The 60,948-nt window shown below is 46.7% G+C and overlaps 2 long non-coding RNA genes across 2 annotated transcripts; both read left to right on the plus strand.

The window, feature by feature from the left end:
* Positions 1-2,865: 2,865 nt before the first annotated feature.
* LOC142490347 (uncharacterized) lies at positions 2,866-59,479 on the plus strand. Its single transcript, XR_012800034.1, has 3 exons — positions 2,866-3,019; positions 25,445-25,521; positions 59,383-59,479. It is a non-coding gene; the product is annotated as an uncharacterized LOC142490347 (long non-coding RNA).
* On the plus strand, positions 18,761-23,152 carry LOC142491170 (uncharacterized). Its single transcript, XR_012800323.1, has 3 exons — positions 18,761-19,002; positions 20,324-20,520; positions 22,709-23,152. It is a non-coding gene; the product is annotated as an uncharacterized LOC142491170 (long non-coding RNA).
* Positions 59,480-60,948: the final 1,469 nt, after the last annotated feature.

Here is a 60,948-nt window from a genome sequence, read left to right on the forward strand (position 1 = left end):
CTTGTGCCTTGCTGCATTCTGCCCTGTACCTTGCTGCATCCTGCCCTGTGCCTTGCTGCATCCTGCCCTGTGCCTTGCTGCATCCTGCCCTGTGCCTTGCTGCATCCTGCCCTGTGCCTTGCTGCATTCTGCCCTGTGCCTTGCTGCATTCTGCCTTGTGCCTTGCTGCATTCTGCCCTGTGCCTTGCTGCATCCTGCCCTGTGCCTTGCTGCATTCTGCCTTGTGCCTTGCTGCATCCTGCCCTGTGCCTTGCTGCATTATGCCTTGTGCCTTGCTGCATCCTGCCTTGTTCCTGCTGCTGCCTGACCCTGCTAGGTTCATTGGACTCCGCATCTGTCCTCTCCTGACCCGGCTTACGTACGACCATCCTGAACTCTCCAATCCTGACCTCGGCTACCCTCACAACAACTGCTCTCCACTCTCCAATCTTGACCTTGGCAAAGTACCCCAACGATCCGCTATTCTCCAAATGCAGACCCAGCAAGTATAAACGACTACTCTACCTTCTGTACTCCTGACCCGGCTTGCAAGACTATTCTGCACTCTAGGCGCGCCCTCGCAGTTATGGGTTGGCGTTTATACAATTCCCTACCTCAGCTTCGCGGTCGCGTCTGGTTTGTGGTGAGCTACGCGTTACACATAGAGCTTTACAGCAGTAATACACATGATAATCATATAAATAACAAATAATCCAAAAAACACATAATGGGGAGAAGTGCTTTCAGACATAAAAGTGACATTAAGGAAAAGGAGTCCCTGCACGAAGAGCTTACAATCTAATTGGTAAGTAGGAAGAACGTACAGAGACAGTAGAAAGGTATTCTGGTAAGTGCGTCTGCAAGGGGCCAAGATCGATGTAAGAGGTGTATAGTATCAGCCACAGAGCTACTCATATGCTTCGTTATGGAGGTGTGTTTTAAGATGGGTCTTAAAGGTGGATAGAGAGATTGCTAGTCGGATATTGAGGGGAAGGGCATTCCAGAGGTGTGGGGCAGTCAGTGAGAAAGGTTTAAGACGGGAGAGGGCTTTAGACACAAAGGGGTAGAGAGAAGACATCCTAGAACAGAACGCAAGAGTCGGGATGGTGTATAGCGAGAAATTAGGGCTGAGATGTTGGGAGGGGCAGAAGAGTGTAACACTTTAAGAGTGAGGAGGAAAATTGAGTGTGTCATCAGAGATTTGATAGGAAGCCAGGAGAGGGATTTCAGCAGGGGAGACCCTGAGACAGATGTAGGAAAGAGTAGAGTGATTCTGGTAACAGCATTTAGGATAGATTGTAGGGGAGACAGGTGAGAGGCAGGAAGGCCGGACAGCAGAAGGTTACAGTAATAGAGACAGGAGAGAATGAGGGCCTGAGTCAGAGTTTTAGCAGTCGAGCAACAATGTTTATAAACAGTCATCTGTTTGGTTTACATGAGCCAGTCCCTTTATTTATACATTTAATGTCGTGCTCCCCAGCGTATATCCTTTTGAAAAATGACACACTTAGCTAACTCAGTGATGAAATTACCAAATATAAAGTGGTTTCCAGTATTTTTTTTGCATTAGTTTTGTATAATTTTTTTTATAGTGAGTCCTTGGGGTTGTCTCCGAATTTGTAGGTAATGTCTAAACTTAATGTAGTTTGAATAACATTTGGGGACATCTTCCCTGATTTAGGATGAGTTTTCTGTGCTTCCAAGTGACTTTTGCAACAGGCGTCTGTGGACCGGAGAAGAATGAGGAACATTGGAGAAAGGAAAGCAGATAATCCGGTCACTTCTCAATAAAGAGGATGTTCAGTAATGCTGGTAAGAAAAACAGGTGCTAGCAACCAATCAATAATGTGTCAGACATAGATGGATACTCTTTCACAGTGGATGTCGCTGATACGTGTCCCTGTATGAAAGTTGGTAACCATGCCTTACGGTGGCTTCCTGCCACAAATTCAATTACATAAATACATAAAGGAAATGTTACCTAATCCTGCAGAGATTGATTGACTGACCTATGTACAGTATGCGTGTAAGCATTTTTTTTTTTAACACAAACATTATTTCATTTAAAAAACAAACAGTGCAGTTTATATAGGAAAAATACATCTACATTTTGCATTAGGAAGAGGAACATTTATCAGGGAGCAAGTAGCACAATTATGTGCTTTATTTTATTCAACCCAAACACAGCACCATTTCCTTTTATAGGCAGTCCGCGGTTATCCAACGGAATCCGTTCTGGAAGTAGCGTTGGATAGTGAAACTGTTGTACAGTGAGTCCCATGTTAATCAGTGGCGGTGAGCGTTGGATAACGCATTCAGGCGTCGGATAACGGCCCATAGGGTTGCATTGTAAAGCGTTGGATATGCCATTCGTTGTAAAGTGAAACGTTGGACAGCGAGGACTACCTGTACTAGAGCATAAATATTACACAAGACACAAATAATTATTTCACAAATAAGGCAATGTCGTGATTTACTCTGTATTGAGGGTTTATTGAAATCCGGCACAGGAACACTACCCTTTGTGTTGCACTTTGACCAGTTTAGAGGTTTACAAATAAAAACGTGGGATCCCTTTTACTCATGTATTGGTAAACTTCTCCAAAATGTGAGTCCATCGTGTGCCATTTATGGCTGAAATCCTGTGCAAATCCTTCTCTTTCTCATTTTCTTCTCTAATAAGGAAATACTGTACACACGTTACAACCATGGATCAGGTTCTCGTGGGATATACACTGTCTCCTTTTTGCAAAATGTGTGCACCCGGGAAAAAGTAACACCATGAAACCTCTTAAAGCACTGAAGTGGTTAATAACCCCACTGAAGAAGTTACAGGAGGGGTGGGGCTATACTAGCACTGTAGCCACGTCAGCTTGCAGTGCATGAAACCGCTCAAAACGCCTTCTTTTTTTTTTTTACCTAAACTTAATAAAGTTGTAATAGTTTGATTTTTTTTTTCTCCAGCTCAGCGTGCCGGGAGTTGTAGTCTTCCTTCTTCTCCTGCGGTGGCTCCTCTCCTGGACTGCTTGGTGGGACCGAGGTAAGCGATTCCCCAGGCTGGGAAGTCAGCAGCGCCCGGGCGCGGGTTCCATTCCAGCTCTGGGGGTTTTTTATGTAGTCACCTGGGTCCCAGTACTAGATGGAGAGGGGGGAGTTGCAGACCCCTGTCCGCCCCCCCACTACACCGAAGCTACTAAGTTGCAGTGGGAGCAGGATCTGGCAGTGCAGCTCGGGTTACGGGGTTGCATGGCTGGGTCTGGGACTGCATATAACTTCCCTGGTTCAGCACTGCTTGGATCTCCTGTCATTGCGGTAACTGGGCGTGCTGCTGGTGTAGTTTGCCCCCCCTCAGGCACGGCTGATCCGATCAGTGACACAGAGAGTTTGGGAAACTTGCTCAGGAGGGAGACTGAGACACATTGATAACTTCACCCCCTTCCCTGATGGAAAGCAGTGTTGTGATGGCAGACAGGGGTGCAGGCGGGGGTGCAGACGGGGTTGCAGGCAGGAGTGCCTACCAGAAACAGGCAGGCGAGAGAGAAAGTCATTGCTCTTACAATCCCCTTTCAGTATGAAGTGGATCAGGAACAAACGTTTTTTTCCTCCTGCAGCAATGATGGGGTTACATTGAGCCAATGCTGTCTTGTTTGTGCAGATAATGCTGTTGAAACCCAACACTTGCCAGAATGCCATAGAAAAATAATGATGTCCCGTGTGCCACTGAAGTAGTTAAACCAGGGCTAGCCAACTTCAGTCCTCTAGAGCTGCCAAACAGGTCAGGTTTTCAGGATATCCCTGCTTCAGCACAGGTGGCTCAATCAGTGACTCAGTGACTGAGCCACTTGTGCTGAAGCAGGGATATCCTGAAAATCTGACCTGTTTGGCAGCTCTAGAGGACAGGAATTGTCTACCCCTTTTAATAAACCAATAATATCATTACAGTAATTACAGCTTTGGTAAGTACCAGACAGGTCAGCAAAACAATGGATACAATAAGCCAATAAGAGGCTCGTTGCTGATAGCAGTGCAGTGATATAACACATTGTGTGATTAACTCTTTTAGTGTTTGAATGTAATTAGGGCGAGTAATGTGTGAGACATGCATCTATTGCTGAGTGTATCTTGTCTTTACTGTACCGTGTAAGGTTTTTATTATTTGCAGCCTGCTCCCAATTCCACAGTGCAGAGCCAGCGAACAATCTGAAAGGGACTAGTCCTAGAGGAGGGAACAGCTGCCTGGCTGTACATTCTGGCTGAAGCTTTAGGGGAAATCGCTGTAAGAATGGATAGGAGGTACTGTAAGTGATGTACGTAATGTATCTATTTGCAAGTCCACACCCAGAACATTCGTACTTTCAGGTTAAATACTGTATGATATTTGATAAGCCGTAAGAGCGTTCAAGGATTCGGCGTAATAGTTGGGAGCATATTAATGTTACTGTTATATCTAAAGGGCTTATTTCCACTATGTGCTGTTATATTATTATTTCACATGTATTACTGCTGTGAAGCGTTATGTACATGGATGGCCCTATATAAATAAAGATTTTTACATACAGTACATGCATTATTATAATGGACGTAGGTCTAGAGCAGTGTTTTTTTCAATAGGGATTCCTAGGAGCTCTTGGGTTCCCCAGGCATCCCTAAAGGGTTCCCTGTAATTTTCAGGTAATTTGACAATTGTACCAAATACAGAAGAATTTACAATGCATTTGATCTCAGACGTGCTATTAGAGAGGGTTGGGGTTCCTTACACTGCATCTGATCTCAGACGCGCTATTAGAGAGGGTTGGGGTTCCCTTACAATGCATCTGATCTCAGACGCGCTATTAGAGAGGGTTGGGGTTCCTTGCACTGCATATGATCTCAGACGCGCTATTAGAGATGGTTGGGTTCCCTTACAATGCATCTGATCTCAGAAGCGCTATTAGAGAGGGTTGGGGTTGCTCAGAATTTCACAATATAATTATAGGGTTCCTTGACCAAATGTAAAAAAAAAAGAAAAAGAGAAACACCAGTCTGGGGACTCGGCTGCAGAGCTGAAAAGCTAGGACTGTACGGCTGCGCTCATGGTGGGGTCGTTGCTACGTGCGCTTGTTCGGGACTCTTCAAAGCGACCTTATTGAAGGTAGCATAGTACAGGCGGCGATGTAGTGCGTCGTGGCTGCTGTAGTTTGGAGAGATAAATAAATGTGTCTTTCCTGGCTACAGTCACGTGACGACGTCAGCGTCACGTGAGCTGGTTCAGCCAAAGAGGGTGAACTAGCTCCGTGACTCGTTTGCCATGCCTCTGATCACCTCCCCAATCTCCTGCAGCCAAGTGCACAGATAGCTGTGGCTGCAGGAATGCGCGTGCCGCCGTCACCATGAGAGTGGCCTAAATGTAGTGTATTTGCTGGTAGTATCCAGTGTTGCAGTGCTCTGCATTGTGATGTTTAAATAAATCCACAGCTGTGTGTGTGTGTGTGTGTGTGTGTGTGTGTGTGTGTGTGTGTGTGTGAACCAAAGTAAGTCCAGGGCACATTACGCCCCTTTTCTTTAGGACCTTTGGGACCATATACTGGGTGCCTCACATGTAGGGTTACCAGGAGGCTTGTTCAAAAATACTGGACACAATGGTGTAAGGTGCGACGCGCGTGAGAATTGTTGGTGAGGAAGAATGTTATTTAGAAATAACCTAACTTACGTAATTTTTTCTTAATTTCACTCCAAGTATTCACCAATTTGCACCAATTTATGTTCTGTTTCGTAAAAAAATCTTGGGAGGGAGTGTCCTTACGAGGATTTTTTTTTAGGAAATAGAATATGAAATGGTGCAAATTGGTGCATGCTTGGAGTGCAATTTAGAACAAATTACATAATGGTCAGATCATTTATAAATGACTGACCTGCTGTCATACTGTACATGGCGAGCAATATTAATCTTAATGCTACCCCACAAATTCCAAGATTGTTGCACCCCTCCTCATCCTCTCTCTCCCTTCATCCTCTCACCCCCTCCCTTCATCCTCTCACCCCCTCCCTTCATCCTCTCACCCCCTCCCTTCATCCTCTCACCCCCTCCCTTCATCCTCTCACCCCCCTCCCTTCATCCTCTCACCCCCTCCCTTCATCCTCTCACCCCCTCCCTTCATCCTCTCACCCCTCCCTTCATTCTCTCACCCCCCTCCCTTCATCCTCTCTCATCCCCCCCCTCCCTTCATCCTCTCTCATCCCCCCCTCCCTTCATCCTCTCTCATCCCCCCCTCCCTTCATCCTCTCTCACCCCCCCCCCTCCCTTCATCCTCTCTCATCCCCCCCTCCCTTCATCCTCTCTCATCCCCCCTCCCTTCATCCTCTCTCATCCCCCCTCCCTTCATCCTCTCTCATCCCCCCCTCCCTTCATCCTCTCTCATCCCCCCTCCCTTCATCCTCTCTCATCCCCCCCTCCCTTCATCCTCGCTCATCCCCCCTCCCTTCATCCTCGCTCATCCCCCCTCCCTTCATCCTCGCTCATCCCCCCTCCCTTCATCCTCGCTCATCCCCCCTCCCTTCATCCTCGCTCATCCCCCCTCCCTTCATCCTCTCTCCTGTCCCCTCACTCTCTCTCTCCTCCACTCCCTCTCCATCCTCTCACTCCCTCTCCATCCTCTCTCCCCCCACTCCCTCTCCATCCTCCCCCCCACTCCCTCTCCATCCTCCCCCCCACTCCCTCTCCATCCTCCCCCCCACTCCCTCTCCATCCTCCCCCCCACTCCCTCTCCATCCCCCCCCCCCACTCCCTCTCCATCCTCTCCCCCCCGACTCCCTCTCCATCCTCTCTCCCCCCCGACTCCCTCTCCATCCTCTCTCCCCCCCGACTCCCTCTCCATCCTCTCTCCCCCCCGACTCCCTCTCCATCCTCTCTCCCCCCGACTCCCTCTCCATCCTCTCTCCCCCCCCGACTCCCTCTCCATCCTCTCTCCCCCCGACTCCCTCTCCATCCTCTCTCCCCCCCGACTCCCTCTCCATCCTCTCTCCCCCCCGACTCCCTCTCCATCCTCTCTCCCCCCGACTCCCTCTCCATCCTCTCTTCCCCCCGACTCCCTCTCCATCCTCTCTCCCCCCCGACTCCCTCTCCATCCTCTCTTCCCCCCGACTCCCTCTCCATCCTCTCTCCCCCCCGACTCCCTCTCCATCCTCTCTCCCCCCCGACTCCCTCTCCATCCTCTCTCCCCCCCGACTCCCTCTCCATCCTCTCTCCCCCCCGACTCCCTCTCCATCCTCTCTCCCCCCCGACTCCCTCTCCATCCTCTCTCCCCCCCGACTCCCTCTCCATCCTCTCTCCCCCCCGACTCCCTCTCCATCCTCTCTCCCCCCCGACTCCCTCTCCATCCTCTCTCCCCCCCCGACTCCCTCTCCATCCTCTCTCCCCCCCCGACTCCCTCTCCATCCTCTCTCCCCCCCCGACTCCCTCTCCATCCTCTCTCCCCCCCCGACTCCCTCTCCATCCTCTCTCCCCCCCGACTCCCTCTCCATCCTCTCCCCCCCCCGACTCCCTCTCCATCCTCTCTCCCCCCCGACTCCCTCTCCATCCTCTCTCCCCCCCGACTCCCTCTCCATCCTCTCTCCCCCCCGACTCCCTCTCCATCCTCTCTCCCCCCCGACTCCCTCTCCATCCTCTCTCCCCCCCGACTCCCTCTCCATCCTCTCTCCCCCCCGACTCCCTCTCCATCCTCTCTCCCCCCCGACTCCCTCTCCATCCTCTCTCCCCCCCGACTCCCTCTCCATCCTCTCTCCCCCCCGACTCCCTCTCCATCCTCTCTGTCCCCCCCACTCCCTCTCAATCCTCTCTGTCCCCCCCACTCCCTCTCATCCTCTCTGTCCCCCCCACTCCCTCTCATCCTCTCTGTCCCCCCTGACTCCCTCTCATCCTCTCTGTCCCCCCGGGCTCCCTCTCATCCTCTCTGTCCCCCCCACTCCCTCTCCATCCTCTCTGTCCCCCCCACTCCCTCTCCATCCTCTCTGTCCCCTCCACTCCCTCTCCATCCTCTCTGTCCCCTCCTCTCCCTCTCCATCCCCTCTCTGTCCCCTCCTCTCCCTCTCCATCCCCTCTCTGTCCCCCCCACTCCCTCTCCATCCCCTCTCCTCCCCAGCTGTTCTTATCTGATCGGCTCCGCGCTATGCCGCCAGTATCCTCCTCTGATCACCTCCAACCTCCGCTCTCCTGCTACCCACCCAAACTGGTAGGGCACCTCACTAATAATCAGGACTGTCCCAACTGGACCGGGACATTGTCACAATTTTTGGGGCATCAGGACAGCTCACTAAAAAACGGGACTGTCCTGGCTAAACCGGGACATCTGGTCACCGTAGTAATACCGCACACATACATGTCCATTATTATCTCATTTTTTACTGGACAGAGTAACCAAATACCGGGCTGTCCGGTTCAATACCGGACACCTGGCAACCCTAATCACATGCCTATCACATCTCTGATCCTACATGGGATATTCTTAATCCTTCTACTTGTCACGTTCACAATTACCCATGCAATTTCATGCATTAAGGATCAAGTTCTTGGATCGGATGATTTTGCAGAACTATCTGTCTTTAAACTTGTCTTACATTTTTTTTCAAACTATGGGTGTCTGTTAGCCTGGTGCTGGACTTTATCTGATATTTCTCTGGCATTTTCATTAGTATGAGATCTTAATCGCTTTAATATGTTCTGATCTATTACCTACGCAGTCGCTCTACTCTGGGGACTGCTGTTCACTCCCTATTTTTAAAGTTTTTTTTTATTGTGGTTGTTTTTATATTTGATAGCCCCAGACTACGCTTAAAGCAAATCGGGTGGGACCCCAATTTCTTTGGAAATTTGTTTTACCATTCATAGTTTCAGTGCATACACACAAAGGTGTGTGTGTATTTAGATACAATATATTTGTTCAAAAAAAGGTTGGACATCTTTTTAGAAAGGAAAGGTATACAGGGATATGAATAGGGGTTTGAAATGGGTTAGACACAATGGGGAACTAGATGGGAAAAACCCCACTGTCCCTGAGAGTATCCACCAGCGCTCTAAATTAATACAATTGGTAAAGGCATTTACACATTAGTCACATATGTAGGATGGGGTTTACACAATACAATAAAGATATATTTTGATACTTCCGTGTCAGGTGACTCGCGACGTCGATGAGCGGTCACCACAGCCACCTCGGGTAACACGTGGCCTTGAGTCTGAGTTGTGACGTGCCGGTGGCCACGTGTTACCCGAGGTGGCTGTGGTGACCCCTCATCGACGTCGCGAGTCACCTGACACGGAAGTGCAGGCTTCGTCGCTCGAGGAGGAGAAGGAGGGTTAGGACTCAAACACCCCGACCATCAGACTATCTATGTGCCTCTGTTCCTGCGGTCTATCACAGTACCGAAGTGCCTTAAAACAACTATATTGTTGTAAGTGTTTTTAACCGTTTTTTCTTGTGGATAAATTAGACTATACTACTCTATGGGCCTTGCGCTTTTTTTCTTTTTGTATACAGGGATATACCAAATAAGTATATATGGGAAGGATGTTGATCCAGGGATTAATCCGATTGCCAATTCTTGGAGTCAGGAAGGAATTTATTTTTCCCCTTATGAGATATCATTGGATGATATGTCACTGGGTTTTTTGTTTGCCTTCCTCTGGATCAATAAGTAAGTATAGATATAGGATAAATTATCTGTTGTCTAAATTTAGCATAGGTTGAACTTGATGGGCGTACGTCTTTTTTCAACCTCATCTACTATGTAACTACTATGTAACTGTCATCACTGTGATCCATCAATCTCAGCCATTCTGGTTGCCATGGATACTGCTGGTCCTATGGCGGATTTTGGACTTTTTCTATATTCTAGCTGGTATAATGGACTGATGTATATTATGCTATGTGGTGGTCACCCGTTGTGTTTATATATTACAGTAACCTAGTATTTATGGCTCGTGGGGGGACGCTTGTTGGGTATTGATGCAATTTTTTTTTTTTTTTTTAAACCCGGCTGGGTGATGTGCTTTTCGCATGCGCGAGGCGAAGCTAGAGAAGGACCTATCTTGAAGATAAGGTGTGTCACCATAGTCAATAAGTCCATTGGAGCGAATTCTTTGTTCCGGTATTTATTCAGAGACAAATAGAGTACAGTATCACAGCATCATTCTTTACAGGCAATGTCATAGCTGGCTTTCTAACAAGTTATGAATGGAGAATTAGTGTAAGTTCCAAGCAACTCTTGTAAGTTCCAAATAATTCTGAGTTAAATGCACACAGGATCACACAATTATGCCAAGTATCCGGACAAGCTCATATATTTACTTGTTTTTCCCAATTTCAACTGTCATTTCAACATGTTATATTTGACTGGTAACATACTCTCTGATCCTGCTATACATCCTCATTATATATTACGAGTATAACCCGTTCTTGCCCTTGTCTATCTTTCTACCTCCCTAAATTCCTACCTGTCTTCCATCCTGTGATGTATGTCTAACTTAGAGGCACGTTCTATAGTGCCGGGCGCGTGCTGCGTCGTGCGCGCGCGCGGGTTTTTAGTTGGCTGACGTTAGTCAGACTTTCTATAGAAGGGCCGCGCGCGCGCACGGCAGGGAGAGGGGAGCCGACAGACAGCGGCGAAGATGAGGAAATTCATCTTTTCGCGCTGCTGCCTGCGCTCAAATGTATGTGTGTGTGTGTGTGTGTGTGCGCGTGTGTGTGTGTGTGTGTGTGTGTGTGTGTGTGTGTGTGTGTGTGTGTGTGTGTGTGTGTGTGTGTGTGTGTGTGTGTGTGTGTGTGTGTGTGTGTGTGTGTGTGTGTGTGTGTGTGTGTGTGTGTGTGTGCGCGTGCGAAAATAACTGCAGAAGTAAAAAAAAAAATATTTCTTAAGATTTTTTTAAAGAAAAAAAAAAACTTTATCTAGGACTTACTTTCACTCACACAACCCATGCACACACATATACACACATATACACACATACATACACATATACACACATATACCTTACCTGCAGCTCCCGGCACTATATACACGAAAAGCATGCGGCACGTGCACGCGCGTTCGCATAGGAACGCACGGCCGCATGCTGTATATTACAGCCCTTAGACTCACTCCGTTCTTATCTATTTAGCTTTGAAGACAAATACTGATTGTCTGCATATCTGAGTTTTTTTTCTACAGCTACTATTTTTAGTTAACTAAATGTATACCAAAGTCTATCTATCTCTATCAGACAATATGGCGTCTCTTCTGTTCAGGATTTGACATCATTATATCTTCAGTCCCCTCTATAGTTCATAAGAGATCTATCTGTGGGTCTCGTGAGCATCAGTGATTAAACTACGAGTGGTTCCCACCAAACCTTTAAACTTACAATATAAACACAGTAATATGAAAAACATTAGTAACATAACCATAAATAATACAATAATTGGGTGTAACATAAAATATAATATACCAGCTCCTAATCCTTTCTGTGGTCCCATGTGGAATAGTGAGGTCCACCAAGATATCTTTTCTGTATCGTATTCCTTTCTTATATGTAACAATTCTTTGGTGTTGTGTTCCAGAACTACCCTTGCCTGTCCTAGTTCATTATTTCCCTTGTCAATCACTTCTTTAAAATTGTCTGCCTCTGTTAACCATTGGTACATTTCTTTCCCAAATCCTAAATGTTCCACCCAACCCTGGGGTATGTAGTACACAAGATTGTGTGTACTATTCTGTATTATTGGAGCCTGGATAGTACCATAACTTCCCTTCATCAAAATAGTTTTGTTCAATGTACAGCACACACCCTTATCGATCCACTTTATCACAGAACAATCATGTGTATGGATCGCCTGTGGTCCATACCCTTCCTGATTCCAACAACACTTTCCAGCTCCTAAATACCACATAGGATTTAATGGAGGGTTAGTAACCTTGACTGTACATGTATCTTTCTGCCAACACCATACAGTGTAATATGTTTCTGTATGTACAGTAGTGATTCCCATTGCACAAAGGAAGTCTCCATTTATCTTTTCACAATTATCAGTGTCTACTTCATAATATACAGGTGTTCTACCCATTCCTGTTGTTTTTATATAGTGTAGACCTCCCCTTCATTGAAGTTGTCCATTGGCCCTTCTGCATTATTCCCATATCAATTATTCTAGCTAAAACATAATCACATCTTGACACAGGAATTGAACTTCCAAAATATCAGTTTTCATACTTCTTTCACTTGTTTTTAGCATTACATCCCATCCATGCTCCGCTTCACCACTTGAGGTGTTGCCTGGCATAGATACTGATCTGTGGATGTTCTGATGCTATTTCCATGGCCAATGTCCTGACAATAGTGATTGGAGCATTATTTTTGCATTGGTGTATATTACTTGTAAATGATTGCACATTATATTCTTTCCTGTATCATTTATAGTCTAGATACTATATGTGTTTATACTTAGAAACCCTGCTGCTATAGACCTATAAATAGCGGTCTGTATTTTAGCTTGGGAGTGTATAATATTTTGCTGAAGCGTATTTATCTAAGGCCTCGGCCAGGGTGGTGCTGAGCGGGCGGGCTCATGCTGGCTGCGATGATCCACATTGCAGCAATGTGTGTGCCCAATGTGAGCATGCGCGGCGCTTAGCTGCGTGCCAAGCAAGCAAATTTGAATTTGCCGCTTGCTTGCGCCGCCGCGCATGAGCACTTGCACGCTCAGCACCACCCTGGCCGCAACCTAAATCAGCATGTTTACTCCCTAATTTTGCCATATGTATCAGTCTGCTTGACATGGTTTCAATATCAATACCATTTTAAATACCTGTTAAAGTTCCCATACCTACTAAAACAGTATTGTGATGGATTGGATAAAATGCCTATTTCTTCATCTGTAATACTTTGCTATGATTCCTTACTCAAAATGGCTACCGCAGCTACCCCTCCCTTCAAGTAAGGAAGATGGCACCGAGGAATTCCACTCAAATGCTGATGTGTCCAAAAAACCTGCAATAACAGGACCATAAACTGCAACAACAAGACCATACAAGGAAAAGACCCAACAAGAACCAATGAGATGCTGACATGTGTATTTACACACAACCTTTAGACCTGAGAGAGCTCCTTTTGCATACAATCCCCCAATGCAGCCTCTATATATGAACGTGGTCTGTAGGAATAAAGTCAGACATTATCATACTGAACTCCTGTGTGTCAGCGTGATATTTTCTCAGTGCATGCAATATATATATATATATATATATATATATATATATATATATATATATATATATATATATATATATATATATATATATATATATATATATATATATATATATATATATATATATATATATATATATATATATATATATATATATATATATTATAAAATATAATCTGGACGAGGACAGATACTCTGAAGACGTTTTTGGTCTGATCCAAATTATCCAATTCAGCTGGCGCCCCACGTTGGGCACCAGCTGAATTGGATAATTTGGATCAGACCAAAAACGTCTTCAGAGTATCTGTCCTCGTCCAGATTATTTTCCATATATATATATATATATATATATATATATATATATATATAGTGCATGCACTATATATATATATATATATATATATATATATATAGTGCATGCACTGAGAAAATATCACGCTGACACACAGGAGTTCAGTATGATAATGTCTGACTTTATTCCTACAGACCACGTTCATATATAGAGGCTGCATTGGGGGATTGTATGCAAAAGGAGCTCTCTCAGGTCTAAAGGTTGTGTGTAAATACACATGTCAGCATCTCATTGGTTCTTGTTGGGTCTTTTCCTTGTATGGTCTTGTTGTTGCAGTTTATGGTCCTGTTATTGCAGGTTTTTTGGACACATCAGCATTTGAGTGGAATTCCTCGGTGCCATCTTCCTTACTTGAAGGGAGGGGTAGCTGCGGTAGCCATTTTGAGTAAGGAATCATAGCAAAGTATTACAGATGAAGAAATAGGCATTTTATCCAATCCATCACAGTATCAAACCAGTCTCTTTTCTTTCTGGTGTATCCTGTGTTATGAGAATCTAACCATTGACCAGAATGATACAGAGCTGTTCTGACACATGGACTGCTCGGTTTGCATTAGCCCATATTATCACTCTCCCACTTCTGCTTCCTGACGTTTGTATACATTGCTGGTCTCACTCAGTGATTGTTACTATTCATACAGCTTCACTGGTGTCATTTAAATATGGTGGGGAGTAATAATATACAGGCATACCCCGCATTAACATACCCAATGGGACCGGAGCATGTATGTAAAGCGAAAATGTACTTAAAGTGAAGCACTACCTTTTCCCACTTATCGATGCATGTACTGTACTGCAATCGTTATATGCGTGCATAACTGATGTAAATAACGCATTTGTAACAGTCTCTATAGTCTCCCTGCTTGCGCACAGCTTCGGTACAGGTAGGGAGCCGGTATTGCTGTTCAGGACGTGATGACAGCCGCATGCGTGAGCTGCCATTTGCCTATTGGGCGATATGTACTTACTCGCGAGTGTACTTAAAGTGAGTGTACTTAAAGCGGGGTATGCCTGTATAGTGTGCCAATAAAGACCACCGTCTTGATCTTCACATATGTCTCTATCACTTAGTTTATGTCCCGCAGTATGTCCAAACAAAGTGTGTGCAATAGAGGGTTTTTTGTGAATGTTTCTTTTCTCCTCTTGCCTCCGATCTGGTCAGTCATCTTTGGTTCCGGAAACGGTGATTCTTCTTCTGTAGCCACTTTTGAACATCACTGGTTCCAAAAAGTTTCCGATACCATGGACTTGTTATCGTTATACGCTCAGGGGGAAAGAACATTCCTGGTTATCCGGTACTTTGTCCAAATGGGACTCTCTTCCAGGTTTCCAAATTCATCCTTCACCTGGGGAGAAACTCAAGCACAGTATCAGGTTCTTGGCAGCGATATCTGTTCATATTCACATGCCTTTCCTTGTATAATTTACATTAATCTATATATACTGTGTGTATAATACCTTTCTTTGGATTTTGTGACTTAGAATTTTATCACGTTTCTATACTATAATAATATTACAGAATTTCTTTAAAATTTCAGAAAGGACTTTCTTTAATATATCTGATATATCTCTCACCCCCCACCCCCCGCCAACAAACATGTATATTCTATAACCGTGTTTGTAGTAAGATACACATTTCCCTGCAACTTTTTTTGTACCTGCAGTAACTTTCAATCTTTTTAATTGCTGCTGTTCAAAAATCAGACAGGACCGGTTCATTTGGAAAAACAAACAGTCAGTTTCCTGTCATAGGTTTGAACAGAAAAACCTTCATAACAAAAAAAAAAAAAAAAAACAAACAAAAAAAATCTATAAAATCTTCCCTATAAAACAAAATAAAAATAAAAACTTCATCATTAATAACTATTTATTTCTAATGTCAAAGTACTTTTCTAACAATTCCCACCATGTAAAACTTTGAACACAAGAACAAATTCACTCCCCCCTGCACCGTCCCAGCCTTGGACGGTACCACGTACAAGGGATCTGTCTGCTCCTGTACACTAAGTTACCATACCGTTACCATACCGGTGAATGTTTAACCCATTCTTAGTCAGTGACTAATTACTGTTATTAACATTATACATGTAGCCCCCTGTAAACAGCACGGGCTATACATATCTTTCTCCTACTGTGGTAAGTCCTGTTAAGGGCAGGCGCCAGTAGTAATCGTGGGTTTTCCCCCTTTATGCCCTGCCTTGAGTGATAGATGCAGGCCCCTGACTCTCTGCTGCAGGCATGAGACAGAGGGGAGGTCCTGCTGACATCATGAGAGGTGGGGCTGACTCTATTTAGAAGCCAGTTCCTGTGAGTGACAGAGTTCAAGTCAGTCTAGCCTAGTCTGTCCTGGGAGTTGGAGGAGAGGAGTAGGTCGAGCTCTCTCCTGGGAGCAGGAGAGAGAGAGAGAACTCTGGCCTATACAGTTGGAGAGTGAGCAGAGCTACGGTGGACCAACGCCCCTCACCCTGAAGAGGGGGTGATGGGGAAGATCTATCCCCACCCAGAGGATACCCTCTGAGGTGGGCATTGGGGTATTGAGGCCCCTCACAGACCATCCTGTCGGAGTGCATCTTGGAGGAAAGGAGAGGAGAGGAGAAGGCCTGTACACATTTGGAGTGCCTTGTGTGCTGCTGCGTGCTGCCAAGGCTGCTGTGTGCGAGCTAGAGACAATAAAGAGACATTGCTGATTTTACCAACGAGACTGTGTGTGATTCTGGAGCATCCACCCTGGGACCAGGGTTATCTCTTCTATACGGGTCCTACCCCATATCCCTGGGAAGGTATAGAGGATGGAGGTGATGCACCACCACTAAAGAATGAGGCAACTACCCCAGAAGCCTGGTCCTGTGTCCCCAACATCATCGCGGGAAACTCAGGCCCTCCTGTTACCGGCAGGTACGCACCACTCAAGCACATGTAGCCAGCCCTCACACACCCTAGATATAACATCTGTGTCTGGGGGGGGGGAGGGGGGAATATGGGTTACATTTGGAGGCGAGCTGCTGAGATCCAGAACAGGACAGGCTTACAGCGAAGCAGAGCGGGAAGAGTGATGTGCACTCTCCGGTCAAGTGCTAAAGAAAGTAGGGCATGCCATACCGGGGGTAGTCAGGGGAGCGTGGACCTCCGCTCCCGCACAGTACGCCGAGGGTGGCGTAAGATGGGTGCATAGCTATAGCTGTCCTAGTCCCTTGAGGCAGATAGTGTGAGGCAACTGGGGGGGTCAGCCTGCTAACGTGTCCAGGGACCATGGCCCAGGGCCCGCACTATGAGTGGCCAAAAGTAGGGACGCCCGTACTTAGGAAGATGCCCAGTACACTAGCTAGCACCCACATAAAACGCACCACAGAGCACTTGCCGGAACAGTCACCGAGTACAGTGCACAAGGAAGGAGTTCTGCCTAGCCTGGGGTATGCCATCTCATACTAGTGGGCAACAGAGAAAGCATGCAGAGAGTATCAGAAAGTGTCAGTGGGTACAGCCAGTGTCTAGGTTCGTGTTACACCGTAGACACTGAGCGTAGTGCACATTTACATGTGGTGGGCTCATCGAAGATGGCAGCCGTCACTACATGTGCTCCACGGAGCAAAGAATAACTAAAATGGCGTTTCCCGCCAATCCTGGCGCGCGCACGTGAATCGTGCAAAGAGACTGTACGAGAAATGTGGCAGGAAATGTGCAGGGGTTTGGCGCCAAACCCAGATCCCCTGCAAGAGGAGCGGCGCGAAAGCCCACCCACCTGTGCTGTGACTGGCCCACAAACCAGGCCACGTCATACTAAAAGAAGGATTGCCCCGCCTCTGGATTCCACCAGAGGGAGGGGCCACAAGGAGAGCCAATCAGAAGCGTCCTCCCCAGCAAAGGGAGGGACAGGAAGCAAGAGCGAGGAGCTTCACTTCAGCCTGGCATTCGAGGAGCAAGGAGCTGAAACACTGAACTGTTCCACCCCTGAGCTAAAAATGTCAGAGATGAGCACCACGATCTACCAGCTACCAGGAGGCTTACTGGTAGTGGAGGTGGAGAGCCACGAGTGCCACTGCGGGATACCCGGAGCGGTCCCAAGCACCAAGGCACGATGCCCTCAATGCGGCACGTTTTACCTGTCGCCTAACGAGCCATGGCCACTGATCGAGACCCCGCGGGGTGCCTCTCCGGGAACACTAACGGAGGTGGCGGAGACGAAAGACAAGGCTGCCCTAGTTCCCCGTTGCAACCAAGCGGGAAGAACCAAGGCCCAGCCAGCTACAGAGCCGAGAGAACCGTCGGCGGAGAAGAGCGCAACCGCAATGGAGGTATCAGAGCGGGCCCGTTTCGTACCAATACCCACTGGTTGTATCGCAGAAGAACCTGGTGACTCCCTTGCGGAGGATCCGATCGTGATATCCTCGGAGGAAGAGGTTGGCGTACCATCGGTGGCGATGCGCCTACCGGCGAACCACCCCAGCGGTAACAAAGAGGAGCAGACGAGTCCGGACACCTTCCAACGGCGAGCGCTGGTGCGGCCTGAGGCCTGTAGATGTCCCACGGCCGTGGTGACTTCCAGTGCGGCGGAGATGGCGTCCAAGACAACTCCGGAGGACCCCGAGATCACCAAACAGCAGCGGAGCGGTAAGGAGACTCCACCACCCCCTTACTCCCGGCATGCGAAGACGGCAACCGCGGAGGACGAGAAGGAGAGGCTTGCGGCCTACTTGTCCGTCCGTGAACCGGATGCTCCACTACCGCCCCTTACGGTCCTCGACGTACTTCCGGTGCGTGACCACGGAGCGGATGGAGATTCCGTGGGCACCGGCAATGACGTCACTTCCGGGCCCGACGGGAAGAGAGGCCCGGGAGCGCTGTTCTCCCCACGGAGAGTAGCCATGGCCACTGCAATGGCCACCCTAAAGAGCTGAGGTCCATCGAGAGAAGCGCGAAGTATGGAGAAGAAAGCCCCCAAGAAAGCGTCCCTTGGTCGCGGTATTACCCGCTTGCTGGACACTGACTTGAACATTGCCCCTACCCCAACCCCTAGCTCAGTCGCCCCGGCCACTGCCCCTGCCCCGTCACGAGTGTTGTCACCGGGACCTAGCGGGGATAAATTGAGCAAGTACCCCAAATATTCCAGAGATTGGCGGGACTGGGAATTGAGCGATGAGGGGTCGGATGGGGAAATACCATACGACAATGTGATACGTGTGCCTAACCCTGTGCCGTTTTCTCCTACAGCTAGAGGGAGAGCCCGAGGGTCCCACACTCCAGCAGTGGCTGGGTCTGTCAGTACGGTGGTTCACAAGATGAACCCTACATGGTATTTCAACGCCAAAGGGAGGAGAGATTGCTCGCGCTCTACAGAGGCGGGGACGTCCGGTGTCTCGTCCCAAGCAGAGTCAGAGGTAGAGAACACTAGCCATTCCACCGAGTACGAGCACCGTGACAAGTGGTGGGCACCCCTGTTCACTGGGTACCACGAAGGTATGTACCGTACGCGCTTCCGGCTCATTAAGAACAACATAGTTGATCATTGGTGGGCGGCAGGTGTCTTTACACCCCAGGAGGTGGAGGACGAGATAGAGCAGAAACTGATTCAGCCCAAAGGCCCCAGTATACTGTATGACGAGATTGCTCCTATAGAACCAGAGTTTTGGGTACTGCCAAGCAGGGCGGGTCACCGTAAGCTCACTAAGTTGAGCCGAGCCGACAGAGCCATAGTGGCTAGGTATAGACAGTCCCATGGATACGAATACCCTTATGTGCCTGAGCCCATAATGAGGGAAATAGAGGAGAGCAGAGATAGTTGGCTCCGAGAAGCCGTACAAGAATATCTCCGAACAAAATTGGGTAAAGCTGGTTATCATAATGAGGACCGGAAAAGTGAGTTGGTCAGGATCTGAAGTATAGGACGGTGCATATACATGCACAGTGTAATATATCGGCCAGAGCATGGGTCGGTGCAGTCCTTCTTTGTGACCATTACGGATCACAATGGCAGAAAAGTAAGGAAACCTGATCCGAAGCATTACGGTTAGGGTTCTCCACGTTGGGTGTAACCGGTGTTTTTGTATTAATACCTCATGGGAGCATATGTTATGACTACCAAACTGCATGATATGTGTTTGTTTCCCAGGTTGTTCATCGCAGGATGGTACTGCTAAAGCTAGGTCCAAGTGGAGACCATTGGATTCCACCAGAGGGAGAGTGTAGCCCCCTGTAAACAGCACGGGCTATACATATCTTTCTCCTACTGTGGTAAGTCATGTTAAGGGCCGGCGCCAGTAGTAATCATGGGTTTTCCCCCTTCACGCCCTGCCTTGAGTGATAGATGCAGGCCCCTGACTGCTGCAGGCATGAGACAGAGGGGAGGTCCTTCTGACATCATGAGAGGTGGGGCTGACTCTATTTAGGAGCCAGTTCCTGTGAGTGACAGAGTTCAAGTCAGTCTAGCCTAGTCTGTCCTGGGAGTTGGAGGAGAGGACTAGGTCGAGCTCTCTCCTGGGAGCAGGAGAGAGAGAACTCTGGCCTATACAGTTGGAGAGTGAGCAGAGCTACGGTGGACCAATGCCCCCCACCCTGATGAGGGGGTGATGGGGAAGATCTATCCCCACCCAGAGGATACCCTGTGAGGTGGGCATTGGGGTATTGAGGCCCCTCACAGACCATCCTGTCGGAGTGCATCTTGGAGGAAAGGAGAGGAGAAGGCCTGTACACATTTGGAGTGCCTTGTGTGCTGCTGTGTGCTGCCAAGGCTGCTGTGTGCGAGCTAGAGACAATAAAGAGATATTGCTGATTTCACCAGAGACTGTGTGTGATTCTGGAGCATCCACCCTGGGACCAGGGCTATTTCTTCTATACGGGTCCTACCCCATATCCCTGGGAAGTTATAGAGGATGGAAGCGCTGCACCACCACTAAAGAATGAGTCAACTAGCCCAGAAGCCTGGTCCTGTGTCCCCAACAGCATCGCGGGAAACTCAGGCCCTCCTGTTACCGACAGGTACGCACCACTCAAGCACGTGTAGCCAGCCCTCACACACCCTAGATATAGCATCTGTGTCTGGGGGGGGTGGGGGGGGGGGAGAATATGGGTTACATACATTTTATTGAATCAATCTTTCTCTTCTTTCTTTCTCGTCTTTCTTTGTCTATTTCTTTCTTTGTCTCCTTTCTTTCTTTCTTTCTTTCTTTCTTTGTCTCCTTTCTTTCTTTCTTTCTTTCTTTCTTTGTCTCCTTTCTTTCTTTGTCTCCTTTCTTTCTTTCTTTCTTTCTTTCTTTCTTTCTTTCTTTGTCTCCTTTCTTTCTTTCTTTCTTTGTCTCCTTTCTTTCTTTCTTTCTTTCTTTCTTTCTTTCTTTCTTTCTTTCTTTGTCTCCTTTCTTTGTCTCCTTTCTTTCTTTCTTTCTTTCTTTGTCTCCTTTCTTTCTTTCTTTCTTTCTTTGTCTCCTTTCTTTCTTTCTTTCTTTCTTTCTTTGTCTTCTTTCTTTCTTTCTTTGTCTCCTTTCTTTCTTTCTTTCTTTCTTTCTTTCTTTCTTTCTTTCTTTCTTTCTTTCTTTCTTTCTTTCTTTGTCTCCTTTCTTTCTTTGTCTCCTTTCTTTCTTTCTTTGTCTCTTTGTCTCCTTTCTTTCTTTCTCTCCTTTCTTTCTTTCGAAACATGGAATCAAACTACGATTTCCTTTAGCATCTGTCTGCCTATATTCCTCCCCTTCATCTTCCTCTACCACGTCTGGTATTAGAATGATTTGCAGGAGGTGGGTAGTGGTCCGTGCCATACACTCACACATTTTACTAAAATCTCTTGACTATCCATTCATCTTTTCCATGAATCTCTCTCTCTCTCTCTCTCTTTGTATCCATATGGGCAGATGTTCAGCTAGAACACATACCACAATAGGAGCTATCACTATATATTATTCCACTCTGTGCTGGGCTGGGAGACTATTTTCAGGATATCCCGCTTCAGCACAGGTGGCTCAGTCATAGATTGAGCCACCTATGCTGAAGCTGGGATTACCTGAAAACCTGACCTGTTGTTGGGCCTTAAGGGCTAGAGTTGAGCACCCCTGGAATAGGAGACATTATAGTATAAAATATTACTCTATTAAATATATTGTCTACTACAACAGCAGTGCGCAAACTGGGATGGCAGAGATTAAAAAAAAAGATTGTGGGGGGGTGGGTTTCTGGTGCGGTCAGTTTCAGAGGTCCCGCGCTCTCCCCCCAGGCATTTAAATTAAATGCCGGGGGACACGAGGCCTCTGCAACCTCTACTTACCGAGGTTCAGCCGGCTTCGGGACGCGTTACCGCTGCGGGGTCATGTGACGTCACACGAAAATGGCACCACGTGAGGTAAGGGGAGGGGGGGACGCGGCGCACGAAGGAGGAGAGCAAGTACGGGGGTGCAGCAAAACAGCATGCGCGCACCTGTACTACAATACGACATCTATTCAGTATTTGGGATATTTGTTCTGCTGACACTTTTGAGATTATTACCGTTAATAAAATGATGCGTGCTAGTTGTAATTGAATTTACTGATGGTACTTCTGTTTTATTAGAGGTGCTAAAAAAACGTTGTCTGTTCTGAATGTAAACGCTCAGACATGCAGTGTTTGTTCAGAGCAGTCTTTGCTCGGGGGCAAAACAATTGCCCTCTGTGGGATTTGAAGCCGGTGATAACGGGAAGTTGCATTATTTTGAGTGTTTTGCTTTTTTTTTAATGGAGTTTAACCACTTTAATAAACTCCTCAGCAAAGTACTGACTTGCAGGTCCCTTCTGCTAAATAGAATTCACATTTTGCTTGAAATATGCAGTATCTGTTACTAACAGATATTCCTGGCTTGCTGAAGCAGTAAATTGCTTTGAACCAGCTTTTCAATTTAACCTTGATTTCTTTTTCCCCCTTTGTTTATTGTTTTGGACTTTCAGCCTTGTACTTAGAAACTGATCTCAATGGGTGACGTTGGTTAAAATATACACAGTATATAGATGTCCACCTTTTTGTATGCATACAACACAGCTCAGGCGTGCCCAACTCCAGCCCTCAAGGGCCACCACACAGGTCAAGTATTAGGGATATCACTGCTTCAGCACAGGTGGCTTGATCAGTGGCTCAGTCAATCCCCCGCTCCCTTCCCTTTTCTAGGCTGTGCATGTTTAACAACCTTCAGTCTCTCATGATCTGTTTTAGGTTGCACACTGGGCAGCATTTTAGTGGCTCTTCTTTGCATTACTATTATGTTTGTCCTTCTCCAGGACTGGACACGAAACTCTAGGTGAGATCTTACCAGAAACCCATTAATCTGCATAACCGAACATTCTGCTTGCTTCCCCCTTGTCTGTCTGCCTTGTTAGTACACACTTCTCCATTGAATGCACACTAGATTGCCGTAACAGCAATGTTACAAAGTGATCTTGGACTTTACAAGTGTCCTGATGACTCCAGGGCCGCGGCACACCCAAGGCAAAAAAAGACATGCTTGTTTTCTAGGTAATGATGGAGAGGTCGGCCAGAATGAAACGGAAGTGGCGCCTCTTCCGTTTCCACCAGCCAGCGGGCATGCATGGGATTACTGCTGCGGCATACTGTGTCCCATATATAGAACCAAAACTTCCACAACCGCAAGAAACCCAAAAGTCCATTCAAGCTAATCGACACTTTTTGGTCCAGGCACGTCGAGCTGTGGTAAGGAAAACTGGAGATGTTGCAAGCAAGTTGACCAAAAATGTACTGATTTTTGGAGATAACATCTCCAGTTTTCCTTACCACTGCTTGATGTATCTGGGCCAAAGTGTCTTTTCGTGCTGGAAAGTGTCTTTGGCCCATATGTACAAAGCAGTTCTAAGACACTTTTCAGCAGCAACAAAAAGCGCATGCGTAAGCATGACAGATATTTAAGGCCCATAATTACAAAGTAGTCGTTAGTCATTTTTGTCATATGCCTAAGCATGCTCTTTAAAAAAATAAATTAAATAACAAAACATGATTAACCAAATGTGTTTCTTGGTGTAAACGATCACAGTTATAAATGTGTGAAGCACAGGCTCACGTGGACGGGATGGTTTACAAAGCATCAGTTAACCTGACAGAGAGAAGAAAATTCTTCACAGCGGAGGAGGCAGATCGGGCTGGGGTTCCGATTGCTATTTCAGATGCTTTTACGTTCCGGTTTCAAGATGGGATCAATTGCCCTTTTCACTAAGTTCTTGGCCTAGTGTCTGTTGCTTTTAAATCTAATTAGACTAAGCTCCTCGGAGCAGGGACTCCTCTTCCTTAATGTTACTTTTAATGTCTGAATCACTTATTCCCATGGTCTGTTATTTATATTATCTGTTATTTATTTGATTACTACGTGTATTACTTCTGTGAAGCGCTATGTACATTAATGGCGCTATACAAATAAAGACATACAATACAATTAAAATGAAAATGTAAATAAAACTGATTATATACTCGTGTGTTTTATATGTGTGTGCATGTACACTTAAGAAAAAACGGGACACGTTTTATTTTTCGGCGTATCTTGCAGAAAAATCACTACATTTTCATGAAAATGTAAGCAATTATAGGTCTGTCACATTACTACATTTAAGAATTATTTGATGAGCTAATAAATATTCTTTGGAATTGGTGACGGATTGATGACCACGTCATGTGCATAGTTACACAATGGTGTTTAGCGATGAAGATAAAGACATTATAAAGTACTTGAGACCGAGCAAGAATTATGGTCCCCAAATGCTTCCATAAAATATTTCCTGATAAAAGATGGTCACTAGGAGGACTGGAAAAAACGGATTTGTTAAACAACTTCTCATTCAGGAGTGGGAGCAGCCGGATCAATGCGTTAACAATTATGCAAGCAGGTAGTGGCGTTCTCGTCTTCATGCGTTCGTTCCAGCAGAAGGACATTTTGAACGCACACTTTGAACTCAAACTTCATAGTAGTTTCAGATTAGATTACAACAGTTTAACACAATTATGAGTTACGAAGGAAAAACGCCTGTTTCTCATTTAATGAACATGAACCTACCGCAGGGTATCTGTTTAGTTGTTGACATAATACAGTGATATCAAATCAGTTGATTTGTCTACATTGTGCTACTTACAGTTGTGATGCCCACACCACGTTGTATCATCTTTCAGTCCCAGATTAAGGCAGGAAACATATTATTTTGCTAAATGGGGTTTATTTACAGGGATAAATAATACACAGGCCACCGCCCATTTAAGTCAAAACAAAATCATAAAATAAACACCTACTCCTCTTAGGAGACTAACTATACGTGCAGCTTCAGCCCTTACTCACTGGATGGACAGCTAAGCTTGTTACCACCCCAAGCAGGTACTATTATAGCTTCACATACACAGTCTCTGAACACAGCAATAAAGTGTTTCTCTTATCTGTTTATCCAGGGTATGGAGCAGGCGTCCTCTCTTCAGCACGGTCTCGCGTCCTTCCTTCCTGGGATTAACAACCCAGGAAGTCCCAGCAGGCTCCGCGACTACCGTCCAGCGGGCTTAGGGGGCTGTGCCAGCTTCACATAGCTGGAGAGAACTCTTCTCTGTCCCCTTCTCTGGGACAGCAGTCTCTCTCAATGGCAGGTCTCTGTGTCTGCCTTTAAAACACTTGTTCAATCAGCAGTTCAGTCTGCTCAATTAGTTTGCAGCTGCTGCTGGCTTCTCTAGAGAAATTAACTCTCTGTGCATTGGAAAGTCCCATAGCTGCCCTATTCCAGCACCTAGAGGACAGTGATGGTATCACACAGTATATAGTGTTAATCTACATAACAGACCTACAATTGTGCACATTTTCATGGGGATTGAGTGAGAAATATACAAGATATGATGAAATACAAAAGGGAACCCTTTTTTCCGTAACACAGCATATATAAATGCATAATGAGTATGTATTTGTTTTTAAAGGGTCCATTGGAATGAAATAAAGCATCGATGCTTACCACAAGACTACAGTGTTGCGTTTTCTGCTCAGACCTGCATTGGTGAGTTTGCACTCATTTGTTAGCATATATTTTCTCTGACTGTGATATGCTAAACAGGCGTGTTCAACTCCAATCCTCAAGCCTTCCCAACAGGTCAGGTTTTCAGGATATCCCAGCTTCAGCACAGGTGGCTCAATCAGAGGCTCAGTCTTCGACGGAGCCACCTGTGCTGAAGCAGGGACTGATTGCGCCACCTGTGCCGAACCTGGGATATCCTGAAAACCTGACCTGTTGGGTGGTCTTAAGGACTGGAGTTGAGCACCCCTGTGCTAAAGTATGTTTCTCTTGACTAACCCTGTAGCAAAGAGAATTGTCTTTGGTTTGCTGCCCTCGGTATCCCTCCCATGCTCAGAGCTTCTGACCCATGCCATCAAGTCAACTCAACCAAGTGCTTTATTTACTAACATGTACATTGTATTGAGCTCATGTATTACAGCAAGGCGTGGGATTTACATGCTTCAATGACACTGTACACGTAGGATGTGTGAATGTCCTTGATCTGTGAAAAGCCATTAGCAGTTTTATTTACGTGTCCATTGAGATTAATTCTGTTTAATGCTAAACCAGGGATTACAGAAATCTGTGTCAGATGGCACATGAATCTAAAAAAGGACCAGATTCTCCTTGCGTACTTGCAATATTTGCAAAGCATTTATTTGTAATTGTATGATTTTATGCAGAACATACTTAAAGAAAGATAATCATCGGCGTGTATCTGCTAAAATATTTCAGATAAATAATGTTCATCCAGCAAGATCATATATTGATCCACAACAGCTTTAGTCCTACAAACTATAAAACGCAGCAATCGGTTGTTCAAATCGTTATGTATGTGTGTATATATATATATATATATATATATATATATATAGGTTTGTCGAACACTGCATATATATATCAGAACAAAAGTAATAAATGAAGGTGTTGGTCAAATTAAAATACTAAGGTTACCATGATTAAATCATAAAAGTAAAAAGGTACAGTTATAAACCAATCCAGAAAGTAGTTCAATGAGGAAAGTGTGGTACCACAGATGGCTGCTGCTTCAGTCACTGGTCTTGTCGGCCCTTGGGGGTTGTGTCTAGAAGGTAAGAGCGCAAGAAACTTCCCCTGGCATAATAAAGTCATTTATTAGTTTGACTGTGTGTGTGACAATATATCGCTATGGATAGATGTGCGGTAGAGAGACTTTCATTATAACCCCCTTTATTCAGTTGCTCATACTGTAACTCTCAAAAATGCACTAATCCATCTGAAATTTTGGATTTTAGGTCGGAAAGTTTAAGCACAATCCGTTCAGTCGCATTTGAGTTGCAGGTGAGACAAAATTAGGGGTGTTAAAGGTTTGTAGCATATAGTTTAACATGAGAGGAGGTTTTGCCCCCCTGTAACTCAGGGGAAGGAATGGATTTGTGTGGGGTTTGTGCCTTAGGGGTAGAATTGCTTTTGACAGGTAGGTTTTTAGAAGGATACGGTGTTTTGGAAGGTCAAAAGATAAAAAAAAAAATCCCTGGCCGCACCATCAACTCCAGACGTGTGGGGGAATCTGAAAGCCTCTCCGCACTCACATCTCTCCATCTTGCGGGTTCAAACTACAGATCCCCCTGAGCCTGATGTATGATGGATCCGTCCGCACTGCACATCCTCTGTATGTCAGGCAATTGGCTCTTGACGACAATGGGTTACCATGGTAAAAGATGAGGGGCCATTACTGAGGTACAAAAGATATTAAGGGCAATTGCTGATGTAAAATCAATATGAGGGGCAGTTGCTGAATTAAAATATATACACACACAGTGAGTGTATGTGTGTGTGTGTGTGTGTGTGTGTGTGTGTGTGTGTGTGTGTGTGTGTGTGTGTGTGTGTATCTATCTATCATACATACATATCTCTTCACTCACTCTGTGTATGTATTTATCTATGTATGGTCCATAGGATAAAAAATAAATTCAGTTGAAAAACTTTGCTAAAGTGTAGTTAAGGTTTTGTGAGCAAACCCTTAAAGTCTGCATATTTAGAAGGTTAGGTGACATGCAACCTTAATCCCCCCCCCTTCTCCTCTCCCCCTCCCACTCCCCATGCTTTGCTGATGTTCTCATATATGACGTCACAAATTACATCACTGATGACATCACGTATAACTTGATCCCATCAGTGAAGGTGGGGTGGATAACGGTGATTAATGAATTGGGGCGTATGATTTTCTGGGGGAAAGGGGCACGAGCAGTTTTAGAGGTCACACGCTCTCCTCCAGGACATTTAAATGAAATGCCGGGGAACCGCGCGAGGTCTCCATAATACACTTACCTTACAGCGATGCGTCGTCATGGTAACCCGGCGTCACCATGGCATCGGGACGTCACATGCTGGGGCGCGAGCCACAGAGGAGAGCAGGCAGGGGTGCACACTGGGAAAAGTTTGCGCACCCCTGCTATAACTAACTATATTTACTGAATACAGTAGTGCAGGGGTCCCCAACTTTTTTGTACCCACGGGCTACAATTTTAGTAAACTCAGTAATAGGGGTTAGATGAGCCTGTGGTGGTCCGGTCTAATACCAGTATCCTATTAGGCTGATCTTATTCACTACACGGCATCTGTCTACATTGTTAGCAGTTCTAGCCTTGGGGGAGCAAGGATTTTCTCATTGGTATTTATATTCTGTTACACTGTATTATATGTGCACTTTCCATGTAGCTACTATACGTCCATATTTTGTTAGGTGTACGATGATTTTTTAAAATTTTTTACCATTAAATGTTATATTCTACATAGAACCTACATTCCATATCACCATATATATTCACTACTGTATTCTGTAAATATACTGCAGATTGTGTTTACCATATCCATACACCTAACCATCAAATATCTAGTACCCACTCCTCTCGTGCCTTCATCATTTACACTCGGATCAGAGTGCATGTAACCACCTTGTCTATGGGGTGTTTACCTTGTTGTATGTGTGTCACCTTAACTTCGAAATGTCTAGACTTTTGAAAGGTTTGCTTACAAACCTTAACTTCACATTAAGTGAGTTTTTAAAAAAAAATTGGGAATAGTTTATATTTACACACACACACCTCAAAAATAGAAAAAAGGACGAGTTCATGTATCATAAAAAAAACTATACTTCACCCAAGCACACGGTTTAAGGAGGAAGGCAAAGCGTTGCAAGTTATTCTAATACCAGATTTCACTTAATCATCTACCTTTCAGTGCTTTGTCTTCCTCCTCAAACCATGTGTTTGGGTGAAGTGTTTATGTATATCTCACTCTTCCTTGCCCCACCCCCCTGCACCCCTCTTGACATTAAATTAACCACACTTACCTCGTCCCCCCGTTACCCACACAGACCCGTCGCTCAGTAAGGACCTGACTGGAGCGAGCCTAACACCTCGCAAATCAGGAGTGTGTCTCAGACTCAGTACTCGTGTCGGTCACAGATACACACTGACACACACAGCTGCTGACGGGTGCTGGGAAAAGTCGGTACAGACCCCCTCCCACCTCCCCCTGCCGCTCCAAAGTTTATTTTGTGGGTGTGTATATATAATGTATATTAACAACCCTTCGTTTTCTGACATACTGTATATCATTTGGTTTGTTGCTTTTTGTCTTCTACTGGATATTGTGAGCTTGGTCTTGTCACAGTATCAGCTCCCGCTTTTTGATTACCTGTATTAGACGTTGGTGTCTCATATTGATTTTACGCATATTGTTTTATGTTCTGTGAGGACCAAACAAATAAAACATTGCAAGTCAAAAATTATGAATCTTTCTCTAACTTTTGAAACGACTAGTTTTTCCTTTTGAGGACATGCCTGGGATCTGTGGACACCGAATGAAATAAAGGGTTAATATACCGTTTTCTCCCCGGCTTTCATTAAAGTCTCTGAGCTCGAACATAATCCAAATGCTAAACTATTAGGAATAATGAAGGTGGGTTCCTGATCCATTTGCACACCTGTTTTCACTAGATCAAGAACTTTGTTTAATATCTTTGCTACTAGAGGGGCAGCAAACACCGTCACTTTTGCCAATATACTCTAAACTCTCAAGACCAACACTGGTGTACTACATTGGTGAGCAACAGGTAGCCCCACCGCTGGCCAACCGCAGGAGCCTGCTCTCCCTACCTCCCCCTGTGCGCAGGGACTAGAGATGTTGCTGGTATGGATCGTAGCTTCTTCCCACTCCCTGAGCTGCCTAATGACCGTGCGCTTATAAATACTGTACTGCCCTGCTCTTCTCCTGTGTTACTCATTCATACCCTGTGTAGGGTGGGACCGTATTTGTGTGTGTGTGTGTGTGTGTGTGTATATGTATATATGTGTGTGTGTGTGTGTGTGTGTGTATATATATTTTATTTATTTATTTATTACCGGGCAGAGGGACCGAAACGTCGGTTTGTGTGCCACCTATTTCAATATACTTTGGATTTCTCTACTACTGTGTATGTATGTATGTATGTATATACGTATATATTACACATATATATTACACATATATATTACACATATACACACGCAACCAGAACAAAAATGGATTAGTCAGTCAGAAAAAATAATAATAAATGAAGGTGTTTCTACCCCCCCCCCCCCCTCAGGAGGGCTGAGTCGTCCGCGGTAACTTTGGGACTCAGGAACAGGCTTCTGGGGTCCATACCCCACGTTATACTTAGCAGTGCAGCGCCTCCATCTGCCGTAGACTCCAGGAATATGGAGGCGATCTCCCACGGTAGAACTGTAACTCTTCCCCCCAATTAGATCACACACCAGGCAGGAGGTATATTGCAAAACAGGAACAGGTTTATTACTACTCTTAGTACAGTAAGGTACAGGTACTCAGCAGTCACCTGCCGGATCACAGTCTCGTATATCAGCTCTCCGGTATCACCGGAGATAGTCCCTGGACCGTCACTACAGACCTAGTGCACCTGCAGCCGTCCTAGCTCTTCCCCACATTCCTAGCAGAGGTATAGTCACTCTACTCCTCCCCGGAGGGAAGAGCACATGGGAAGGCCCCAGTCTCAGGCTCCCAGTCGTGACCTGCCTTCCTCATGGGGAAGGAACAACACCAACTTTAGGACGGTCCTGCCCTTAAGTACAGCCAGGGGTGGGCATCCCGATTGGCCCAGCCACAACAGGATATTCCACCCCCTGCTGTCACTCAAGCGCAGCACCATAGGAAGAGGGAAAACCCCATGATAACTACTGGCAAACCTGTGAACACCAGGGTTTACTGCTAGCCCATTGGGTAGATTTATTAGCCAGGGGGTACCCCGCTACAGTTCTAAAGTGATATCCTTTTTGAGGGCTTAAAGACCACATATGTGGCCTGCCACTACTTTACAATATACAATCTTTCGAGACACTCGCTGTACATTTTCAGGCATACGTTGGTACATGAACATCAGAATTTTCCTTGGTATTGGCACTATTCTTATCTGGGCATTTCAGTCTGTCGCAAAACTTTTGGACCACTTTTTACATTTCTAAAACAAATATGTAAAATGGCAGGCAATGTCACAGCCTGCTATCAAATTGCATCTAATAGTAACTTGCTTGTCAGGCTTTGTACTCTAGTGGTTGTATTGCATTCTCTATACTGGCCAACAATAAATGGCTAATAATTATACATCAAATGCACAGGTCATGCTCGGAGGTCCTCAATCTTAAATCCAACTTGTCCCCTTTTGATAGAATCTTTTGAGATCCTTTCTGTGCTTTATGTTCTTCTTCTTCCTTTTTTTTTGTATTGTATTAGGCTTACAATCAGCCTTGTGGCTTCTGAAGTTTAGGGAGATTAATCTAACAGAGATAAATCGCTGTATTAAGGATACAAATACTTGTTAAACAGTTGAATTGCCCATTTTTTTTGTTATGATTACAGGGGGCTACTCAGAAATAAACATACATTTTTCTGCAGTTCTTGATTGCACGGTTTTATTCCACTAATGCACGGAAACTGAACATTGAGATTATTTTGGCATCACTCAACATCTCACTGACTTTATATTCTTGTGCAGTCTGGGAATACTTTCATAATAGCCCTTTCTCCGTTTATTTTATTGTCCAACATAACTATCGTATCATAAAAATCATTAGGATAAGAGCTTGTCTGCTGCCTGCTCGTCCCTGACAATTACTGGGAAGGTATTTGAAAGCAACTTTGCATGTGTATACCATTAAAAGTATTAACTACCCACTTTCTAAAAGATATTAAGCACCAACCTCGTAATCAATTTAAATTGTGTGTGTGTAATCTATATTTTCAGTTTCACATCCATACGTGAGCACACATGCAGGATACGCTAGTTGTAAACTTTTATTTTGAGGCACTGTGGAAGGTTCCCTTGCAAGATTGTCTTGTTCCTTCCAAATGCGCTCCATCCCATCTTTATTCTCCTGTGTAATAGACAGTCTTGGACTTCTAGCTCTATTCCGTTTATTTCAATCATCGTAGAGTTGACATATTTGTTAAACATCACTTTGGTCTTGTGGAGATTCATATGGAGACCCACTTTCTTACTTGCTATGGCGACTTCTCTGATTTGTTGCTGTAGGTCTTCTGGATTTGTGGTTAAAATAACAAGGTTATCTGCAAATCGTAGGTGACTCAAGTATTCACCGTTGATTTTTCTTCCTATATCTGGAACAGTTCTTCAAATGTTGTTGTGACGAGCTCTGGTGATATGGGGTCTCTGTCGCACTCCTTTGCTGCTCCCTAACTTGCTTATATCTTCATATAATCTAATAGTTGATGTGGTATTCTCGTAAATGTTCCTTATAATCCCAATGTACACTTGTACATTTTGGTCTTCTTAATCTATATATATATATTTCTCAAACCGTTGTATGCGTGTCTGTTTGTCCTGTGTCTGCCTGTGTCTAGGGGCAATCGCATTGGACCTTTGGCTCGTCACTCCGCCTCAGGCCAATGAGATGTCTCCCTTGGCCCGCCCGCCTCCGCACACCTCTCATTGGCCGGTGTGGTCATACACACACTCTCACTCACCCTCACACCGCGTGCTCCTCTCCAAGATGGCCTACCAAACGATGTGCAGCAGCCCAGGTAAGACAGTACACCCTGCGCCTCACATCCCTCCCGCAGGCGTGCCACCTTACACCCTGCGCCTCACATCTTACACCCCGCGCCTCACACCCCTTCCGCAGGCGTGCCGCCTTACACCCTGCGCCTCACACCTTACACCCTGCGCCTCACACCCCTCCTGCCTCACACCTTAAACCCCTGCTGCAGAACACCCCTGCGCGTCCCGCCTCAACCGCCCAGGAACAAGCGTCGGAGCAGCCGGCCGGGGGAGCGCACCATTACCTCGCGCCTCAGGCCAGGACCACACATGGCGCTTCCTGCCGCCGCCTGCACGCGCCTCCATTGGCCGGACGACCTATCGGGGGACCAAGCTGCCAGCGGGGGGGGGGGAAGCGGCCGAGCCATCGGGGAACGGGGGGGGAGGGAGAGGCCCGAGCCATCGGAGAACAAGCAGGGGGGGCGGCCAGCCGCCGAGCCTGCGGGGGAACAGACGCCCGGACGTGGGGTGGGGGGCCAAGCGGATACATAAATTATGACAATACATATGCCCCCTGCTCCTCCCCTTCCACTCCCTCCCCACCTCCACTCCTTCCCTCCACCTCCACTCACCCCTCCCTCCACCCCTCCCTCCACCTCCACCCCCACTCCCTCCACCTCCACCCCCCCCTCCCTCCACCTCCACCCCCACCCCCCCCCTCCCTCCGCCTCCTCCACCCCCCCTCCCTCCACCCCCCCTCCCTCCACCCCCCCTTCCACTCCCTCCCCCCTCCACTCCCTCCCCCCTCCACTCCCTCCCCCCTCCACTCCCTCCCCCCCTCCACTCCCTCCACTCCCTCCCCCCCTCACTCCCTCCACTCCTCCACTCCCTCCACTCCCTCCCCACCCTCCACTCCCTCCCCCCTCCACTCCTTCCCCCCCTCCACTCCCTCCCCCCCTACCTCCCTCCACTCCTTCCACTTCACCCCTCCCTCCACTTCACCCCTCCCTCCACTTCACTCCTTCCCCCCTCCACTTCACCCCTCCCTCCACTTCACTCCTTCCCCCCCCCCCTCCACTTCACCCCCCCCCCTCCACTTCACCCCTCCCTCCACTTCACCCCCTCCTCCACTTCACTCCTTCTCCCCACCTTCACTCTCCCTCCCTCCACTCTCCCCCCCTCCTCTCCCCCTCTTCCCCCCCTTCCACTCCACCCGCCTTCCCGCCTCCCCCCCGCCTCTGCCTTTCACCCGACCGCCTCTGCCTTACAGCTGCCGCACGCACTCAACACACACCTGTCGCCACTCACACACCCGCCACACACCTGCTGCCTCCTGCCCATACGCACCGACATCACTGACCCACCGACTCACACCCTAGCAGGACCCCCACTCACAGACAGCACTCACAACCCACGCGCCACCCGCCGCCTCACACCCTAGCAGGACCCCCACTCACAGACAGCACTCACAACCCATGCGCCACCCGCCGCCTCACACCCTAGCAGGACCCCCACTCACAGACAGCACTCACAACCCACGCGCCACCCGCCGCCTCACACCCTAGCAGGACACATTCATCACATTTTTACATCTCTTATGTCACCAAAATATACATTGTACTGTGGTGTCTTTACAATAAACCATTTTTAAACAACAACATCGTATTACATTTTATTCCATCTTTCTTTTCAACATTATTATCCAATCTTTACAACAAATAGTCACCTATTGTTCCACGATTTATAAATAATACTACCTATTACGTATTTACATCCCGGGCAACGCCGGGTATATCAGCTAGTGCCTTTTAAAACAGCTGAAGTGTAGGCAGAATCAAATGCTTTTTCATAATCTACGAATCGTAAGTGAAGTGGTAGATAATATTCATTACTTTGGGAAGTCACTTGAGGGGTGCGTGTTTACACTCACACCGCAAAAAGCCACAATAGCATAATTCTGTTTTCAGGTGATTTAAATATCATAGTTACATAGTAGATGAAGTTGAAAAAAGACATATGTCCATCAAGTTCAACTTACAGTATGCTAAAATTTAGACCCGTAGATACTTATCCTATATTTGTATTTTATAGTATTTTGACCCAGAGGAAGGCAAACAAAATCCCAGAAAGGGGAAATATAAATTCCTTCCTGACTCCAAATAATGGCAATAAAATGTCTCCCTGGATCAACATCCTTCCCATGTTTACTTAATTGGTATATCCCTGTGTACCTTTTTTCTTTCTAAAAAGATGTCCAACCTTTTTTTGACGATATCTATTGTATAATATATTCCACATTTTAACTGCCCTTTCCTTTTTGTTGCGAGTGAGATCTCCTTTCCTTCAATCTTAAGGGATGACCGTGTGCCAAAGTGGGCCGCACCGGTGGCGTCATGGCTTCCTATTGGTCTGCAAGGCAGGAAATCTCTGAAGAGCCAACATATTGTGAACCTTGGTAGCCAAAGTGAGCAGATATCGGCATCTACTTTGGAGGGAGGTATCTCCAGAAAGCAGGGCGTCCCCGGAGCTGAAATTAACAGGGTGCAGGATCTATATGGCTCCCTAAGATGGCGCAGCTGTCCGGGCTCTTGATGACACGGTCCTTTAGGGTAAACAAAGAGAACACGTTGCACAATATTGTAACATTCAGGTGTCTGTCTGCTTTTTTCTTCTGTTTCAGCAGGGGATTGCAACACTTTCTTAGAAATACCCCAAAAATAAACCCTTACTTACAAAGATTTCCCCCTCTAGGGTTGGGCGGTTTATCCCCTTTTTAACTACACAAAAAAACGAACATTTACAATCGATTACAGAATTTATAAGAAGGGTTTTTATTACTGTAGTGGTGTTCCGGGTTCCCCTCTGTACTTTCGCTACGGGGGGCTGTGCAGGGAGCGTCCGGAGGTTCCGCGGCGGCCCGATAGCATAGGGCGCCGCCATGTTGTAATTGGCATTGCGCAATACTCATGTGCGACAGGAGGCACGGAGAGAGTTTGCGCATGCGCAGTGTAAGCGCGCGAACGGCTGGCCAATAGACAGGAGGCTCTGAAGTAAAACTACAATGCCCATGAGCCTCAGCAGAGCCACATGATGCAGGGAGCAAATAGGAGTGGAGGATTGGCTGACAGGCAGGAAAGGGAAGCGTGGGGGAGAGACCACGGTAGCAGAGGGTGATGGAGGAGCAAGGGGAGAGGTTGTGTGTGCAGGGGGTCAGTGACCCACCTGCGTAAGCCAGATTTCCCCCTCAGGCCCCAGTGCAGACCCTGAGTCACCACCAGCTTGTGGTACTGCAGGGAACAGCCCTAGAGAGGGACATCCTATCCCCTTACTGTATTAGCAGACAGGGACACAGTGTTCTTCCTGCGCTGCTGCGTGTTCAGTGGTTTGGGCTCAAGCTGCTGGACATTACCAAACTCGTGAGAGACTACGCTGGATCGGCGGATCCTTTTTGAAGTCTGTTACCGTCTGCTGGAGTGGCCGGAAGGTATTTAATAAGTGCACCAACACCGGTACCTTCAGGCGCTGATCCCGCCTTGGGGGAGGATTCTTTGGGGACCAAGGTTGAGTGACCAAGGGACTGAGTCTATACAGTGGACACGTTGTGGGGTACACGCGGTGGTGGGAAGTGACATTACTCGAGAGTGGCCAGACCACTGGTATATATGTAGCCCTTTTTGTGAACCGGCCTGACCCACCCAATCTCACATTGGCCCCTTGTGGTCTAACCGGTCCCTTTTCTTCCGACACACCTTTTCTAAGGGACTACTGGTAACTGTATCACACCTGTGGCTCCAGGAGATCTGAGCCTCCGCTAGCTGGGAGCCTGGGGAAACCCTTACCATTTACCTGGTGCAGCGCCTCCACTTACCCAGGATCCCCGTTATGAAAGATAGCCCTGGGTAAGAAATACAACACTCATAGATATAATACTAACATTTTACTAACACACAAACAAAGCAGTACACAACATCATAACCTTATGCTCTATCCGCATTACCTCGGCCCAATGTCTGGTGTTCCCACCCAGTGTCCTGTGATCCCCCACACCCAATGTCCCGTACTCCTACGGAGGTCGTGGGTGATTGCGCAGTCACTAAATTAAGCTAGGGCCCAGTTGGTGCACATATATACTTCAGAGGTACCTTCCGAGCACTCCGATGCTCGGGCCTGCAACTCTCTTCTAAAAGGGTCAGACGTCCGTCTGATCCTATCCAGGTACTTCTCTCCGTGGACCCCAACGAGGGTCCCACCGCTTCCCGGGAACTCAACCGAATCACGGCAACACCAACCGCATCACGGGAACAGCAACCGCCGCTATCCCTAACTAACCCTATCAGGACAGGAACCCTAACCTAGGGCCTGTCCCTGATGAACCGCAACCTAGGATGGCTTGGGGAAAACTCCTGGGGCCTGTGGAACAATAACCTGCCCCCCCTCCCCTAGCTACCCAGTCCTATCTGTAACTCTCTAGCTACTCCTAACTCCCAGATGCTAACAACCTGCAGCAGACACACAGCTCTCACTGTCAGCCTGCAGGCATTCACACACGCTGCACACACTGCGCCCAGCACATGCAGCGACACACACACACACAGCTGCACTCACACACAGCCACCTGAATCCCGCAGCAAATCCACTGCTTGCACGCTGTGCCTATTTGCCAGTGCGCACAGCCCTATCCACTGTGGCACTGCCAAACCTGCACCCTCACACACCTAAGGGTGACCTTTCCTATCTAGGGCCGTCCCTTTTCAGTTACCCCCTGCCCTTACCGGGAATTGGGGCCTGCCTGGGGACCTAAGGCGAACCCTTACCTGGTGCCGGAGCCACTCGCTCCCTGCACCCTTCCTACTCCTTCCTTCTCCTCGTCCTGACTGACTCTGCAAAGCCCGGGAAATGTATCTATATTCCCGGGCTGAGCTTCCTCCAGCCCTATTGGCCGCTATCAGGCACCTGGTGCCTGTCTCCCTATGCCTCCTGGGAATTGTAGTTCCCAGGGGCCTGTCTAAGACCTGGGGCCGCGTGCGCGCTTCTCCCGCGCATGCGCGAACGCCTAATGGCCGCCGCAACCTCACTATCCTCTTCCCTACTCTCGCGCGATCTCTCCCTAGCCCTGGGGTCCTATCTCGCGCTTGCCGCCTACTGCGCATGTGCGAGCTAACGCGCAATGGCGGCGCCCTCTGTACAAGCCGCCGAGCCGGTGGCAACGCGATCGCGGCCCTAGCAACGGCCCGATCGCGTCCCCGGCAACCGGCCTGCGCCTCACAGTCCCGCTCTGCTCCCTGCACTGGCCCCCTCCCTCGCGTTCTCCCGGCGGGTCCACCGCTGCCTCCGGCGGCACCCGCGACCACCCGGTAAGCGCGGAGGGGGGTCAGGGAGTCAAATTTTACCTCGGGGCTACATATAATTAGAGTATCAGCTATTCATGTACTGTGATTATATGTGTTTTATTCTTGATAGGTGTAAGCTAAGGTTTTGCAGTCACTTGCTAGTAAAAGGTTACAACGTTGTGGCTTGTTATCATTATTCTTACCTAGGGGAATCTCACTTATTGGGGATCCTGGGTAAGTGGAGGCGCTGCCAAGACCATATTGTTACCCCAGGCTCCCTGTTAGTGGAGGCCCAGATCTCGCTGAGCCAGCAGGTACCTACAGCATTAGTAGCCTCTATATCAGCAGGAAAGGGGGCTACATTACGGTGAAGGGGCGTCCTCCCCTGACTGGATGGAGGGAGCAGCGGTGCTCCAGGCTCTAAGGCCGAGTCCATAGAAGGACAGGCCGCGCTGAGCCGTGCGGACGCTCCGCGCTGAGCCCCTGCATCCTCAATGAGGGGACTCACGCGAGCGTCCGCAGGCGTGCTGAGGCGCTGGAGTTTTCAGCCGACAGCCAAGCTGTTTTTCAGCGCACTGTCGGCTGAAAACATCCAATCAGCGCGGAGCTGCGTCAACGTCACTTCGGTGCGTCGCGGGCGATTGGCCCAGTGACATCACTGCCCCGCCTCCCTCAGTCTTCCCCCGCCTCCGATCGCGCAGATTTCAGCAGGCAAGCCTCAGCGTCAGCGCGGCTCGGCTCAAACCTCTATGGCCCCAGCCTAAGAGCGAGTGAGGCAGCAAACCTAACAGCCATAAATACCTGTTCAGCAATTAGGAGAGCAGGTGAGAGAAATTACAACCATTGTGAACTCTGGTTTGTATTTTCCATCCACCAGCCTCAGTAAAGCTGTGGGGTGGATCACACTGGCATTTGTAATGTCTGCGTTCTGATGTGGGTTTTTTTATTTTTAACCGCCCTGTCATAGTTTATCTCGCCAGCTATGAAATCTCTGTTGGCCTTAGCCTTTATTATTACATTGATACCGTGAGACGGGGCTCCCTGGCACCAATAATCTGAAGAGAAAAAAAACCCTGCAGGTTTTGTGTTTTAGGGATCCCCATGATTTGCTTACCAAGTCTCCTCAGCAGGCTACACAATTGGGCTCTTATTCAGTCTGCTGTGAAGCCGTCCTTCCCTTGCTCTGGAAAATGTCAGCACCTAATAAAATGAATGCTGCCTACATTTTACCAAGCAAGAGGAAGCCCGTCACGCAGCATATTGAATAGGGACCTTAAAGAACAGTCTATCAACTGCTTAAAACTGAGCTCTTAATGTTAGAAGACTGCACAATGAGCTAAAGACCCAGTCAGACATAAGGATGCTTTGGCTGTGCAGGCTGTTGCTTTTCTACACATTAATTTCTTGCTGCATATAGCAACCTGACAATATGAATGTCAAATCTACCTTTGTTAATATCCTTCAGTGAAGCGTTTAGAAGCGTTTGGGGAAAAGTCAGGGACATGGTATATATTCATATACTCCATTTGCGAGCAAACTGCAGACTCGCCACGGGAGTGGATACCAGTGTGCCCTTACATGGGATATCTACCTTTACCAATATCCCCCTTTGAAGCGCTGAACACCATTATTAGATGTATAATTTCTCACTAATTATAGACAGTAATGTACAATACTTAGCGTCTGTCATCACAGTAGAAGATTTAGATTTGTAACATTACCACTGCTTAAGTAAGGGGTTTCATATATATGTCCCAACACCTTTTATCTCTCTAGTATCAGTCGCATAGTTTACTTATAATAACCTACATTATTAACAGGAGAGTGCACTTTAGGGGGTTTCTGTATCTCTACTACAACCCCCAATCTGTTTGTCAACCTGAAAATATGCAAACCCTTTATACGTACAGAACAGTATCTTGTCCTTGATCATACTGCATTCACGCCTCCACTTACATTAATGTACTGTATGTTGTATGAGGCATTGTATTAGTGTGAACCATTCTATGATGTGACTGCATTACCCATTCACTAGAGTGGCCTGCAGCCTAGAGAATTATCATCTCTCTTGCTTATTGTGAACTGGGGTTCTCGAGAATTTAAATTATGCATTTCCTGGTACGTTAGAGAAAGACGGTGGGGGGGGGGGGGAAATGACTGCAGAGGGATTGAGTGCTGGAGAGCGCCCTGTTACGAGTCCAGTGTTCTATTGGTTTGTCTGTGTGTGGCTTCGTGGCAGCCGTGTTGATTTCCTCGAAAGAAGAAAAATAATGTAACCAGGGGAAATCGGGGGCCTTTTTATTTTTGTTGCGTGGGGCTATAATTTTCCGGGTGTAAATTGGCTTAAAGCTGCAGTTCAGGCAATATCCTGCATGTGTTTTTTTTTTTAATAAATCAGTTCTGTAGTAAGAAGAAATACTTTTAGCATTTTCTGTTTTTAAACAACTTTGAAAGACCAATTTTCTTGTATTCTATTTTAACAACCATTTGCTAAGGCACTGCCCCTTCATGTCCTGTCACAAGCCCTGGCACAGCCCTTTGTCAGCCCTGCCCTCCCTCTAGCACATGTCAGTGCAGGAGTACAGAAACAGAGGAAATACATTCCCCATATTTAAAGATGTCGCCAAACTTTGCCGATCAATAGACGGAGAACGAATTGACCAGCAGCTATGCAGTTCTTTAGGTAAGTAGAGATTGCCCACATGAAACTATTGAAGTAAAAAAAAAAAAACTATAATTTTTTTTTTTTTTAAAGCCTGAACTGCAGCTTTAATAGATGATTTTCTATCAGGTTCTTGATCACCTGGAAAGGTCCAGTGAACAACTACATTGAGATAATTTAGACTTTTAATTAATTAAATGTTATGATGATTTTTATGATCTTTGCCTAATAACTGTTGTGATGAGACTGAACATGTTTTTATTTTCATCGGGTCCTTTGAAGTTCATTAGTGTTAGATAATGATTGTCATTCACTGGAATGGAAAGAATGTAAGGTACAAGTCACAAATAAGTACATTTGTTAATGCTGGTTCAATCTTTCTAAAGAATCCTGTTACCTTCATAAGTTATTAGAAATATCTATTTATCTATATCTCCTGATACATGGGACTACCCCTTTAAAGAGGCAATACAAGCGGGCGAATCTTCTTGCAATTTTTGTATTTAAATAATAATAGGATTGGAGTAGGGGGTCTCCGGAGCTGAACCTCATTAATTTCAGGTCCGGGGACCCCCTTCCAGAGATGCTTCTCTCAGAAGGATACTTGCCCCTATCTCCTGCAAGTTTAAAACTAACGTGTCACGTGAGCCAATAGGAAGCCAGGGTCACCTGATGACATCACGGCTTCCTATTGGCTCGCAGGGTTTTGGAGCTTTCAAAAGCGGCCATTACATGAACAGAGCTAGTGAGCTGAAGCAGCTACCAACACATACTACGGAATTAAGTATCTCTGGAAGCAGGGGGTCCCGGAGCTGCAATTAACATGGCACAGTTTCGGAGACCCCCTACTTCAATCCTATATTAAAAGTAAAAAAAATCCCCCGCTTGGATTGCTTCTTTAAACTGGGGTGAAATATGTGACAGCTCACACTTGCAAAAAATCCCCTTGATGCCGTGTTCCATATTAACAGGAGAACTTCTGCCAGTTCTGGCTTTCAAATCTCCCAACTCAATTTAAAAACTGCTCTGGTTGACATGTTAAGTTGATCTGGAGCCAGACTGTAACCTTAATCAAACTGCATAATTAACATCCCTCTGTTTGTTACTGTCTGTGAAGCTCCACAACCTGCATGTTGCTTTTCACTGAAGGGATAGTTCCACCCAAGACCAAAGGGAAGAGGCAGCTGCATGTTTAATAGGTTAATTTATTCCTATTTATTTTTTTATAAAGGTCTCTTCATCGGATATCACCTCTGCAATCTCAGTTATGCACTATACAAAAACATGTCCAATTTGATATTTTGGTGCATATTGGTTACAAACTACAATACACCTTTTACTCTTTCAGGGACTGCTACTAATAACTTTAAAAATAAATAAAAGCAAGTTAGCCTGATGAGTCCTGGAGGAGAATACAAACCTCTGCAACAAAGTCACATTTTTATTTTAAGTGGGATTACCGGCCATATTTACGGAGTAGACGGGTGAGCAAACTGGGGAGACGCGCCCCCTAGGGGTTGGCGCGACGCTTGCAGAGGCCCTACGCTCTTCCCCCGAAGCATTTAAATGAAATGCCGGGTGACTGCATGAGGCTTCTGTAAGTTCCCTTACCTTGTTACAGACGGCTGCGGCGATGCGTCGCCATGGCAATGTGACGTCACATGACCCCGTGGCATCATTTGATGACTCCAGAGACAAGGTGGGGGGGAGGGGGGAACAGGCAGGGGGCCGCAGACTGAAAGATTTGCGTACCCCTGCCACAGAACACTGTCCAGGGCTAGCACACTCCTTATTCACTTGAGTGGCTGTCTTATGGTATAGCACACATGGCAAATAAGTCCTAGATATACTCACGGAGCAATAAAGAATTAGAGAAAACGTTCCAGAGAGAGGTGCCTATCTCAGAGCCACTGTAATAATATAGAGTGCACGATAAAAACGAGAGAGCGCACGGTACTATAGCCTCCTTGCCTCTGTAACCTCTATTCACAAAGCGCCACATCTTATCAGCCATCTTCTGGAGCAAACCAACTGCCATTTTGTTTTGGAGGAGCAGGCAATCTATCAACATCTATCTACATAGAGGTCAGGTTTTCAGGATATACCAGCGTCAGGACAGGGGCTCAATCAGCAGATCAGTCGCAGACTGAGCCACCTGTGCTGAACCAGGAACTGATTGCTCCACCTGTGCTGAAGCAGGGACCGATTGAGCTACCTGTGCTGAAGCAGGGACTGATTAAACCACCTGTGCTGAAGCATTTGGGCCAATTACCTATAGATGTAGTTAGCATTGCTTTTTTCGGCGCCCATGACTGTGACTATTGCGGCCCCGCAGAATGAATGCTGCGGGCGTGGGGGGTTCCTGGTGAAATGACCGGACACCACCGCAGTGCCGCCGCGGCTGCCACCTCCCCAGTGCCGCGTTTTCCGGGAGTTTCGGTCGCGGCGCTCAAAACAGTAAGAGCTGATTACATCTGTAATTATTAAAGAACTATGTTTGGCTGGAACATGCACACTCATTAAAATGCCAACATTTACAAATACAGCGTAGCTTTTAACCCAATCGCTGTATTGTGTGCTCGGGTGCTAGATCAAACTAATGAACATCGGTGAAGGTTTCTGTGCAGAAACACAAAGCAGTGTCGTTTTGTTCTGACCTTGCGAGTAATGTCTTGCAAGCTGGATGTTTTGGCTATTTTGGACATATACTGTGAATCATTGGCAGGAAATGCAGTGTTTAGGAATTGCAAATTGCTGGATTTCAATAGAGATCTGGAAGAAACCCCATGGAACTGTTTTTTTAATTTTTTTATGAGGGTCATCACTTTTGTCAAAGATTGAGTGGCGAAATGATTCTTTACAAGAACACGTTATGAGTCCTATGTTGAAACCTCTGCGTTAAAATATCGATTAGAAGTGAAGTGTCCTGAGTATATTGGAAGCTTGAGGAATGTCAAACGCATAAGACACTGCAGGACATCCCAGAAGTAATTGAATAAGAGCTGATATAATGGAGTTTTTAAGACCTATGAAAAAGATGTCCACTTAATAAGAATTAAAAAAAAAAAAAAATCAATTTAAAAAAAAAAATGTGTAAATATGTTCGAAACCTTATTTGTTTGGTATTTCTGCCAAAACAAATAGTCAATTATTGGCAAAAGTCCAGTGTTAAAAAGGCTGGTGACATTGTCCTTGTCATATAGAGATGAAAGCCTCAAAGTGCCTTTTCATGGGCGACTTCCTTATGCAATGTCTAGAGACCTTTTATTTGGTTAACAATGTTTTAAACATGGGAACGTCCGGTTTAAACCTTTTGGGGATTTGTCGTTTATCATTAGGATTTTAAAAGATTAAAAAGATTTTAAAAAAAATAGAGTCGTACGTGAAATAAAATTGATCTTGCTCCAGGTTTTGACCGGTATTGCCATTAACTCCTTGGCTACCAAAGGCAGCAATGCCTTGCTGAAGAGATCCAAGGATGGGGGCTGCCCTTTTGTTAGTTGACTGTGTACAAACATTGTTCCCCACCATATATTGGTGATGCGTCTCTTGTTGGTTATTGTACTATGGCTTAGTCCCCCTGTTAAATATCTTGAGAAGCTGTTAAAGCTGCAGTTCAAGCTCCGTTTTTTTATTTTTTTTAAGGTTTTTTTTTTCTACTTCAATAGTTTCATGTGGGCAATCTCTACTTACCTAAAGAATTGCATAGCTGCCGGTCAATTCGTTCTCAGTCTATTGATTGGCATAGTTTGGCGACATCTTTAAATATGGGGAATGTAAATGGTTGCTATAGCAACAAGCATGCTTTTAAAAATAGAATACAAGAAAATTGGTCTTTCAAAGTTGTTGTTTTTAAAACAGAAAATGCTAAAAGTATTTTTTCTTACTACAGAACTGATTTATTAAAAAAAAACACACATGCAGGATATTGCTTGAACTGCAGCTTTAACACAGTTACATTGCTCCTGTCCACTACATTGCATTCCAATCCATAGGTTAATTGTTCATGGTTATATTAATGTTGAACATATCGAGTGTTGGGGAACATTGAGAACATACAGCAAGTGTAGCCGACTCCAGTCCTCAAGGGACACCCAACAGGTCAGATTTTAAACCTGACCTGTTGATGGCCCTTGAGGACTGACATTGGCCACCCCTGACATACACCAAATCAAATCTGAAAAGAGCTACAAAAGGTTTAGTCTAAGTAGAAGGTATTTAGGAAGTGAAAGTGTACACAGTTAAAGTCCTTGAGCACAGCTGAAGTTAAGATGTTTGTAGCATGGATAGCACCATCTCTATTCTTGCAATACATTGCAAAGCAAGGACATCAAGGGTCGCTGCAGCATCTATTGACCCTTTCAGTATCAGTATGTCTTGTGGTGCATTTTTGCACATAGGTCATGTGATCACATGGCCATGATTCCGTCCTTGGCTTCCTTGAACAGAATAGAAATTGCTCAGCCACACAGAATGGCTTGAGACACAAGACTGGTGACTGGGCTCATGTACCATTCCTAGAATGGCATGGCTCAAAGGGTTCAGAATCGATATTGGATGTAAGCCTATGGGAACAGGCCCCTCTCTACCAGTACCAGTGTATTGTAGTGTTGTCGTGTTATTGTCATGACACCCCTTTGTACTGCACTCCAGAATAGGTTGGCACTTTATAATAATAGAAATAACGTCGTAGTGAATATTTCCCCTATTCTCACATCTCTTATGTGCTGGTGAAAAAACATGGGGTTTGCCGCTGGCCGTTTAATGAGGGTTATTTATGCTCCGCTCATCTTTCTGCCATGTAAATATATTTGTACTTTTTATCTTTTGTATTGGTTTATTGGTCACTGCCTGTAAAGTGTTTTTAATGAGGAAAAATGTATTAGCAGGATGAAATCTGGTTAATTGCTCACTTGGTTGCATATGAATGAAATGAAAGTACTTCCAATTGGGCAGAGGGATTTAAATGAGTAGTCTTATTTTTTTTCCCCTTGCAACGAATTAGCAAACTACAGTGTGAAAAAATAAAATCATTATTTTATATTAGTGTCACACATTTAAATGATGTGGTTTTTAAAAGAGATTTCAGCTATGCAGCCTTGCTCCGTTATCCAATTAGAGCGTTTTAAATGCCTAAATAATTGCATCTGTATTTCATGAGTCGATCCGAGAGAATTTTAGTGCTCGTAATTGAAGTGACATTAAATTTGCATGTTTTAATTGCTAACTGGTATTTCAATAAGACACTATTTAATAATTACATTTTGTCTGTACAATGTTTAGAAGTTTTCCTATGTGTATAGTCATAGAGATGGACATGGATAGTGTTGTTCTAATTGTGTACGTGAGCTATACATCTGGTTTCCTGGCATGTCCTGGAAAAGTACAGAGATAACATTGGCTCAGCGTCACACTGATTGCAAGTGACCCAGTTTGTGCAGTCAAGCCCAATCCCCTGACCATTATGATACACACCTTACTTCTTGGCCTTAATATGTTATGACATAGAACCAGGGAAGTGGAATGAGGCAGGTAATGGCCACTTGGGTTACGTATGGTATGTGAATATAAAAATGTATCAAACAGGCACTCGCAATACAGATAGTATCTGTATTCACAGGCCTTCCTTATTCATCTGAGCATCCTAATTTCCCATATCTACTATATAGTTCTGAAAGCATTGTATGTATGTATGTTTCACTGTGTTCCCTGTCCCTAGCGGCAATCTCATTGGTCCCTTGGCCCGCCCGCCCCCGCACACCTCTCATTGGCCTCACACACTCACACCACCCCCTTGGCCTGCCCCCCACACCTCTCATTGGCCTGAGGCGGAGTGACGGGCCAAAGGTCCAAAAAAAACCACACACACCTCTCTCTGTCCTCTCTCCCCCCACCCCCCCCATCACACTCACCTCCCCCCCTCCCCGGTGCTCCACTCACCTCCCCGCCTCCCCTCCCGCTCCACTCCCTCCCGCTCCACTCACCTCCCTCCCGCTCCACTCACCTCCCTCCCGCTGCACTCCCTCTCCACTCACCTCCCTCCCGCTCCACTCACCTCCCTCCACCTCCCTCCCGCTCCACTCACCTCCCTCCCGCTCCACTCCCTCCCGCTCCACTCACCTTCCACTCCCTCCCGCTCCACTCACCTCCCGCTCCTCTCACCTCCCTCCCAGGCGCGGGGACAGGCAGTGGGCAGGGCAGCCTGCCGCTGCCACGCAGCACCTAAGATGGCGGCGGACGGAAGGACCCCCTTCCTCCCTTGCGGACTAAGTAACATGGCGGCGGCCGGAAGGAGAGGTCCCGCTCCACTCACCTCCCTCCCGCTCCACTCACCTCCCGCTCCACTCACCTCCCTCCCGCTCCACTCCCTCGCGCTCCACTCACCTCCCTCCCCGGCGTGGGGACAGGCAGTGGGCAGGGCTGCCTGCCGCTGCCACGCGGCACCTAAGATGGCGGCGGACGGAAGGAACCCCTTCCTCCCTCGCGAACTAAGTAACATGGCGGCGGCCGGAAGGAGAGGTGACGTGTGTGTGTGTGTGTGTGTGTGTGTGTGTGTGTGTGTGTGTGACACTGTGTGTGTGACACTGTGTGACACTGTGTGTGTGTGTGACACTGTGTGTGTGTGTGTGTGTGGGACACTGTGTGTGCCCCCCCCTCCTGTCCACTCTCCTCCCCCTCCTGTCCACTCTCCTCCCCCTCCTGTCCACTCTCCTCCCCCTCCTGTCCACTGTCACCCCCCTCCTGTCCACTCTCCCCCCCCTCCTGTCCACTCTCCCCCCCCTCCTGTCCACTCTCCTCCCCCTCCTGTCCACTGTCCCCCCCCTCCTGTCCACTGTCCCCCCCCTCCTGTCCACTGTTCCCCCCCCTCCTGTCCACTGTCCCCCCGCTCCTGTCCACTGTCCCCCGCCCCCCCCCTCATGTCCATTGCCCCCCGCTCCTGTTCACTGCCCCCCTCCTGTCCACTACCCCCCTCCTGTCCACTACCCCCCCTCCTGTCCACTGTCCCCGTCCCCTCCTGTTCACTGTCCCCGTCCCCTCCTGTCCACTGTCCCCGTCCCTCCCCTCCTCCTGTCCACTGTCCCTCCCCCCACCTTTTCCTAGCGGCAAATTTAACTCACGGGCAACGCCGGGTCTCTCAGCTAGTGAGTAGATAAAGATGAAAAACGGAATACAACCATAAAGAACGGGAGAGGGGGGGAAGAGAAACAATCACGAGGTGACCCTAATACAAATGGACAATGTGACATTACCATGTGATTTTTTTTTATTGGGGTTACAGTACCTTGTGATTTGTTTTTGTTTTTGTTTCCGTTCTTTACGGTTCTATTCCGTTTGACATCTTTATCTACTTGGATTTTCATCTCGATGGATTGCACACCTGACATTGCAATCTGACATTATGCATGTTATTACATATTCCGAATAGAACAGGCTGTGCTTATTGCTCAGCACACATTTCCATGATTTATTTTGCAAAATAAAATCAGTATATACGGAGTTCTGTTCTTGGCTGGTGAATGTCGGGTATAATACACACCACATAACCAATCCGTTTCTTTGTTCATCTACCAGGTAGGTCTATTCTAGGTTCAAGGGAATTGAAGCAGTTATTGTATTCGGAAGAAAATAACAGAATGACATTTATGGCTTTTCCCCTGTACCGCGATTTTAAATGGGTTCCACCCGAACACACGGATGCAGGTTACGTGCAGGTTTTGTAAACTACTTCATAGATTGCAGTGACTTCGGATGGCTATTGAATGAATTGGACTAGATGTTTAGATGGCATATATGTAGCTCAACGGGCAGGTGGGAGGGGGAAGGGTTTAGTTAGCTTTTGACAAAATAATCCTTTAAAGCAACAGTCCCCATTTATTTCCTACCTTTTTATAATGGGAATACGATTTTATTTTTACAGCATTGGAACCACGCCATTTTCAGGTCTGCGAATGCCTCCGCCCCATCTCCCTAGGTTCCCACAGATACCAGTTAATTCACAGAGTTTAAATATCTCTCTTGGGGAAACAAAATGGCTACCAAATGTCATCAAATAGGAAGCCACAACATCATCGGGAGTGGCTTCCTATTGAACAGCCACTTAACTCCCCTTTAAAAACCAGGAAGTAATAGCAATAACCTCACTACTATTTCAGGTACTAGTCAGGTACTAGGGCAGGGGTGGCCAACTCCAGTCCACAAGGGCCACCAACAGGTCAGGTTTTCATGATATCCCTGCTTCAGCACAGGTGTTTCAGTCTTTGACTGAGCAACTGGTTGAGCCACCTGTGCTGAAGCAGGGATATCCTGAAAACCTGATCTGTTGGTTGCCCTTGAGGACTGGAGTTGGCCACTCCTGGACTAATGATTAGGCAGGTATTCTGAAAACCGCACAGAAGCCGTATAAAAAGTGTGTTGCATATAATATTCACTATAACGTGAACATCCTTTAGGGTTGTGCAGTGTTCAGCTGTGAATGGGTTACAGCAGCAATCTTGTCTATTTTACATATATATTTGTACAGAATTTGAACCGCACTCTTTGGGCACAGGAAGCCCTAGGTCCCAGAGATACCTGCCGCTTTAGTTGGTGGTCTTCCTTGATGGATTTTCAACGATGGCGCCTATGCTCACTCAGTAGGAAGCTGGATCCCCTCCAATAACTTTGCGGCTTCCTAATGTGGCCCCCCAAGTCCCTTGGAGCTTGGCGGCTTTAGGATTTCCCTAGTCGGAGCAGAAACACCAGCAACTAACCCAATAAGTCTTTCAGGAACAAGGGGATCCCCATAGCAGAAAATGGTACTGTTTATCTTGGGGAGAAGGGAGGGGGGCAAATTGATGTTAAAAATAACAATGAAATAAGAGTAGGTAGGATTGCTGCATTAATAGCCCACATATTAGAGAAATTAAGGAGATATAAAATGGTAGACTAATCAATAATCTGTGCTGGATGATACATTGATGGATAAATAATGTTTGTGTGTAAATAGAGGGTTTTATAGTGACATAAATGCTGCTGTTTCAGTTTATAGTTTAAAACTGATTTTTGCATCGTTTTGCGCTGATTGTTCATACTGAGCCATTATTTAGCAAAGCCATTTATCCGCTCGGCTTAATGGTCTATTGCAGTGATTCTCAGCCAGCGCATCACTGAAATTTACATAGCAAGAAAATAATGTCTGGAGAAGAGGATATTGGGACATTCATATTTTGCTGAACACAAAGAGAAAACAAACTGTGAAACTATGAATTGTTTCTCTGGCATGAAACAATATGATGTAAATAGAGGGAGTCTGTATTGCTCACATCCTGGGGGAGAGCTCTCAATGTAACCTTGACTTTCATTTACCTTTTATTGGTTAATATTCAGTCTCTATATTAACACATATATAATATTTACGGGCGCGTGTTGATATTTTGCTAATAGGGCTCAGATGGGGTTTGTGATATTTAATGACTGACAGATATTTTTCACATTTATTGTGGTGACATGAGTGTATATTTAATGAGGTAAATGCAAGATAACACAGTCGCACTCTCTCACTAGTTACCCTTTAATTATTAGAGCGATGTGACACTACTTGACATGTCCTCTCTTGTACCAGCGAAGTTGAAAAATAATGAGTGCAAAAACCCCATTGTCTGTGTTTTCCTACTGTGGTTTCTAAAAGTACAATTAAAAAAACAGAAAAATTAGGGCAGGGGACCTGACTTGCAAGCTCATTAAAGCACGACGGCATTAATTGGTCTAAAAGCATTAAGTAAAGCTTTTATAGCACATTCAGATTCATTGCAGGTTTTGAAACTTGTTAAGGGATCAGCATAAGATTTAGGGGGTAATTAAATATAATCCGAAAAAACTACTTGGATGTGGGTTTTCGGATATCGGACGCTTCTGCTTTTATCGAATCACACCCCCGTAGTTGTACATTAACTTTTAAATCCTAATATGCATCTTAAAGTATGCTGCATACGTGAAGAACACTTGGAACAAGAGACTTGTGAAGTCCCCAAATCTCTTACAGAACAAATATTATTGATCCATTAACACAGGGGAACGCAATCTTTTTTTCCCTGCGCCCCCCTGTCTGCTCTTCCCCTCTCTTCGCGCCCTCTTACCTTAGCTGTGGCGTCGGCATCATGGCAACGCAACGTGTCTCCAGGAACAATGTTAGTGCAGTCTACAGAGGCCTTTGCCACTTGCACTACTGGACCAGCAAGGAGACTAGAATTCTACACATAGGGATACGAAAAACCAAACCTGATAATGTATTTGTCTAGTCATGTGCTGCTGGCTTTGCCTACTGTATAATTGTTCTGCTGTACTTGTAATCTATGGGGGTTGTGGAATGGGGAAAAAAGTAAGCAATGTGGGCAAACAGGTACAGCAGCACGCATATTTGCCCGCATAGTTCCCTTAGGCATAGGTAAAGGAGGCTACATTTGGAGGCGCTGCTGTGATTCATACCTGGGGTGCCCGAGATAGCACAACCGAATTTAGGGAACCATGTTTGTACCCTCCAAACAAGAGATCCGTCAGTGAGCCGTGGAATTCCACTAGTCTCCCCGCCACATGGTCGCGGTGGGGGATGTCCCGGCTGGCACACACCCACAGCAAGTCTGCACCTCCCCTAAGGCGGTTTCCTGGTTTTGCCAGAGCCCGGGCCCTATGCCAAAAGTGGGACCCTACCTACCGTTGGAGTGTAGTCATAGTTACCGCTGACAACGAGTTAAGTGAAGATAATTGCCCCCGGGCCCTGCATTTTCCACAAGCCCTACCCACTGGTTGTCCGCTCAGATTCCCCGACCTACCCATACAGATGGAGGATTTCAGTCCCCGACCAGCCTCAGTGTGGTCTTCACGGCCATCCCCTGAAAATTGCCCCAGATCAGACAGAACATAGCTAATTCAGTCTGCTCACAGCGGACGGTTGGATTGCTGTAGTCGATGCTCGTCCGAAGGCACGGACGTCGAGGAAGTATTACAGAGATTGGCTGACAAATTTGCGCAGCCCTCCCAGGGTGATCACTATCGCAAGCTGAAAGCCTTTTCTGGGGTGCGGCCCACACCACTGAGATAAGAGGAGTTTGCAGAGTGGAGAGACCATGCGGTGCAAATGCTACCAGAATGGACTTGCATGGACGCTATCAAGAGACAGCGAATCGTGGAGTGTCTGCGGCCCCTGGCCGCCAACATACTGCACCGACACACTTTATTCGAGCAAATACCTGGTATGTACCTGGCAGATACCTGGAATGCGCCGCTCCTCACCTCTGACAAGCCCCGTTGCATTTGCCTTCCCAGCCTGGGTTCATGCCTGGCTGACGGGCGGCTGATCTGTTAAATGATAATGATTAGGATTTAATAGGCTGCAATGCTTCGCGTGTCTACCAGATGGGATAAATTCATGAATTGTAATGCAGAATATATATATATATATACTGTGCAGTATTGCAGCCAGAGGGAATAAAATGCTTCAATCCCTGCCTGGAAAATAACTCAATGCACTCGGGCAGAAAACAGTCACAAACCTCAATACACCCGGGTATACCCGAATTCGTGGGACTAGCCGAGCTCGAATAAAGTGTGTCACCAGTGTAGTGCAATTATATCATGAGTGCCATGCAGAAGCCGATGCCCAAGCTCTGATACGGGCCTTAACCAAAGCCTATGACACAAAGGACGACCCCCATTGCGTTGCTTGCCCAGTTCCATGCTCACAATCAAAAGGAGGGGGAAGAATGATCAGAATTTCTTTCACGGCTGCAACTGGCGCTGTAGACCCTAATTAACAAGAAGGTCATTCTCGTGACTGATCTAGATGATTATCGAACCAAGCAATTCCTGTTGGGAGCATCGCTCACACACCCCTTCGTTGCCAGGATCTGCTGCACACTCTCTACAGAGAACCCTCCTAACTTTGAGGATCTAATGGATCAAGAAGTCATCCTGCAGTTTCAGACTCCTGAGTCATCCTGGGAATCATCCAAAAGGTAGAGTAAACCAACTCCATCCAAGAAGTCTAGTGCGAAGGAGAATCCTGAGGAAAATACTCTCCAGGGTCCTTTCCGACAGACCCCCTCGATGCCTAGGACTTCGGCTCCTAACCCCTGCTTCAATGTGACCCGAAGCAACCGTTGCTTTAACTGCCACCAGGAAGGTCACTTCACACGGGACTGTCCGAAGCCAGACTCTTCCACCCCAGGAGCCATAGCCTTCACCGTGCAGTCGGCAGAACAGCCGTCCACACCCTCGGATAGTGCCCCTGTGCCTAGCCCTGAAAGGGATCCCCACTCTGATACCTACAATAGAGTAGGACCTGCGGCCATAGTATGAGTACTAGTGGAGGGCATCTACTCATCTGCATTGTTGGACACTGGGACGCAGCTGACCATCATCTACCGACCATTTTACGACTTGCATCAAAGCATCTGCCTATGCAGTCGGCAGAAAAGATTAAATTGTGGGGCCTTAGTAGTGAGGACTACCCCTTTGATGGCGTGATTCAAGTGCGGTTGGATATACCGCAGCTCAATACCAATAAAACCCAACCCATGGAAGTAGAAGCCTTGATATGTCCCGAGCTCCAGGAACAACCAAGTTCCCCCATCATCTTGGGGAGCAACGCGTATGTTGTAAGAGCCTTGATCCGGGCCTATCTGCAAGAAGCTGGTGAACTATCCCTATCATCTCTGCGGATTCACCCCGTATTCAAATTGGAATGTTATAGAATCTCTGCCCAAGAAGGATTTGGACAATTCTTCAACCTGGAGAACGGTTTGACAGAGATTCGGTTGAAGCATATATAGAACGATGTTCTGTTATATACAGTGCTCAAATGAGACAGATCATTGGTAGCATGTGTATTTAAATAAATAAGCTTGATTGGAGAAAGTTCATAATATGGGTGACCAGAGAATCAGTGAGTGCTGGTAAGTACAGGTAAATGGTGCAATGATACACAGATATGAAGTCCTGGCAGGTGGTGTAGACGGGAAATAATTACCAAATCCCACTAATCCTCCTCCTATTGGGACTATGTCTCAACACTAATAATAACCTGTAATACACAACTCGGCAATAACCACAGCTACAGCCTGAATGGTAATGTACTCACATCTGGTCATCCGTTCTGTCTCCGTTGGTGTGCATCACGCAGTGTAGCAATTGAAGAATCCCAGCAGGGTATAGAAGCGGAGCACAGCCGATCAATAAGGGATTAGTCCGGGGTTACGGCATATCCGTTGAAAAAAACTTTATTGAATAGACAACAACATGGTGCAGGAAGGTAAAAAATGAAGTCCTCTTACGCGTTTCATGCCTGGGATGGCGCTTCGTCAGAGATTCCACCAGGGGGAGTGAGGCACAGGGCTGCTGTACCTAACTACCCGAGCTGCGACGAGGTTGACTGGTACTTTTCACTAGAGACCACGCCCGAGGAGGACGCCAAAAGAGGGTTCAAGGTGGTGCCAGAGATGGAGTGGATGTATTCACTTCCTCTGCGGTTCAAGGTGACTATCCAGAACACCTCGCCACATCTTATACGGTTTGACGTTGGTCAAGCACTGGGTCGTATATACCCGGTTACGCAAATAGATTCCTTGACTCATTTAAACATGACTACCGTGCGAGAAGCCCCTACCGGATTGCAGTTCGACTTTGGGGAACCATCCTTGCTCGCAGAGTGGAAGAAACAGCTGAGCGACAAGCTAGCAGAACACCAGGAGGTGTTCTCCACCAGTGAGATGTATGTGGGCTGCAGCAAGAGTGCTCAACACACGATCCGATTGAATGACGCCACTCCATTTCGAGAGAGAACCAGACGCATAGCTCCCAGAGGTGTGGAGGATTTTAGGGACGTCCTGAAAGAGATGGAGACGGCGGGTGTCGTAACGGAGTCCCATATGCCTCTCCTATTGTGGTAGTGCGGAAAAAGAACTGATCCATACGCCTATTTGTGGACTACCGCACCCTAAATCGCCACACGTCCCGGACCAATATACCTTGCCACGTATTGAAGAGATCCTCAGTGCCTTATCAGGCAGTCAGGGGTTCAGCGTGCTGGACTTGAGGTCTAGATACTACCAGGTACCCATGAGCCCCGAAGAGCAGGAGAAGACTGCATTTGTCTGCCCCCTTGGGTTTTACCAGTTCACCTGGATGCCCCAAGGCATTTGTGGTGCACCTGCAATGTTTGAGGTTAATGGAAAAGACCATTGGTGACATAAATCCCGGGAATGTCTGGTCTATCTGGACGATATCATTGTGTTCTGAAGATTGTTAGAAGAGCACGACGAACGCCTTCTGAAGGTTCTGGATTGACTGGGGAAAGAAGGCCTGAAGTTGTCCCTGGACAAATGTCGCTTCTGCCACACTTCGGTCACCTATGTGGGCCACCTAGTGTCCGCAGAAAGAGTGGCTACCGACCCCGCTAAGGTCAAAACCATAGTGAACTGGCCCAGACCAGATAATGTGATGGAGCTACGATCCTTTTTGGGGTTTTATGGATACTACCGAAGATTCGTAGAGTGATACTCAAGCAAGACCAACGTTTTCAACAATCTGTTGAAGATCTACCCAGAAGAGCCTCTGCTAAAAGCCGCAACCCCACAAACACCGGGGACAAATGGACTTCCGCCTGCGAGAAGGCCTTCAGAGGGCTGAAGAAGAGTTACACTGAAGCCCCTGTCTTAGCCTACGCAAACCCTGGGAAACCATATATCCTACACGTGGATGCCAGTATCTATGGGCTGGGAGCGGTATTACACCAAAAATACCCTGCAGGCCTCCGGCGGGTAGCGTATGTGAGTTGCAGCCTAACGGCGAGCTTGCAGAACTACCCAGTCTCTGAACTGGAATTCCCAGCACTCAAGTTGGCTATTGTAGATAAACTTCACGATTATCTTTACGGGGTCTCCTTTGCGGTGCGAACCGACAATAATCCTTTGACATATATCATGACCTCTGAAAAGTTAGATGCCACTGGCCACAGGTGGTTTGCTGCCATGTCTAACTATCAGTTCACACTGAAGTACAAGCCAGGGCCCATGAACATCTGAGACTATGCAGACGCAGATGGACTGAGTGCAACGTCAGACGATAGCCCGTAGGAAGAAATTCCTGGACCTGGGATTCAGGCCATGTGCTCCACAGAGGCTATCGTGGAGGACAAAGTAGCCTTTTCTGAACTCAGATTAGCAGACTCATTGGGGTGTCAGTCAAAGGCACGTCCAGCAGCATACTGCCATCCTTAAGACATGTCCATCACGCAAGATACCATGAGGTGGAAGGAATTAGTGATAAACCAGATGCAAGACCATTACGCCAAAGCCATATGTCGGGTCATCCAAGAAAGCAACCCTTCCTTAGTGAAGCGTGCTCCCGCCAACACGGTTGCCGTCATCATGAGGGAATGTCACCATTTCCACATGGACTGTGGCCTTCTCTAGCGGGTTATCCCCTATCACAACTATCCTGATAGGAGACAACCTGTCCTGTCCAGAAGCTTGCAGTACCATGTCTTACGATCTCTGCACGATGATCACGGACACCTGGGAGTGGACAAAACATTCAGACTAGTAAGAGAGAGAGGTTCTTCTGACCCAAGATGCGGAAATCAGTGGAGCACCATTGCCGGAGGTGTCTGCGGTGCATACTGCGAAAAACACTGCCAAAACATGCAGCCCCAATTGGCCACTTAAAGAGCTCTGGTCCCATGGACCTAGTCTGCATGGATTTCCTCTGCATCGAGGCAGACTCAAAGGGTATTGGGAACGTCTTGGTAGTAACAGACCATTACACCCGATAAGCTCAAGCGTTCCCTACCAAAGTTCAGAAAGCTCTCACAGTAGCCAAAGTACTGTGGGAGAAGTACTTTATCCATTATGGGTGACCTAATCTGATGCATTCCAATCAAGGGAGAGACTTTGAGAGCAAGTTAACCAAAGAACTTCTAAAACTGCTCAATATCGAGAAGTCTCGTATGACTCCCTATCACCCTGAAGGAGATGACTTGCCGGAAAGGTTCAACCGAACTTTACTGGATATGCTAGGCACTGACGGGCTCCGAGAAAGCTGAATGGAGCAAGCATGTTGAGCCGTTGGTACATGCCTACAACTGCACCAGGCATGAATCCACCGGGTACACACCCTATTTTATGATCTTCGACAGAGAGGTGCGTCTACCTGTGGAAATTCGTCTCCGAGTATCCACCGACGGTGTACCGATCATGATGCACTACAAATATGTGCAAAGGCTCCAGGATAACCTCCGTAGAGCACATTAGTTGGTGGGAAAAGGCCACCACCAAGTTGAAAAAGAATAACAAGTGGAGGTATGACCATAAAGTACGTAATCGGGAACTTCGGCCCGGAGACGCAGTTCTTCTGCGGAATTTCGGAATACCAGGAAACCATAAGTTAGCGGACCGCTGGCGAGAAACTCCCTTCGACGTGGAGTTGCAGATGCCGGGCCTCCCTGTATATCGCATCCGAGATTCAGAAGGAATGGTAAGGGTCTGGCATCGGAATCACTTGCTACCTTTTCCTCAAGTGGGGGAAAGTGACTCTGATCCATCCTCAATAGTGCCGGCAAATGAACAGGAGTCCAGAGAAATCCCGAATGGTGCAACGGAAAATAATCAGGATCATTTGGAAGGAACCTCTGCCACCAGAAATGGAGACTGGTGGGCACCACCTGAAGAAGTAGCGGGTAATGGGCCTGTCCTCCATGTACCCTCCCCAGCGGCTTCAACAAGCCAACCACTTGACCCAAGGAGTCAGAGTTTCGTTCCCACTAGAGACTATGTAGCTCAAGAGCCACACCCTATGAGAGGGCCAGGGCCTCAAGCCCAAGCCGATGGTAGCCTCTCCACTCAAGAAGATGTTGTAGAAGAGACTCGTCGGCGTCCAAGAGGGAGACGCCCTCCAATGAGAATGGCATATGATTCGTTAGGGGCAGCTGTCTCTGAGCAAGTTTGCCTCTATCATGACCGTGCTCACTGAAATATTCAATATTGTTTAAAGGTATATTGTAGAAAGTTAAGTTGTGTGTATAATATGCATTTTCCATTATATAAGAGTATGTATATGTGTTCTCAAGTGGGGACATTGAATTTTCCACCAGTGTGCGGATGTAGCAGAGTCCTCCTCCTTACCTCTGGTGAGGGGGAACTGCTTGGTTGCCCGTTGTAGCTCTGCGCGAGTGGAGAGATGTGGCAGCGGCCGCTTCAGAGCGCCACGCATGCGCATTTGCGCCCGGAGTGGCGCCCATCTTTAAATGGCTTCAAAGGCCCATAGAAACTACAATCCCCAGAATGCTTTGCGAGAATAGCGCGGCGGCCATCTTAGGATGGTTCCGCATATGCAGCCGTGGAACTACAAGTCCAAGAATCCCTAGAGTGAGGGACTGTACCACATGGGACTGCCCAGCCAATAGGATTGTAGCAAGGGGGAAAACAGGATATCCTCCTCTTGCAGGGAGCTCGCGCGCCAGTCTGGACGGAGGTGGCAAAGGAGAAGGTAGTGTCCAGCGAGCAGTGCTTCCTGGCCTAGATCTTGCACCCTATGCCCCAAATAGGCCTTGAGCCATAATAGAGGAGTGTTGTAAGGAAGGCCCCAGATAGGGACTCTTCCCCTTACTGATATTTCTGCACAGGTGACTGGATGGCCACGCGGTGCTCTGCGACCTGGGATCAGGCTGCAGTAGTACCCCAGAACATTCAGGTGTGGCCCTCCGGCTAGAGTTCACCTCACGAGGAGGATCAGGATCTGTTGGGAGAGAGGGGATTTGTGTTGGATGCCACGATGCGTGTGACCTGCTCCAACTCACTACGCCAAGCAGCACCAGGGTACTCTAGTACCCAAGCAGGTACCCAACGTTCACCTACATCCACAGGGGGTAGCGCTACCTCACATTTGGGTGGAAATTGCTGCGACAGGACACATGGGGTATTGGTACCACAGAACCCTCAGTACTTTGGGGGAACCACCACGTGTTGGGGCACTGGGTTCATACTGTGGGTACAATTATTTATTATTATTTTTTTTTCCACAAAAAGGTTTTTATTATTGGATTACAGTACATTGCATACAGTGTCTACCAACCCGCTATCTTTCTTTATTGTACCATAACCCAATTTTTCTTTTTTCCGCTGTCCTCCGTTTTAACACAGACATACCGGGTAGACTCACTCACGAACCTAACAAACCAGACGGACGGGTACAATTATTATATGTTATCTGTTTTAGTATGTGTGTACAGTATACCTTCGTTATATACATTGTGTGGTGTATTACTATTACTGTATATCAGATCCTGTGAGGGGTTATCCCGCCAATGCTGGGATCCCTCAGAGGTGGAGGCGCTGCACGCAAGGAGAAAGAGCTCACCCCAGGCCTTCTGTTAGCAAACGGGTACAGCAGCACGCGTAGTTACCCGCGTAGTTCCCTTATGCATAGAGAAAGGGGGCAACACATATGTGCCATCCTCTAATCTTCTGACATACTACTACTGTACATGTCTATGATATAACTGCAGGCACTATCCTCCACTCAGCCCTTCTACATTGGATCAACTATTGTTCCTACTGAGGTGTATGAGTGAAGTCCTCATCTAGGAGAGACCTTTCCGACAGGGCTTCCTCCTTCCCATTCCCAAGTTCCCCTTGTGCGCCGAACAAACAATATTGTACTATCTAGGCTAAGCGGGTATCTCTGTTCTCTTGTGCTGGATATTTAAAGATGTGTATGAAATATAACTTGAACTCAATATGTGGCATTAATGCTTTGGAGCTTCAGCATCCAGATGTTTTTTTAACGGGCTGTTTATTTGTTTACAGAACACAAAAGCTCCCCCAACTGCTTCCTGCAGGAAAACCCATCTGCTTGCAAAATTCTGCATTACAACCTGCCACCGCTGACTGGTTCACGTCGGAGACGCCATAATGAGGCAGCTGAAAGGAAAGCCCAAGAAAGAAACTTCGAGAGATAAAAAGGAGAGGAAACAGGCAATGCAAGAAGCTCGCCAGCAGATAGCCACTGTGGTGCTTCCCACGCTGGCCATCGTGGTGGTGTTAATCGTCGTCTTTGTGTATGTGGCAACACGTCCAAACACCATTGAATAATGTGTTCTCCCGTGTGTGGGCACAAATGCCTTGTGCCAGTGACGCCAAAAACAACTTTTCTAATTTTAACACTTTGGTAATTTGTAGGAAAGACCCTTTAAATCATCTGCAGTGTTTTTAGCCCATTGGTTCTGCCTTGTCCTTTTATTGAATGTAAAAATAAGTTGTGTCTTAACAAATGTGCCATACATTTTATGTAAAAAAAAAAAAAATACAGCCGTGCCTTGTACACTTTAAAAAATGTTTTTTAAATGATGATGAAGCTTAAAACGCAAGATCTAAGAAACCCTGTTTAAAAATGTCTTGCCACCGTTGAAGGTATATGAAACTATTGATAATCCATTTCGCAGTTGCCAAAGGACTACGCTTTGTGGTAATGTCAATTGAAGTATATTGTATCCTACAGCCCTGATATTTATTTTTGGAATAAAGAATGTAACAATCATTTTTGTTTTTGTGAAGCACAAGTTTTACACTGAATGTTGTTTATTTTTAGTCTTTTCAGTCTAACCATGAAAATAAATCTGAATTCCCTATTAATTTGCAGCATCTCTAGGCCCTTCTGACATTCTAATATTGACCCCACCTCACCCCCCTATTGACATTCTGGGAGCGACACAGGAATTGCCACTATGTTATTGCCAAGTATTGTTCCCACTTAGTGTAGTAATGTACCTCCCCTACACACATCTTTCTATATTTATGTGCTGCTAATTGTAGAGAAAGAGATCTAAGGATACTGGTATCTGGCCTGTGAAGTTAAGCACAAGGAGAGAGCGACTGCACAGACTTAGAATAATTATTTCTGCCTAATTTAAACTGGATTGGAAGGAGTCAGACACACCGCATAGAGCAGGGGTGCGCAAACTTTACTTGCTGCGCCCCCATGTTACCTTGTCTTCGGCATCAAATAACGCCACGGGGTCACTTGACGTGGTAAGACGCGTGCCAAAGACAAGGTAAGGTACGTTGCAGAGGCCTCACGCGATCCCCCGGCATTTAATTTAAATGCCTTGTGGGAAGAGTGCGGGGCCTCTGCAACCGCCACACACCCTGAAAAATATTGCACCTCCCAGTTTGCGCCCCCCTGGCAGAGTATAAGAATTGAATAATTATTTTTATCGCTCACATTGAGCTGCATAAAAAAGACCCAACTTTTTTGTGCAACATACATCTTCATTTGGATCATCAAGGGCTTCCACTGATGAAGGTGCATGTTGTGCCGAAACGTCTAATCTTTTTTGTGTCACTCAAGATAGCGATTAAAGCTGCAATACAGGT

The sequence above is a fragment of the Ascaphus truei genome, chromosome 3 (assembly GCF_040206685.1).
Source record: "Ascaphus truei isolate aAscTru1 chromosome 3, aAscTru1.hap1, whole genome shotgun sequence".
In the NCBI taxonomy this organism is placed as follows: Eukaryota; Metazoa; Chordata; class Amphibia; order Anura; family Ascaphidae; genus Ascaphus; species Ascaphus truei.